The sequence below is a fragment of the Brassica napus genome, chromosome A8 (assembly GCF_020379485.1).
Source record: "Brassica napus cultivar Da-Ae chromosome A8, Da-Ae, whole genome shotgun sequence".
Lineage (NCBI taxonomy): Eukaryota > Viridiplantae > Streptophyta > Magnoliopsida > Brassicales > Brassicaceae > Brassica > Brassica napus.
The window spans coordinates 1,272,919-1,344,003 of record NC_063441.1 but is presented as its reverse complement, the minus strand read 5'-3'; the positions used below and the strand labels follow the sequence as shown (position 1 = coordinate 1,344,003).

At 31.5% G+C, this 71,085-nt stretch overlaps 9 protein-coding genes across 10 annotated transcripts in view; 2 read left to right on the top strand and 7 right to left on the bottom strand.

Moving 5' to 3' along the window:
* Nucleotides 1–2,751, bottom strand: part of LOC106360430 (putative ubiquitin-conjugating enzyme E2 38) — a 2,893-nt gene extending 142 nt beyond the window's left edge. Inside the window, exons 1-7 of the mRNA XM_048738454.1 lie at nt 2,604–2,751; nt 1,609–2,115; nt 1,457–1,520; nt 1,240–1,379; nt 856–1,167; nt 350–654; nt 1–111 (exon numbers count right to left, since the gene is read on the bottom strand). The exon at nt 1–111 is cut by the window's left edge and continues 142 nt beyond it. Coding sequence (XP_048594411.1) covers nt 66–111; nt 350–654; nt 856–1,167; nt 1,240–1,379; nt 1,457–1,520; nt 1,609–2,115; nt 2,604–2,669 — 1,440 coding nt within the window. The 5' untranslated portion in view covers nt 2,670–2,751 and the 3' untranslated portion in view covers nt 1–65. The remainder of the gene's footprint in view (nt 112–349; nt 655–855; nt 1,168–1,239; nt 1,380–1,456; nt 1,521–1,608; nt 2,116–2,603) is intronic.
* Nucleotides 2,752–12,193: 9,442 nt separating this feature from the next.
* LOC111213546 (carbonyl reductase [NADPH] 2) lies at nt 12,194–13,557 on the bottom strand. The gene is made up of 3 exons (XM_022715334.2): nt 13,335–13,557; nt 12,836–13,265; nt 12,194–12,581 (listed from the first exon to the last, which is right to left on the bottom strand). Exons 1-3 carry the CDS (start codon nt 13,415–13,417, stop codon nt 12,303–12,305), a joined length of 792 nt encoding a protein of 263 aa, XP_022571055.2. The 5' UTR covers nt 13,418–13,557; the 3' UTR covers nt 12,194–12,302.
* Nucleotides 13,558–18,954: 5,397 nt separating this feature from the next.
* On the bottom strand, nt 18,955–21,864 carry LOC106360433 (probable hexosyltransferase MUCI70). The gene is made up of 11 exons (XM_048738453.1): nt 21,744–21,864; nt 21,622–21,666; nt 21,266–21,526; nt 20,954–21,196; nt 20,662–20,878; nt 20,481–20,590; nt 20,209–20,411; nt 19,881–19,984; nt 19,616–19,803; nt 19,340–19,539; nt 18,955–19,263 (listed from the first exon to the last, which is right to left on the bottom strand). The coding sequence occupies exons 3-11, from the start codon at nt 21,408–21,410 to the stop codon at nt 19,072–19,074; spliced, it is 1,602 nt and encodes a 533-aa protein (XP_048594410.1). The 5' UTR covers nt 21,411–21,526; nt 21,622–21,666; nt 21,744–21,864; the 3' UTR covers nt 18,955–19,071.
* A 9,933-nt stretch (nt 21,865–31,797) lies between these two features.
* Nucleotides 31,798–35,127, top strand: LOC111199666 (probable serine/threonine-protein kinase At1g54610). Its single transcript, XM_022689731.2, has 6 exons — nt 31,798–32,561; nt 32,648–33,250; nt 33,637–33,864; nt 33,938–34,038; nt 34,116–34,590; nt 34,668–35,127. The coding sequence occupies exons 1-6, from the start codon at nt 32,205–32,207 to the stop codon at nt 34,884–34,886; spliced, it is 1,983 nt and encodes a 660-aa protein (XP_022545452.2). The 5' UTR covers nt 31,798–32,204; the 3' UTR covers nt 34,887–35,127.
* A 2,071-nt stretch (nt 35,128–37,198) lies between these two features.
* LOC111200002 (beta-glucuronosyltransferase GlcAT14A-like) lies at nt 37,199–39,358 on the bottom strand. Of its 2 annotated transcripts, XM_022690684.2 has the most exons (5): nt 38,625–39,358; nt 38,475–38,550; nt 38,261–38,376; nt 37,746–37,827; nt 37,199–37,628 (listed from the first exon to the last, which is right to left on the bottom strand). In XM_022690684.2, the coding sequence occupies exons 1-5, from the start codon at nt 39,172–39,174 to the stop codon at nt 37,292–37,294; spliced, it is 1,161 nt and encodes a 386-aa protein (XP_022546405.2). In that variant the 5' UTR covers nt 39,175–39,358; the 3' UTR covers nt 37,199–37,291. The 2 variants fall into 2 exon arrangements, with proteins under 2 accessions (XP_022546405.2, XP_022546404.2); XM_022690683.2 differs by having other exon boundaries at nt 37,199–37,827; nt 38,625–39,355.
* Nucleotides 39,359–41,816: 2,458 nt separating this feature from the next.
* Nucleotides 41,817–43,329, bottom strand: LOC111204156. Its single transcript, XM_022698364.2, has one exon. It carries the CDS (start codon nt 43,038–43,040, stop codon nt 41,934–41,936), a length of 1,107 nt encoding a protein of 368 aa, XP_022554085.2. The 5' UTR covers nt 43,041–43,329; the 3' UTR covers nt 41,817–41,933.
* Nucleotides 43,330–47,904: 4,575 nt separating this feature from the next.
* On the bottom strand, nt 47,905–49,217 carry LOC111204157. Its single transcript, XM_022698365.2, has one exon. It carries the CDS (start codon nt 49,157–49,159, stop codon nt 48,023–48,025), a length of 1,137 nt encoding a protein of 378 aa, XP_022554086.2. The 5' UTR covers nt 49,160–49,217; the 3' UTR covers nt 47,905–48,022.
* Nucleotides 49,218–52,225: 3,008 nt separating this feature from the next.
* Nucleotides 52,226–53,518, top strand: LOC106360438. The gene has a single exon (XM_013800035.3). The coding sequence runs from the start codon at nt 52,317–52,319 to the stop codon at nt 53,412–53,414; it is 1,098 nt and encodes a 365-aa protein (XP_013655489.2). The 5' UTR covers nt 52,226–52,316; the 3' UTR covers nt 53,415–53,518.
* A 6,145-nt stretch (nt 53,519–59,663) lies between these two features.
* Nucleotides 59,664–60,664, bottom strand: LOC106359462 (ethylene-responsive transcription factor 8). The gene has a single exon (XM_013799166.3). It carries the CDS (start codon nt 60,526–60,528, stop codon nt 59,959–59,961), a length of 570 nt encoding a protein of 189 aa, XP_013654620.2. The 5' UTR covers nt 60,529–60,664; the 3' UTR covers nt 59,664–59,958.
* Between the last annotated feature and the right edge of the window lie 10,421 nt (nt 60,665–71,085).

The following is a 71,085-nucleotide window of genomic DNA, read 5'->3' as shown; positions in this document are numbered from 1 at the left end:
TCACCAAATCTTTCATCCCACTGTGTTTCTTCAAACTTTATACTTGTTTGTTGCACGCCTCACTATTACTGAAAAACGCAGCGTCCGATATTCGCGAGAAATTCTTTGATGCTATCACCAAAAAGGAAAAAATAATAATTACATAAATAAACAAATATCAAAAGTAATCAATCAATAATACACTCGAAAAGTATTACAATCAATAATACAAAGTTTTCAATAAATATAAAACAGCAAAAACATTTAAAAAAATATATATTTTTTGAAGCAAAAAAATATTTTCAAACATATTATAAATTTGGGAAAAAAAGAATTAAAAACAAAAAGCAAAAGGGAAGATTTGGCTTACCTTGATCTGCTTCTCTTACGGTTAGCTGTATTACTCTCAGTGTTAGCATCAACCACAGGCGGTGGTTTAGGTTTTTCTTCAAGCTCCTTGACTCCTAACTTAACGAACTCACCAACAACCGTCTTCATAAAGGCAGCCACATCGGTCCTAAACTTCTTAGAGCCACTCTGGCTAGTTTCCTCAATACCTTGGACACCACCTTTCAAAATGGAACCAACAGGAGCTCCATCTTTATAAGCATTACACGCTTTCGCTATGTCAAGTGCCCTCACAAAGTAATGGCTATGAACAAACTCTTCAAAGTGCTGCACATTCATCAGAACTATTAAAACTCTTCAAAAAACCAATAAACGCTTATTTTATTTATTAAATACTACGTTTTACGAAAAATGATCTTTTAATATTTGTGTGTTTTTAGCATTTGTACACCTTTAGATTTTTAATTTATTTATTATGATATTTATATTCAAAGAACCAAAAAAAAAACTCGTTGTCCAATTATTTACCTTGGGTGGTTTCCTCATGCTGTAAACCATTGTTTTCAAGGACAATATGAAGACGTTCTCGCTGTAAACTTTGGAGTGAGCCTCGCCTGATACAGTCCCCTTGGTGGGCTCGTAGCCAGGTTCGTTGAAGTATGGTTTTTGATTCAAGATGAGCGCTTGGATTGAGACGAGAAGCTGCAACATTGTGGACTCCTGTGGGAGCCATTTCTCCCTCTTGTTGCCGGTCCATGTACCGAGAAGACTCAAGCATACTTTACCACAGTTGTATAGGTTGGGGTTGATTCTAAGCCCACCGGAATGGTAATGAACTTTCTGTCAACAATAAAACGAAACTGATCATCATCTAAGGGTTCTAAAAATAGAATAAAGTTTTTGAGGACATACTGGTGGCACTGAAGGATAGGAATCTGGAAACTGAATATCGAAAAAGAAAAGACCGTCATGGTAAGGAGTTCCCTCAGCACCAATGATTACAGCTCTCAGTAGATCCATTCTTGACTCACAGGCTCTGACAAATATTGTCTCTTTTTGCAAAACAGAAGAGTGCTTTTTTTTAAGAACAGAACAAGCATTGATTTACTATATTAGTATATAAACCAACCTGGCAAATCATTCTCAAGAATCTTCCAGTCTGCTTGAACCTTTTTCAACCAAGTCTTTGAGTGCTGATAAGATAAAAGAGACTCAGATAAAAGTTGAATTATCAAAGTAAATAAACAATCTCTGAGATGATAAGATTGTAACCATCATCACCTGCTTTGAAGCTTTCCCCTTGGAAAGATAGTGATGATCTGAGAAATCCTCAACAGTGTCAAACCTTTTAAAGTCCCTCAGAAAATTAGCCTGAGATGAAGGAACAACCTCAGCGGAAGAAGAGCTAGCAGAAGCATCAGAATCAACAGGTTGAACCGCAGAGGAGGAAACCGTTTGATTGTTCTGAGCAAAGGAGGCTGACAGGGAGGCAAAATCCAATGACTGAGGAACAGAAGATGGAGTTGCCAGAAACGGGTTTGAACTGTTTCTACTTGATTTAGAAGTTCCTTTGCTGCTATAATTCTGAAACTCACAGGGCTGAGTAGTAGACATCACCACTTTTACACCGGTTGGGATATCATTTAGAACCACTGTGTAGCTATCGACATCTATAGGCATCACTCCATTAGACACATGACTAGATGGGTTGTTCCCATCTTGTATAGCCTTCCCTTTGTTCATCTTATCTACATGATATTGCTCCACATCGATCACTTCAAGATTAACCTAAACCCACATAAAACAGAGAAACAAGTGACACAACATAAACTATAACAAAAAAATATACTACAAACAGGAAACTGTAAGTACACAATGCAACCAACGGCGAAAAGAAACAGTAGAAGCATAGTAAAACGCTAGCAAACAAAACAAGATTAACCTAAAAAAACCCCACACAAAGCCTAAACACACAGAGACAACCCAGATGATCATTACTTCAGGAGCTTCAGTCTACAACAAGACAAAACAGCAAACTTTTATCTTCACAGACAAAATAAAACAGAGAAACAAGTGACAAAATTCAAAATTGACCTAAACCCACATAAACCCTAAACACCCAGATGATCATCATGCATCAATGAAGCCATAAGAGTAAAAAAAAGAGTTCACTTTTTTCTCAGGTAAATCAGTAAAATTGAGCACAGTTAAAAAACCCTTTTTCTCTTCTGGAAAACCCATTAACAGTGGAGGATTAAGAGCACGAAAGATTAAACCTTTCTAGGTTTACGAGTTCTAGAAGCTAAAGGAGGAGGATCGATCTCCATCACGTCGGGATCCATCAAGGAAATTTCAGAGGAAGATTGGTTCTTTCTGTTTCACAACTAAAAAGAAGAAAAAAGATATTTTATCGTCGGTATTATAGGGGAAGATTAAAGATATGATTTTTAGGTCTCTTCACATTCGCGCCGTAGAATTTTAGATTATTTCCATTAGTTTCTGGTTTTTGCATATAATTATTATTATCTATGTCTAAAATAAATATATCTTAATAATGATGTTTTTAATATTTAAAATAACACTAATTAATATAATGAAATACTTTAAATATTATCTTTTTTTGTCAATCATTTAAATATTATCTCTATAAAATTATTATAATAAATAATTTTCACAACAATTCTTATTCTTCATGCAAAACAAATCCCGTTTTAGATTCAGATAGTTAATGCTATCAGTTTATGCCTTAGATTTAGAATTATAGTTGTGGAGATTTTGAATTTAAAAGTTGTAGATGTTACTTAAATATTTTTAAAAGCTTGATGTTATCAAAAGCTTTATAAGTTGTGGCTATTATAAAAATATATTTTTATATTTATGAATCATTTCCAAAAATTATTTTTGACTAGTTGACAAAATTATTTTTACCGTTTTACTTATGCAAATACATAAATTAGATTGGGTAATTTAAAACAAAAAGTCAGTCAAAAGTTATCAGTAAATTATTTTTATTTTATTTTCAAAAAGAATAATGAAAAGTGTAACCAACAATTTTATTGGTTATTCAATTTTAAATAATACTATATTTATTAAATAAAACAAGAAAATATTAAAAATCTAACGAGTCCTAGCCTATATGTTGTTTGCAACTTCATCTCGAAAATCTTTCATGTATTGTCTTGAACTAAAATATTATTCCATCGTATTTGGAAGTTTTTCATCATTTGCTAATTGAAAGTCAGTATCCATTTATTATGGTATATTTGGAAAAATCTGAACAACAAAATATTTAGTAATCTAGATATTGATCCAAGAGATACACTTAAATTAGCGGAACTATAATCCACATTTTGGGCGGAGGCACAAGTAGTAAGTGGCCAGAGGTTTGCACATCAAGTGCAGAACATGACAATACCATCAATTTCAAGAAAATAGTGTTTCATAGATGGTTCCTGAAAAGATAAAGAACAATTTTCAGAACAAGGTTAGTACAATACTTTAGCAAATTTTTGATGGATTGTTAGGGGCAAAGAATGGAAGGACAAGCCTTTCACATCTTCATTCAGAAGTGAAAGCGCTAATATGGGCAATGAAATGTATGAGAAATTTAAGGTAATTTCAGGTCACTTTTGTGACGGATTGTTCTCAATTGGTAAAAATGGTTTCAGAACCTGAAGAATAGCCAGCGTTTGACAGTTACCTGGAAGACATTAAGCTTTTGGAAAAAAGCTTCTTAAACTCAGAGATCATTCATGTACCTCGGACGGAGAATCAAAAGGCGGAAAGCTTAGTACGCAGTGCTAGAAAAAACTGTCTTTCGTCGTTCACATGGATGTGTAGTTACCGGTTTGGTTTACAGAGTCAGTATGAATCTGTAGATGTTTGATGTCAAACGAAAAGTCAGTATCCATTAAATTTGACTTGCAAATAAAATTACGGAGAACCATGATTGTCACCACAATTTGACGCATTGTAGATATATTATACATAGCTTCGTCTTTCATAGTAAGCCAATTTTTCTAGATTCCAAAAGTTTTTCAATCATTGATTGAAATAATGAATGGCAACAATTAAACACTTCTCTTCTCTATAGTTTCTTTATCCTTCTTGATTTTGGTGATATCGATGTATTCTGGCTCTGAATGGTAACATTCATCCCGCTCCGCACCGCAGTCAATAGTAACAAAAATCTCTACATATACAATATATCTATATGTTTTTATAACTGTTAGAACCGCACCGCAGTCAAACCGCTTGTCCCGCACCGCTCAATCCGCTGTTACCATTCGGTGCATCTATATAAAAAGAAATCCATGACGTAATACATATCACGAATCACCTAAATAATATTTACCATCAGGTGGATGAAACAATTACTATTATCTGCAATAGAAGTAGAAGAACTTTGGCATCATGAACAGAACTTGGAATTACAACATAAACATATGTAAATAATATATGTACATATACGTATATCCCCGTACATATTCCCAATATATTCGTTGATCTCTTCTAAACATCATAACAGAAATACGAGTTCCACCGATCACAACAATAAATATTTTGAAATATGGTCAGTAATACTTATTTGATTCCAATTTAGGATGAACTTTCATAAGAGATGTCAGATCTGTGGCAAACATATCAATGGCCATTGGTACAAGTGTAACAAGTACCTCATGAAAATTTCTAGAAATTATTTCTACTCAATGAGCAAATGTATGCATAGTGATCCGTTGTGTTATATTATGTCCACATATGTAAAATAAGCCACACTTTTTTTGCAGACATATTATATGTATCACACAAAATGTACATTATTACATATCACTACATAATTTAGTAAATACCTCCAGCAACATCCTTAACATGTTGTTGCACTGTGTTGGATGAAAATTGATAATATCATGAAGAAACTGTCATCCAAGGTCTTTATCTGAACATTAAGGCCTCATGACTCTTTTATCTTGATCCGTTTCTTCTGGTCTGAGTACAAAATAATAACCATGTTCATTTTAAATTTTTTCATAGCAATGTCATATTCTATATTTATGAGGGAAAATATTAAAAATTTATTCAAACATAGAAAATAAAAATAATATCAAACCAACGAGGATTTGTTTCACATGATAAAACATATATTTTAATATTTATCATTTGACAATTTTTAAATTACATGTGGTATACTATACCTATCTTGAAGAAGAAGATGATGATGCCATTTTTGATGGATTTGAAAGTTTTAAAATACAAAAAATAATTGATTGAGAAAATATTTCCAGTTTTGTTTTAAGGAAAACTTATAATAATTTTGCTTTTAACTTCTTCGTGGTCATCTGATATTTATTGCTTTTTAATTTTTATTTTATAATAATCTTTTATTACTTCATTTCTTGTTAGAATAAAAATTCACATGAGAAGCGGCAGATGTTATATGAGTGCATTTGAGATCTAAATTTGAAAATAATATTGAATATTTTATTAATAAAAAGTTAAAATATTTCAGAAAAAAAAACAGAAAACATCAAAAACTAAATATTATTTAAATATAAAAAATTTTAAATCATTCGTCAAAGTAATTGAAGTCTTGATTACGTACTCTTTGGCGTCACTGGTGTGCGTTGGGTGCCGACGTACTTAGTGAAGTACTTCTGAAAAATGGAAGATTAAAGTGACTCAAGAGTCCAGCACAAGCAGTTTTATTGTAGTGGTATGTGAAGATTACAACTGTTTGAAGACATTAAGCTCTGGTGAAAATAGATGATGATTTATACATGTGTGCTTGATCTCTATCATCATAGATGTCTATTTAGAAAAGAGGGATACTTCACGAGGGTTGTGCCTAATATATGCGTAAGCAGATTGGTGTAATTTAATTTGCGTTTTTGTTCTAGTGATCAACGAAATCTGGACAAGATCACGATGATGTAAAAAAACAAACCCAGTTAACAATTTTAATGTGTCTTTACTTTCTGCACTTTATTTTATCGCTTACCGATAGAGTGACAGTGAAAACGTGGTGAATTATATATGAAACTATAAAAAGCATTTGACTATTAGGAAATTGGAAGAAGAAAGTAATGTCCCGGAGAAATGTATACAAAATTGATCAAGTAAACTTAGTTAGTAGTGTGTAACAGTTTTGGTGATTGGTTAATGTAAATCTTGTGGATGCTTAAAAATCCAGTAGAAGTTTAAGAAAAAGACAGATGTTGAGAAATTCTTTAAAAAAAGATGTTTAAGGAATTCGTGATCCCCTATATATTAATGTTGGAGTATTACAACATAGTTTTGTAGCCACGTGTCATCATAAAGATGATTCTTAGAATCCTTAGAAAAATAAGTTGGTACATATAAATATATATTATAGTTTTTATTAAACTAACTATCAAATTTATTAATAGTGTACAAAATAATATTTTTTATTGCCATAGACAAAAAGCTACGGATTTTACATAATATGACATATTTATGATAATTAATTATTATGAATAATACATACTTGATAACAATTTTGAATCATCTTTTTTTTTAATTTTATATTATTAAAAGAAATTAATAATATTTTGAATTTTATATTATTAAAAGAAACTAAAAATTAGATTTTTTTTATATGTTATATTTTGAATTTCTTAGAACGGCCATAAATTACTAAAACTGGTAAACGTTCTATATTGAAAATTTGTGATCAATGGTTTAACTTTTTTTTTGTTCAAGCAAGATACTAATGATCATAAATCGTATAAATAAGAAGTCTCATTAATAGATATCATATTATATATATATATATATTAATATCATTTAAAATAAATTAGATACTATATAAAAATATAAATATATGTTAATTTCAAAATTTACAGTGAAAAATTTATTTCAAATTTTAATATTTTAATTTTAAAATTTGTATTGAAAATTTTCACATTAAAAGTTTCAAAATTTATTCAGACTTACATGGAAGTCGTCCATCTTTGTTTGTTAAAAAAAATATTAGAGACGATTCCATGTAAGTCGTCTAAGGTAAACATGTTAATTTTGTATTTGATCGGATTGTATCAGAAATTTGACTTTTCCTAGACGACTTACATGTAAGTCGCCCAGTAGAAAGTTAAAAAAATCAATATTTTGTTATACCTAGAAAAATTTCATGTAAGTAGTCTCAGATTAGTTTTGCAATTGAAAAGTAAAACAAAAAAAATTATTTTTGTCTAGACGACTTACACGGAAGTCGTCCATCAGACGAGTTACACGAAAGTCGTCCAAGATTTTATTCCGAGATTCTGCTCAAACCTTGATTATCTTGGACGACTTCCATGTAAGTCGTCGGACGGACGACTTCCGTGTAAGTCGTCTAGAAAAAATGTATTTTTTTTTATTTTTCAATTGCAAAACTAACATAAGACGAAAGTCGTCTAGGTATAACAAAAAAATGATTTTTTAATTTTCTAATGGACGACTTATGTGTAAGTCGTCTAGGAAAAGTCAAATTTCTGATACAATCCGGTCAAATGCAAAATTAACCCATTTTCCCTAGAAGACTTACATGGAAGTCGTCTCGGATTTTTTTTTAACAAACAAAGATGAATGACTTCCATGTAAGTCGTCTAGGTTAAAAAATAATTGCAAAATTATCCTAAATAGACGACTTTCTAGAAGTCTACCAGACGACTTCCTAGAAGTCTACCAGACGACCTCCGTGGAAGTCGTTTGCGTCAATGTTTAATAAACTTTTATTTTTCTAAAACTGTAAAGATTTTTTAATATATTTTTGTTAATTCATGTATATTAGTTAGTGTTGGGGCTAATGAATGAAATTATAACTTCATTGGTGATATTTATGAGGTTACCAACATGCATGCATGGTAAAGTTTCTAGCTAATTGAGAAGACTTCCACGAAGTCTTCTACGTTAGTTTTTGTAAATTTGTTAAGTAACTTTAAGATATGTTTATTTAATTTTCAAAAGTGTTAACTTCAAGAATATCAAGTAACATGGTTTAATGTGTCTTCTTAGATCATAAGATATACTTTTTACTTATGTATCTAATGAAAGTGTTCTATCTTTGAACTTATGTAATGTTTTATCTTTTGTGAATTTGACTAAGTTTTCTTGGGGATTCTTCTCCCTTATTATTATTTTGTGAATTTGACTAAGTTTTCTTAGATCTTTGATTATTATTTTTTGTTATTGTGTTTTGCTATATTGAAATTGTATCAATAATTTTAATTATGTCAAGTAATTGTGATAAGATAATATTGTGAAAAATGAACATATTTACCAAATATTTTCATTAATATCTCTTCAAAATTACAAAAAAAAAAATCACAACTAAAGGAGTACACATGCAAATCACAAAACAGACCACAAACAAAACTATTATAGATTATTATTTTACAAAGACAGGCTTAGACTGCACTTGATATGGAAGAAGACTCTGTTAGAAGACTTCTTCTGGAAGACTTCTTCTGAAAGACTTCTTAGAAGTCGATTGTAAGACTTCTTTGAAGTAATCTGGAAGACAGACTTCTTGGAAGTCTTCTAGCGCATTATATTTTAGAAGACTTCTGAGAAGACATGTATATCAAACCCGGATCTGAAAAACATGTATATCAAACCCAGATCTAAAAAACATGTATATCAAACTCAGATCTGAAAAATCTGCATATCATATAAAAAACGTTCAAAAGGCTTTAAAACATAGAAAATGAGTGGAAAATTAGATAGATATACTTTTATAGAACACACAAAGTACATATATCCAAGTTGAAGATGGGAACCATATGATTAAAAACATGTAATAAAAAGATAGATTAGTGAGAAAGACATGAGACAAAAATGAATTTTTATTATAAATTTAGTGTCAAAGAGATTAGTGTGGGTTTGGAGAGTTTTAGTTTGGAAAAAATGTATAAACTTTATGCAACAGAAGGTTACCAAATGAAGAAAAATCAGACATAAAAACTTACCAAAACGCTCAGATCCGTTATGAAATGGAGACATGGGAAGTCTTCTACCCCAGAAGTCTTCCAGATCTGAAAAACATACATATCCAAATCAAGATTTGAAAAACCTGCATATCCAAAAACGTTCAAATGATTTAAAAACAAAGAAAATAAGTGAAAGATTAGATAGATCTACATTTACAAAACACATATAGGTAAAAATTCAATTTTTCAAAAAAAAAAAACATTTAAGCTTTCCAAAATCTAACCATAAGAATACATACAATACTAAAACATATGTTGTCAAACCCTAAATCAAAGAATATCATGATTAACTATTTTCACTCATCTATGTTGAAAACTATTCAATTTTATTATATCATAATTTACATCACTTAAAACTGTTTATAATTACATGATCTTAATTTTTCACTTGTCTAAATATTTTTAAAACAATTTATAAATTATTTTTAAAATCAACAACACCAGACGACTTACCTGGAAGTCGTACAAACGACTTCTAGTATCTCGAACGACTCAGACGACTTACCAGGGCTATATTCGTAAAAATGAATTCTGGTTTTTTGTTTGGTCACAAGGGATTGTGTGTATTTTCCAAGCATTTTATGTTAGTTTTGCATTTGATTCAAGTTTGGGTATAGTTTTGCATTTCAAATCAAGTCCTGATTGATATTTGGTAAATTCTCCAAAAATCTAACTCTAAAAATTTGAATATTTTATAAAATAACACATTAATTAATTTTATAATTAGTAATATAATATTATTATAAGTAAATATTAATTAAAATTTTATTCTAAAACAAGAAAATAAATTTTATACTATTTTTTATAAATTTTAGAATTATTTTCTGTATTATATAAAAACATAAGTAATTTATGTATTAAATATGATAAAATTGTACTAAATTGGAAAATTGACGAATTTTATCTTTTAAAATTGTTTCAATTAAATAAATTATCACTCATCGTCAAAATGGGTTAAAAGTAGTAACCTATATAATATGTTTATACAAAAATAAATTTATTAATATAAATTAAACTTTTATATCTACAACTATATATTATCTTTTTATTTATTTTGAAACTCTCAACAATATATTGTTTAAAAATATTTATATACAAGAATATAATAGTATATAATAACCTTGAGTTCATATACAGTTAAAAACAGAATTAAATACTATGAAATTTTAATAATTCATTTAAAATATTAATAAAAAATCAAAATTTAATCATAAATTAATTTTTTTATTTTAATTATAACAAAATATTATAAAACTTTTTAGAAAGGGCAATTGTCAATAATAGCACATTTTGAGTTTTTGTCTCAAAAATGGCACTAGAAGGAGAAAGTCACAAAAATGACATCTATTAAAGGGTAAAATATCTCTAATACCCTTGGTTTAAAATTAAATAAACAAACAAAAATATATAAAAACAAATAAAATAAAAATGAAAAATGAAAAAAAGAATTTTTTTTTATAGTTTCAGATTATATGTTTTCAGATTCGATATTTTTTATAATTTTCTTTTTGAAATTTTTTTTTCTAATTTTTTTTTCAAATTTTGTTTTTATAATTCAAAAATACTTTTTGAAACTGTTTTTAAATTTTTATTTTTAATTATTTAGTATTTATTTTTTATTTTATAAAATTTTAAATCCTTATTCCAAAACTCCACCCTAACTCTATCCTAAGGTTTGGATTAATTAAACCAATGGGTATAAATGTATATTTACCTCTTTAATGAAACATATTTTTGTGATTTTGAGTCTTGAGTGCTAGTTTGATGTTATTTTAGTTTTTTTCTATTTTAGAAAATATTATCAAATATTCAAAAAACAAATTATAAAATAATGTATTAACATAATAACAAAAGAAAACTCGAACATCTTCGAGAATCTTCGTAAATGATTCATCCCACATAATTCTATTTCAAAATGTGGAGAGAGGTTGTCCAACTCGCCATATGGCGCGCCGGATCTGTATCGTCCGCTCGCCAATTGTATCGGTTTGTATCGACCTGTTGGGTGTGCGAAGACATGCTCGTCATACGACGAGATGGGTGTGATATAGCGAGATGGTAATCCTCCTAACTGGATTATTTATTATTATGGGTCAAAAATGGGCTACAAGAAGCCCGTAACCAAAAATAAGAATACGAGATTGTACATTCACAATGAGTTTGGATGGATTCAACAAATATAGAGGATCTACATAGCAAAAAATTATAGACACAAAAAGCTCGTCTTAATCCTTGATTTTCCTAATATGTTAATCAAAACTATTTATTGTTTAATATGGTGATATGGTCTGAATTGTAATAAGATGCTTTCAGTTTCCTCTACCATCTGGTCCAAAACCATGATCAACCAACAATCATACTTGTTTTTTTTGTTTAGACAGAAAGAAACACCAAGAGACCCCAAAAGCTATGTGTCCAAGAGCTTGTTTAGACCATTCCTAACCAAGACTTCAATTTTCCACTGGAACAAAACTCGCCATGAAATAACAGATAAAAAAATCTTAGAGCCTCCAGGAAGAAGCTATGAAACTCCTTTTCTTTTACGAATGACGCTTTCAATAGTTCCAAACCAATTGCAAAGACAAGAAAACCAATGACTGGGAATTCTGAAATAATGGTAAAACAATAGCAAGGTAGCATCTAGAAGAACTCTAAGAATATCATTATTATTTATATCTCTGAACAGACAACACTACATCAGCATGTGTTGTTTATATAGTAACAAAATGATGTCTATCACGTGTATCCACCGAAGTTGATTCTATTTAACAAGTATTCATTCTTTTTTTTAGATGAAACAACAAGTATTCATTCAAAAACTTAAAAAAAAAAGAGGGATCTCAAATGATGTTAGATCGTTGACTTTCCTAGCTTGTTCCATATTAGTCAAAAGCATCTTTTTATTAAAACCATTGTACTTATTCAAGCTTTGATCCATTAAATTTTCAAGAAAGTAATAATACAATCATAAGCAGCTTTATAAAAACCAAATCACATGTAGGATTTGAGACGTGGTCTCGTAAGAGACTGTGCTCCATCCACCATCACAGTGGTACCTGTCATGAAACATGAACCATCGCTGATCAAGTAAATCACAGTCGAGTAGATATCTTTCTCCGGGTTCAGCCACTGGCCAAGAGGAGCAGCGTCCTTCACCAGCTTCTGCGCTCGATCTATCCCCACTGAAACTGGATATTCATCGCCAAGATGCAGACCTCTCGAGATCATGTTCACCCTTATCTTGTGCTTCCCTAGACTCATGGCTGATGCCTGAAACCCCACAAATAAATAAATAAAACATGTATGTCAAGTGTAATCCGGAGATTACAGGGCCAGTCTTGGACATAAACAAGTGAACATTGGCCTAAGACCTCTAAATTTAAGAAATAATTTATATAAATATAGATCTCTAATTTTTTTTTAAAAAATAACTTTTATTAGAACGTTTACTAAATACTAAATGGTCTATAGCCTCCAAAATCTCAGAACTAGGTGTAGACTAGGAGATGTAAAAAGATGTATACCCGAACCAGCTGGTGAATTGCAGCAGCGGCTGTAGCATAGGCATCAGCTCCAGGGTAAAGCCCTCTCTCAGCACTAGCTATTGTAGCCAAAAAGACAATGGAGCCTCCTGTTCCATTCTCCTTCATCATGCTTGCCACAGCCTTCAAGATAAACCATGGAGCCGTGAGATTGATCTTTGTGATTTTCTTGAACTCATCTTCAGACACTCGGAGAATGTCCTGCATCTTCCCTTGGTAGGTACAGCAGTTGACAAAAGCATCCAAAGATCCTAGACGAGTCCATGCCTTTTGGACAGCAACATAGAAAGCTTCCTCACTATCAGCTTCCATGTCGGCTCCAATGAGCTCCACTGGGAAGGCTCCATCAACAGAGACTCGTATGTAGTCCACAGTGCTCCTTAGAGAAGCCTCGTTTCCCATCAACACCAACCTGATATCTCATTGGTTAATTAATCTCGTAACTAAACTACGAGGATGAGCAAGGGCATTAGAAACTCACCGACAACCGTGTTTGGCTAGTTGGATAGCGATGTTCCGGGAAACCTCGTCGCCGTTGGCTGTCATCAACACCTTCTTCGCCATTAGATTCAGAGTATTACTTCTGATCGATGGAGGAACAGGGTATGGACTGGCTTTATTAATATAACATTTAATTAAATACAAGAAAAATATTAATTATATATATTCGATGTGCCTCGTGAAACTCGCCTAATAATTTCTACTAGTATGAATGGTGACCAGGGAACGGCGATAAATAATGCATTCTCTAGCGTTTCTGAAAAAAATCACCACTCACAAAGAATAATAATTCCCTCTCATTCCCTTTCATTCCTTTTTTTTTATAGAGAATTAAAGAACAAAAGTATTCCTTATTAAAAGTGATAAGGAATAACCATTCTTTTTCATTCCTGCTATTTTATTCCCGAACATTCCTTTTTAATCTATTCCTCTTGTTTCCCGAGTGGTCACCAGTCAGACTTCACCCGCACGGATTTTCATTTTATAAATATTTAACAGATACCATCGCAAAACTTTTAAAAATATAATTTACATTTTAGTGTTATATATTGTGTAAATCTATAATGTTATTGGTTATGTTTCTTATTCGATGTTATTAATGTAAAATGATTTATTTTATACACTTAACTTTATTATTAATTGTTATTATATATTAATATATTTTTTGAGTTTGGTAAAATAAATTCATAGTATAAAATAAACAAATTCATATATTTTCTATGTTATTTATTTTAGTATATTGTGAGATTTTATAAGTAAATATATTATAATAATAATATATTATTAATTATGAAATCAATCGATGCATTAATTTAAAAATATTTTAAAATTTTATTAAGATTTTGTTAGATTTTTTCCAACATATTTTGTTATAATTAAAAGTATAATTTAAATTTACAGTTAAAAAATATTTATTAATATCTATATAATTTGTAAAAAATTTCAGAAATGTTATATATTAAAAAGATTAACTTAAATAGTCAAATAGATGTAATTGATAAAATAGACCTAATATGAATTTTTATGGTATTTCTTTTAATAAAGAAGATATAGAATATAATTATAAAATTTGAAAAATATCATACACTTTTATTTTATTTTATTTTATAATAAAATCTTAAATAAATTAATGTATAATAGTATATATTATTAATTACGAAATTAATCAATGGTATTAATTTAAAAAAAATATTTTAAATTTTTAGAAAGATTTTGTTAGATTTTTTTTCAACATTTTGTTATAACTAAAAGTAAAATTTAAATTTACAGTTAAAATTGATTCATTATTAATATCTTTATTTATTTAATAGATTAATATAAATAATTAAATAAATGTAATTAATGAAATGGACCTAATAAGGCTAGTATGAATTTTTTATGGTAGATAAAAATGGTACTTCTCTTTTAATAGAAAATATTACTCTCTATGTTCCTAAAAAATTCATATTCTATATTTTTCACGCATTTTAATAAAATACATTAAATTTGTATAATTTTTTGTATTTATTTTCTTCCAATAATTTTAAACTAATAAAAAATAAATTAGTGCAATTAAGTTTTTTAAAGTTTGCAATTAGTTAATAAAAATGCATTGAAAAAGTAAAAACTAAATCTTTTTGAAACAATTTTTTTCTCTATAATATGTAACTTTAAGGAATGAAGAGAGTAATATACATCAGAGAAGTCACTTAAGTGACTTTTGTTTATGTGTCATTTATAGGTAAAATTTAGAATTAATTCTCTTAATTTGATTGGTTGTTGATATTTGAATTTTTATTTATTTAATTTAAGTTTTTAAAAGAAAACTAATCCTAGAACTACTTAATCTAATATATACTACCATACAAACAATTAAACATTTTAAAGTTAGAAGAATTACCATAATTTGTTTATAGAAACAATTATATATCATAGATTACATTATAAAAATTTAAAATATACATATAAATACATATGGTATGATAGAAATAATTATATAAACGATTTTAACATTTTTATATTAATAGTGGATACAATAAATTATAGATTACAAAAAAAACTAATTAACTTAAACCCAACAATTTTTTATACTCATTATATATAAATTGTTTTTCTAAAATGTCTCCAATGAATGTAGAACAGTCACAAATACAATTTTAAAAACATTCAATCATTTTTAAGTGACAAATGTTGATTGTATAATTGAGTTATTACTGTCAGAAATGATTAAAGTATTTGTATATTTAAAAATAGAAAATATATGGTATGTATTTTAAAATAATATTAGTAAATGAAAATATCTATTATAATATAAAACTGAAATATTAGAACATTATACTAATAAGAGACTAAAGTTAATATACTCTATTAATATATTTTTTATCGCTTTGATTATAATAAAATTATATGGTAAATTCTTTACAATAATATTAATCAATAAAACGTTTTATTATAATATATAAATTGAAAATCAAAAATGATATATTAATACGAGATTAGAGTTAAGACTCTATTGATATTGTTTTGATTATAATAAAATTGACATGCTTATAAAACATCAGTGAAGAATAATAAAACTTATTTTTTTTTGTATTCTTGGTTGTATTCTTTGTTATTTTATACTTTTACGTATTTAATGTTTTATATGTTTACCGAAATACATGTGTTTTACGTAGTAGTGTAACTGTTAATAATTATTTGTAACTATTTTACTTCTAAATAAAATAAAATGGTAGAAAAAATAATGCAAAAATAGAATGTGTTATAAAATAACTTATTGTTTATTAATCTTTGTTTTTTTATTAATAAAAATTATGACATAAATTTTTTTTGAAAACTTATAATAAAATTTATAGAATTAACACTATATCTCCAATAATCTTCTAAGATTATACAATATCAAGATTTTTATTTTAAAACTATTTAAAATAAAATATTATTTTTAATAATTATGATTATTATTCAAAATTATAAAATTATAAACATAATATATAAGTTTCATAAAAAATATACTCGCGAAATCACCGCAACCACCTAGTACAACATATTCCCTATGTTTAAGAGTGTTATTTTGACATTTTCATTCAAATTAAAAATAATTGAAATACGTAATGATTTAAATCTATTTCACTAATATTGTTTGAATAAATATGAATTACCATGAAATTTTAAAATTACTTTTTGTATAATAAAATTATGTATAGAAGAGAAAGAATAATTCTTCTAATTCCGATGCTCATCTACCTTTTACTAGAATAATCACAATTCTTTTGATGTGTGATTTATAAATTAAATTATTTATTAAAATATATTAAATATATGTTTTTATCTACCTAATATTGTCCCTAATATTATCCTAACAATAATATCATATAAACCCATATTTGTCAACTTAGATACCGTCAAGTGTCAACAATCTTTACAATTGAATTGCAATTTTCATACTTTAGACATCTAGTGTGGATCACCGGTCTAAAGAATACAACATAGCCTAACTCTTGATAGCGAACCAAACTCATGATAGTGTAAGTTTCCTAATTATAATCATTGAATATATTGAAACAATAAAAAGAATCATAAAATAATTTGATACCAATTTTTTAAATATTCCTTAAGTGGGTTAACAACTAACTGAGTTCAACATTATTATTTAATCAAATGTTTGCATTATAACTTGGTGTTAAACTAATTTTCAAATACTTAACAATGAGTGTAAAATAAATTCATGAAAAACTATACCAATATTGGAGAATATGTCACATTGTCACATAAAAAAAAAACTTAAAGTTAAAAATATATAACATCAATTTTTTAAAAAAAATATTTAATAGTTTTATCATATAAAATATTGATCCATATACAAAAATAAAAATATAGAAATTCGTTCGAATAGTCCAAAAATATTTTTTTGTCGCAAATATTTTTTTTAAGAATCAAAATGACCAAAATGTTTCATTAAAGAGGTAAATATACACTTATACTTCTAGTGTTAACTAATATACACTCATGATTTAGAGTTAAGGAGTGGAATTTGGGGAGTGATGTGTAAATATTTTTTTCAAAAAAATACAATTTAAAATTTCAAGAATAAAATATGTTAAAATAGTTTCAAAAAAATATCCGAATTTCAAAAATAAAATTTGAAAAAAAAATAAAAAATAAAATATGTTAAAATAGTTTCAAAAAATATTTTCGAATTTCAAAAATAAAATTTGAAAAAATAAAAAAAAAGAATAATAAAATTGAAGAAAAGGTTTCAAATGAAAAATGTTTTTACAAAAAGTTCGAATTTTAAAATATATAATTTGAAACTATAAATTTTTTTTTATGTATTTGTATTTATAAATCTAGGATATAAGAAATTTTGCTTTTTTAATAAAATATTTTTGTTATTTTGAATCTTAGAGACTTTTTTGTGACAAAAACTTAAAAATATTCGTTTCATCATTTGTCATCTCCATCGAGATGATCTATTTACATGATTCATCCAAATGATCCATCCAAATATGATTGAGATTGTTCGTTTGTCCATCTAGATGGATCATCTAGATGAATCATCTAGACAAATCATCTAAATAGACTTATGTTTATTTTTTTTTCATTTCCATCCAGATGAATTTGATAAACAAAATACGAATTATTTTTGTTTCATTATATTAATTTTTATTAATGATCTAAAAGATAAATATTTTAAAATATGGTTTTGGGAGGAAATAAAATTTTGTGGTTTTAGCAGAATATAAATATTCACAATTTTGGCGAATTTTTTTTTTTTTGCAATTTTAACGAGAAATTGTTTTTTATGGTTTTGTTGAGAACATGAAATTTGCGGTTTTGTGGTTTTGGCGGAAAATGTATTTTTGCGGTTTTGGCAAAAAATGATTTTGACGGGAAAATGTGTTTTGGCGAAAAAGTGTGTTTTTTCGGAAACATTATTTTTTACGATTTTAGTAGAAAAATGCGTTTTTACGATTTTGGTGGAAAATACTTTTTATGGTTTTGGTGGAAAATGCGTTTTTGATTGTCATTTTTAGCGGTGACAAAATGATATAGGTTTAAGTTTGTAATCTGTTAATTATATCAAGATTATAAGAGACATTATACTATTTTGACAAAAAATTTCATTCCAAATGGTTCAGTTTGGTTTAGCTGGCTGATTTTAAAAATTAAGCCTTAATTTATAAAATTTATACAGATAAACCATTTAGATGACTTCTAATTTAAATTCTAAACAAACAAAATTTTCGTTTCTATCCAGATGATTTATTTGAATGGTAAAACTAACAGCCCCATGATCTATTCGGGAGAATTGGCTATAAACATATATTTCCACAGGTGTGATTGTACTAGCATTAATATACTAAATCTCATCAGAACTCCACAGTGAAACGTGTTTGGACGAGAGAGGTACTGAGATGGGTAACCTCCACCACAAAAAAAAACATATTTCACCACGAGTTTTTAATGTCATGTGGAAAAGACAGCATCAGTAATACAATGTCGCCACTTGGACGTGAATATCTATGACTTACCAAACATATCCACCTGTTCCAATTTCGGTTTAACTTTTTACCGTTTCAATTTCGGTTCAACCGGTCTGCTTACTATACCAATAACCGATATAGAATTGAATTGAATTGCTTTCTTTAAACCAAAGGGGGAACAAAATTGCTTCAAATACTAACACAGAAACAATATTAATGGTTTTTAAAAATATAAGAAAAGTGGAAAAATCTCTGTTATCTCATGTTTCTGCCACCGGCTGAAACTTTCCGGTGACGCCTCTTTCCACGTTGCCCCGGACTCTTCTTCCCAGTGTTGGCTCTACCACCGACTGGTTTTCCACGTGGCAATGGCAGTGGCTCGGGAAGCACCTTAGAAGAAGAAGCTCGAGGAGGTTTCATGTTCATCAACACGTCTCTATGATAAACCTGCCATCATCAAGAACACGCTAAGCCTCACTTTTTTTCAGACAAAACAAACCAAAACTCTCTCTTCTGCTTTTACCTGTTTTACAAAGTTTCGTCTTTCACAATCCAAGAACATATTGATGCTCCAATCCACTTTCTCTCTTATCTTGTCTCTTGCAACTGCAAAACTTAGTTGATCTCTTGAAGTAAACCGATCTACTTCGTTGAACCAGACACACGTGAAGAGGTTTGTGATCGGTATGTGTTCTCTTATGATTGTACAACCTTCAGGAACATCTACAAAACGACCAAAAAACACTCAAACTGAGCTCAAAAGACACATCAGAATCTAGGCTTTTGTGAAAACCATTACCACTAGTTATTGGAAGCTTAGCATCAGTATAAGGTGTTAAGCCTTCCTTCTTGTAGAACTCTACTTGGTAATCAATTGATGCATTGTCGTATTTTCTTGCGGCTTTGTTCGCTTCAGCCTCCACAAACACATCAAAGCGTCTGTAATGTTTCGAGATTGCTAAACTAGAGTTCGTTCTCCACAAGAACCTGAACATTTCAGAAGACATATGAAGCTTTGGCTTGACACAAAACACTTTTGAAAAGAGAGAGAGAGACTAATTTACCTTTCAAGTATTTGGTATGGATCTACAACAAGCTGCAGCTTTGCATCAACCCATATAGAGTACCGTACATTTGGGAACAATCTATGCAACAAAAGCTTCGGAATCTGTAAGAAATGCTAATACTTGTTACATAAGGAAACATTCAAGCCTCTATTCTCAAATATTTTCTAACTAATGTTCAAGAAATCGTTAGGCGGTAGTTAAACGAGATTACTGACTATACGGCACATAAATCGATTTTTTGAACACCTAAAAAAATTGTTTAGCTTAAGTTCGATTAGCCGCCTAGACGGGCGCCTAGAATGATTTTTAGAACACTGTTTCTGACCTTTCCATTACGCCTTGCATCGGTGTAAGGGACATTGTGGGCAACAATGATCCTCCACAATCCTACTCTCTTGTTATCCTCTGTGTAACTTGAAGTGTTCTTGAGATATGAATGTGTTTCTTCATCAACAAACATGTAGAAAGGGATGTTCTTCCTCGCCATTTCACTGATGTTCACCGGTTCTTGAATTAGATCATACTTTCCTGAGAAAAAAAGAACCAAAGGATCAGCTTTGTTCTTCACTAGCTAAAAGAATGTATGTTTTCTTTTACCAAATATTGCTGAAGCAACAATCACTTCATGGAACTGGTCCATCTCAGGAAGGATATCCTCATCAATGTCGAAACCGGTTTGATGACCCGGTTTAGTTCCTTTGACAAATCTACAGAAACAAGAAACAAGAATCACAAAAGAAGAAACTACAGAGTTAAAAGTCAAGAGAAGCTTACTTACCCGCAGTGCACTGTCATGGACTCTTTAATGTCAAAGGAGTTAGTCCTATCTTCAAGAGAAGGATAACCTCCAAACTCAGAGCCTCCTTGACCTTCTTCGTGTTTTACAGGACTCTCTTCATGGATGAATGTCAAATTCTTAAGCACAGGTGATTCAAATTGATGCTTTGGCATATGAACTAAGGCCTCCTCCGGAGATAGATAGCATACAGGACACGCTGCACACAATCACAAGCCAAAAAGGGTAAACACTGAGTTCCTTTAACAGAGTAAGAGAGAGATAGAGAGCTTACGGCGCGGTCCAGGCCTTCGAAGTCCAGGTGGAGGAGGAGGAGGAAAAGAAAAGCTATCACATGGATGGTGAGAAGGGAGTGAAGGAGGAGGATGAATGATGTCTACATCACTTCCTCTAGTAGTTTGATCATTATTAGAGTCTCCAGTATAGAAAGAACTCAGTTCTCTACTTAGTGGTGTTTGGTTGATTCCAAATTCAATAGTCTCAATACTCTGATGAATGTTTGGACTATTACTACTCTCTGCAGACACAAGTCACATATCTAATCACAAACCCATTGAAGAATAAAAAGACATGTAAACTTACTAACCTTTGTTGATAGTGTAGGAACCTAAGACAAAGACAACAAAAGCAAGGCTGAGAAGGAGCAGCATTGCGACACGTCTCCGACCTAAGTACCAGCAACATAAGAAGGAGAGAGATCTCTCCTTGTCTTTAGAATTCGAAGTGAGCATTGTGGAGGCAGAGGTAGATAGAGACTCAAAAAAAGCTCAAGGCTTGTGTTAGTCCAATGAGCCATGACATTCCAATCATTGATCTCGAAAAATCCAAACTTTTTTTTCTCACAAAACTGAAACATAAGACAAAACCAAGATTCAGTTCCAAATACATTGCAGAAGAAGAAGGTAACCCATCAACGAAAGCAGAGAAAGGTTTGTAATTTACTAGCAAAGATTCGATTTTGATTCGAATCAGATCGTACAAAGAGACCTGCATTTGCAAACGAAAAGGAACAAACTTTAAAACACAATCAAAAGTTTAACACTCAGGGAAAGAGATGAGATTACCTTTTACAATATCAATGTCAGACTACACTGATCTCTTCCTTCGATCTGCACAAAATCATTCAGTGTGTGTGTGTATTTGGATTTGTCAAGGATTCAGTGTATTTCTATTTGAGGGATTAAAAAAACATATTTTTAACGTGTAAGTATGTTTTTCATGATATATTATTTGTTTTAAAGTAATTGTATAATTTGTAGTTGACAATACAAATGTTCATCAAATATAAAGAATACGTGAATGATATTTTTAGTATATACCATAGTGGCTAAAGGTTAATTCAAAATAATGTTTCTCTTTCAATAAACTAGACACTTCCAATGGATTTGGTAAAGTTTTTCATTTTCAGAAATTTTTAAAAAGATTGAAAAAGCATCAGTATATAATGCATCAATCCAAAGACTTGGCTATATGACTGAATTCATCATAAATTTTTATTGTCACTCTCTATAAAAGATATTTTTAGTATTATATGCAACATATAAAGTACTTAACAATATTTATGAATTTAACGGAAGAACTTATGAATGCTATTCATTATGTTTTCATAAATTTCATGGAAAATATAAATAAAATAAGCAAAATATAAGAAAAAATAAGTAATATTTAAGTAAAATATTAAAAAAACAGTGTTAATACAAAAATTGGCGCATTAAGTTTTCCCTCATGACTGGCTTTAACACTTTTCTAAAAGTTGGCTTGATAAAATTTGTTTCAAAAATTGGATTGGCAGTATTTCTTTGAATAAGGCTCAACAAATTTTTTTCTAAAAAGTGACTAAGTGACTTTTTCAAACACAACTCGACAAATTTTCTCCACTGGCTCAAAACCTTTTCTCCAAAAGTGATTAGCGGAAATGTGAATATGCAGTGTGATGAAAGATTTAATGTGTGATCTCACAAGGATGTCAGATGAGATTAGATAATTGATTACCTTGAATTAATAAATTGATGAAGGTGATAGTTAAGATTATGTTGGTTGAGGTTGTTTTCGTCGTAGTATTAACAGTATGCACACTCCTTTTACTAGACACACCTCACCAGAGATTCTATGTAGCTAGGGGTAACAGTATGCTATTTCCATACGTCGCCTACATTAGCCTTCTTAACATCATGGTAAAATAGTACCATGTGGTGAAAATGAAGATATAAAGAATAATTATTAAATGACCACTAAACCATAGATAACTTGGTCGTTTCTTTAGTTGGATAGTAACTCGACATTATGTTGAAGTTTTCATTTTTAAGAAATTTGAAAAAAAATTAAAAAGAGCATCACTATTATTGTTTAGTAAAAAGAATACATCACTCTAAAGACTTGGTTATATGGTTTCTGTCATAACACACTATCATTGGAAGCTACATAATTTCGTAACCTTTCATTTAAATTTTAAAATATCAATACAATATAAAGCCACAATTTTAATTTAATACCAATAAATTAAGATGATGATACGTCATATTTTGAGCATGATGATTTTCTAATGATCTCGGGTGTCCATTTTTGCAGCAAAATTATTAAATGGAAACAATTTTATATATAAACTAAACCTTTGGGAGACTAATATAAAATGAGAATGGGAGGACATCACCATGAAAAACAAAAATTAAGTCCATAGCTTTTACAAGGTATGTGGTATGATTTACTATATATTATCTACGAAACATACGAAACTACCTTCATCTAGTAACATCTAACACACACGCTTCTTTGTCCTCTTTCTTTATTTCTCTTTATTTTTCTCTTCATCGCCAAAAATTACAGATAGCTATGGTCATGGTGGTTGAGCGAGGAATATTTCAAACGACGTCGAGGTAATAATTATAATCATGTTTAACACTTGATTTGTTTAAAAATCAGTATGCACGGACCAGAACGGGCTTTATGCCGACAATCTAATTGCTGCATTTCTACATATCTGGAGGTGAGGATCGACATATGTTGAACTCGAGGAAAATAATTATCAATCAGGTCTGGTTGTGAGGAAGAGAAGGGGGTGGTCTCGAACCCGATATGGTTTGATCTGGAATTAATTTATCTTTACAATGTAATTGTAGGTACATGGTGAGTATAAACGGTTTTCAGGAATATGTTGTTTTGGCTTTTGGTATGTGATGTTTGGTGAAGAATGTACTATGCTATTTGTGTCGAAAATACATGATAGTATAATACAGTGCTATTAGTTTAGATTAATGACATTTTCATTGAGCAATGTTCTCTCAATTATTCACCTTAGCACCGGAAGCCACCATAAGTTCACCAAACTACGATAGTTCTAACTAGAAACATCTAACATATCATCACCAACCCAGAAACAGACGTTTGGTTGCATTAGAGAAGAAGAAAAATGATATTTATATTATATATTCTAAGTTTTGTAACAACTAAAATATAATGCAGATATATGGTAATAGTAGAAATTGTATGCTATTGAAATGAATTGTTTGTTTAGAGTTTTCTGACGAATAAACTTTATATATAATGCAAACACAATTTCTTTCCATGAACAATGCACTCTAATAAAGAATATACAAAAATGTTTGCAACAATTCATATAAATACTATAGTATACTATTCTATATTATCTTTAAAATATAGTATAGTAGAACATTTTTTTATTTTCTTCTTCTTCCTCCTTCTTCTCACATTTTTCTTCTCTCAGCTTCTTCTTCTTCTTCCTCCCCCTTCTCACCCTTTCCATCTCTAAGTAACAATGCAAATAATTTTATTTTCTAAAAATTATATGTATTATGGTTTTTGTTATAGTACTATTATAAATTAATTGTTTTATACTATTTATTTAATAAATATAATATAGTATTATATCAATTGTGAACATCACGTCTAACGCACTCATTTTTTTCTTTTTCTTTTCTTTCTTTCTCTTTTTCATTCACCTCAAGCCTAACATTGTTGTCGCCACCACTATCAATTGTTTCATCATTGTCGTCGATTTCTCCATCACCACTCATCATCTACTCACCTTCTCCACCTTCTGCATAGTTTCTTTTCCTCCTCCCACTGTCTATTTTTCTCTTTACCTCATGTACCAACAGCAACAACATTCTTTCATCCGCAGCTGTTATATATACGTTCACTTCTGGCTCTATCAATTACTAAAATGATATAATATATTGAATGAAATACTATTTTAGCTCATATTCTATTAGAAAGGGATTAGGTTTGGAAGAAATGAATGATGCACGTGTATTTTATATATTCCACGTCTTTTTCATGTGCACACGCACTCAAGGAAAATATGGTCAAGTTTGCTCAAATTATCCCATCCGCCGGTTACCATTGTTGTATTGTTATATTCTTCATTGTTAACCCTCTTATGTATATACAACAAATTCACCCATATAAAATTAACTAAAAATATATCTAAAAATAATTTCTTAAGTATAAAAGCTATTTCTGTTAGAAATATTCACATTTAATTTAAAAATACCAAAACAAATATGCCAAAACATTTAATCATAAAATTTCCTAACAACAAAATCTATCAGAATAAATTAGAGATAAATATCAAATAAGAGAAACAAACAAAAATAAAATAAAAAGAGCTAACGTGATATATATATGTCAATTCTTTGAAAATTAACTCCGTAAAACTTATAAAAATTATACCCTAAAGTATTTACAAACATACATATAGCTTTACATCAAAATAAAAAAAATAACTAATATCGAAATAATTGAATTAAGAAACTAAAAAAGGTAAATTAAAATTTTTATTTATATTGGTATCGACTATAATAATCATCTCAATTTATACTACCCTAAATAAATTTATAATAAGAAAGTAAATAATGGTTAATTTGATTAATTTTTTTCCTACAGTGTCAATTTATTTTTTGGCTTACAACAAGTAAATATTTATTAAAAATATAAGATAGTAAAATTAATCTACTTATATAAGACACATATTGCTAATTAGACTGTTTTATACGTTTTAAACTGTCTTTTACCAATCAAAGAAATTAATATATTTATTTACCCATCAACAATTAAAGTTTGAAGAACACTGCTCTATTACACGGAAGTCGTCTAACAGAAAAATAAAAATTAAATATTTAATATTTACTGGATGACTTCTAAGTAAGTCGTTTTAGGTTACTTTTGCAATTGATAAACAAAATAAAATATTTAATTTTGTCCAGACGACTTCCATGTAAGTCTTCTTGTAGACGACTTACATGGAAGTCTTCCAGGATTTTATTCCGAGATTTTGGTCAAACTTTGGTTATTACATTTGATATAAAGTTTGGTGTTTACAAAAAAAGATAAAATTGTAAAAAAAAAGGTAAGAGTTTTAAGCAATCAGAGGTTATCAAATGAAGAAAATTCAGACATATAAACTTACCAAAATATTCAGATTTGAAATGAAAGAGGAGACATGGAAGAAGACTCCGCCATAAGTCTTCCAGAAAACTTACATGAAGTCTTCTAGTGCATTAAATGTTAAAAGACTTCTGAGAAGACTTCTCTGGAAATCTTCCAAGTCTGTCTCAGATCTGAAAAACATGCATATCGAAAATCATTCAAATCATAGAAAATTTTCAAAAATAAGGTAAGAGCTTAAAACAACCAAAAGAGTTTTCAAAAGGTAAGAGCTTTAAACAACAAGATGTTACCAAATAAGAAAATATTATTTATAGATCTACCTTTAAAAGAGTGGAAGATGAGAACCATGTAATGAAAAACCTACAAAAACAAAATAAATCAGTGAGAAAACATGAAATAACTATAAACTGATATAAAGTTTGGTGTTTTTAAATTCAAAGAAATTAGAGAGAGGTTGAAGAGTTTTAAAATGAGAAAATTTTCATTTTTGTTGCAGCCATTTGAAAGGAAGAGAGAAAATGTGTAAATTTTCTTTATAAAGAAAGACAAAAATTCTAATAAATTGATTTTTTTTCGATTCAGAAGACTTTCAAGTCTTCTAGAAACTAAAATATTTTTAGCGGGAAACTAAAATATTTTTAGCGGGAGTTAGAAGACTTTCATGGAAGTCTTCTAACTGATAACATACGAATCATCAGAAGACTTCCTAGAAGTCGTCTAGACCCTAAATATAAATCGTAAACTCAAATAACTAATTAAATAGAAACATACATTTCATTAAACTTAAAAAGTGTTTAATATACAAAAAACTAAACACATATATATATATATATATATAATATATATATATCAAAATTTAATTTTTCAAAAAAAATGTTAAGACCCTAAAGATACATACAATACTACAATATATGTTGTCAAACAAAAACGAAAGAATATCATGATTCACTACTTTAACTCATCTATGTTGAAAACAATTTAATGTTATTATATTTTAATTTATATCACTTACAACTGTTTATAATTACATGATTTCAATTTTTTTCCTATCAATATATTTTTTACAAAATTTATAAATTACTTTTAAGATCTACTATATGAGAAGACTTCCGGGAAGTCTTCTAGAAGCCTTACAAAACCTCAGAAGACTTACAAAATCTCAGAAGACTTTACGGATTTATATTCGTAAAAATGAATTATGGTTTTTTTGTTTGGTCATAAGAGGTTGGTTGTAATTTCACTAGTCTTTTGGGTTACTTTTGCATTTGATTAAAGTTTATGACACTGTTAAAATCAAATTTTGAGTCATATTTGGCAAATTCCCCAACTTATAATTGATAAACAGTATACATATTTTTATAAACACAATTTATACATGATGAAATACTAATTTTACCAAAAACTTGATACCACTTTCCACATTTACCTTTATATGATGTTTATTTTTTTTTATAAAAACTAAATTAACTCTCCTAAATCATTTATAAATGTTTAAAAATTATTATAGAAATTTATAAACTCAATCCCACTCCACAAATACTAAACTTTAAACAATAATCACTAAATACTAAATCCAAATGTTAAAGCATTTTGATTGAAAATGTTTTTGAAAAGTGGTATTCAATCTGTAGTATTTCAAGTAATTTATCTTTATACTTTTACACATACAACAAAGAGATATCAAATAATATTTATTTAATGGGCATAATTTTATTAAAACATAAATGGAATAATAATAAATTTTTCTATGGATACATTTTATTATATAAATCAACTAAATTTATTATTTTAAAATGGAAATAATTTATTAGTATATATTTGTAGAAAATATTGTTTATATAAAGAAACTTAAGTCAAATAAACAAAGAAAGGTATTAAATGAATCATAACCAATATTTTTAAAACCGGACCGAAATTCGAACCGAATAATTTTTTGGGTCACGGTTCAATATGGTTTGATCGGGTCAAACATGGTTCAATAATCTGGTTTAATATATTTTAGTATATAAATTAAAAATAATATTAGTAAATATGATATATAATTAATATATATATATATATCTATATCTATATCTAAAACATTATAAAGATAAACTAATTTTATGTTTATATGGATGGTTTATAGATTTTTAATAGTTTTAATGATTATTATCAGTTTAATAACTCTAAGATCTAATCCGATTATGTGACGGGTTCATTGTCGAACCAATTATGAGATCCAATCTGGATATATAACCGGTTTATGGTCGAATCCAGTTCAATCATCGGGTTGGTCGATAAAAACACTGATCATAACGAGGTTCAGCAAGGTGGGCATTATAAATGATCTCTTTTATTTTTTATTTTGGTCAAATGATCTCTTTGATAATTTTTTAAAATTAACTAAAAATCAGTTGTGGCAGCTACCTACAGCCGCCCATGCAAAAGGGGGTCAATCAATCATACAATTCTACATCTGGATGTTAGTAGAAAATACAAACATGACAAATTCTGTCAAATAAAATTATTTGAGTGCAGTTGTATCATTTGTATGGTTGATGTATGAATTGATTGGATGTGGTACTGGTACATTTAACTACCAGTTAGCGGTTCTCTGAACTGATACATGTGATCGTTCTGTGAAAGGATGGGCCCAAAATAAGTTGTATTGTCTCAGATGAAGAAGACAAGCCCATTAACCACAGTGGTAAGTGTATTGTGTGGATAAACTCCAATCCAATTATAAACAAACGAACCGACGCTGATGATGATTGATGTTTCTAAATCTTTTCAACATTTTTCATTAATCACTTTGACATATACCATTAGTTTTATTTCAAAAAAAAATTTCGTTATCCTATGTTATATAAAAAAGTGATAGCACTAATTTGGAATGATGAGTAGTTGGAACATTGATGCACATAAGGTGTAAACATAAGATTAGTTGACCATCGATTGCAATTATTGTTTATATTAGAATTTAGAACACTGTTTCTAAAAGGTCAAGAAGGATAGAGAGGTAGAAATCACTTCTTGACAAACAATTTTATAAGAACGTCTCTGAAGTTCATTAAGTCCATGGATTGTGGGAATAAAAAGATTTTTTTTTTTTTTGATCAAATTTTTTTTTATTAGTTTGGTATTTTGGTCAAAAGACTAATACAAAAAGACTAACGTATTTCGTCCCAAGACGACCCCGTTTTTACTTCTTGACGACACATAATTTTCAACACTCTCTCACACGTGAAGCATTCTCCCTTGTAAATATCAAAATATTTACTTTAAGCAATAAAGCTACTCAATTTAGTGGGTATTTTATAAACGCTAAATAACAAAGTTTTCGTTTGGTTGTCTTTATGTAAGCGTTCTCTTTAATATAGTAGTAAAATTTAATTATTTGTTTGAAGTTTCCTAAAATGCTTTGACTTTGATGTTAGAAGTTAATAGTTTTGGTTTGTTCTGCTATATTTGCTTTTGTACAGAAATTGTTCCTAAAACAGTATGCTAGGTAGAGAATCAATAGTTGATGTTGTTAAAAGAGGATCTAACAACTAAAGTAAATGAACACGCATTTAAGAAAAATACAAACTACTAAAGTTTTATGTGTCAATTAATATATGGTGTGTGTTTGCACCTATACTATAAAAGAGAATTTTTTTAAAAAATCTACTTATCTAAAAATTATTGCACCTTTTTATTTTTATTCTAACCTATAACATATAATCAAATATTATAATAGCTTTTACTATAACAACCAAATAAGATCCTATAAATATTAGAACATATGACCAAATATTATAATAGCCAGATAAGATCCTACCAATTAGTGTCATAGGAATCTTATCAAGATCTTTCTCTAGTTTTTTAGGTAATATATTAATTTTCTAACTGTTAGATATTTGTTATATGTAACATTGCATTCAAACATATAGGTTACTTTGTTACAAAATAAAATAAAATATATAGGTTACTTTCGTGGTTTTCAAATGAATCAGTCCAGATCGTATAGTTTTCTAGACTCTCTAATAATATAATTGCACAATATTATACTATATTTTATTATATCACACGTTAGTATATTAGATACATATTTACTTATCCCATGTGGTAATATAGTACTCATTTTCAAACTGTGCTATTAATTAATTTTCACTGTTTCGCTTCTTTAAAATGTTGGTTAGGTAATTTAAAATATATAAATATTAGCCAATAAAAAAACTTTAAGTTTTAAACTAATATTTGATTGTTTAGATTTTTATTAAACTATCCTAGATTTTTTCAGTTCTAATAAAATAATAATTTATATATCAAAATAAACAGATATTAAAATTATACATTTAAATTTTGACTATCAATTTATATAAATATCTTATATAATTACCATTTGACCAACAAAAATCTTATATAATTACCATTTTTTACATAATGAAATCAGATTTCATAAACTGTATCAAATATATATGTAATGATATAGAAATATTCTAAGTTTCTCAATTTTTATAAAACCATAAAATTTCTACACCAAAAATTAGATTTAGAAATATGTATTTAATTCAAGTATGTACATATTTTAATTATTTTTATAAAAACTATTTATACTAAAAATTGTTATTTAATATAAGTTTAGATACTATTAAAAATCTTATAAATATATACTATTAATTTAGGCAAAACACTGTAAAGAAATCTTAAATCTAACCAAATATAAAATGCACACAAAATATAAGAGAGAGAGTAGGTTTAGGCATTTGGTTTTCGGGTTAGGTGTGCGAATCGGTTTCTTTCGATCATAGGTCTTTCAGATCCTAGACATTTACACCTAAGTTGGTATTTGAATTTTTTTTTGTTTGGGTTCGTGTCGGTTCCTTTCGGATTTGGATCAATAATTAAGATACATGTAAACTACATGTAAGTTTTGGATATCTAATGGGTCTGGATTAATTCAGATATTTAGAATCTGAAAAAGATTCAAAGTATCCAATTTTTTTTTAAAATATATGAAACACAAAAAATACCCCAAAATTATTTAAATACTCAAAATGACTAGAATTTGACCTAAAAACCTAAAACTTCATATAAATACCCAAATATATTTTAAATTTTGAAATTTTACCTGAAGCCTGAAAATATAAGTGAAATCCAAAATTCTGAACTTCAAAAATTATTTGTAGTACAAAAACATATCCGAAATATCCAAATATATCTTATATACATAAACATTTCATGTATTTTGGTTACCCGATTGTGTCTCGAGTAAAATCCAGACTCGAACAGAAATCTGCATACCTAAAAATATACTTAATAAGTATTTTACCTGGTGCTTAGATCCGAACCAGTATTAATGCATTGTGTATATATTTTTAGCTAGATTTTAATAAGAAACAAAACCAGCGCTTTAAACCGCGGCTCAAAATCTAATTCATCTATTAAATATACAGTTCCATAAGAAAAAAGGTAAATTTTTATTTAATTATCAGAAGAAAATTTGATTAATTTTCTGATTATGATTATTTAAGTGTCTAAGAGCGTGTGTTTTTGACGGATCAAGAATGTCTTTCGCATGTCCAGCTTCGATTTCCAAACTATTTTTGTATAGTTTATGACATATTTTCATATTTACTGTTTTCAGCATCTTGTAGACTTATAGTGATATTTTTACTTTACTATTAACTGCACCCACTAATAAATACAGTATAAAGTGAAAATCTTTACCGAATTATTAATTTTATTTATTTTAAAAGTTTCTCTGAATTCACCTTCTGCTTCAACACACATGCTGTCTCTAAGAAATCTCTCCGCCTCCCTAGATCCATTCCTCTCTCAATCAGCCAGCCACTGTTAAACCCTTTTGATTTCTCTCTCTTTATTTATAAAGTTTTCAACTTTACATGAGTTCTTTCTCTCTCTCTCTACAATCTCTTGATAAAGGTAGTTGCTTTATGCAGACAAGTTCTTGGGTCTTGAGATTCCTGGGCTCTATGTTCTCCACTCTAATGATAAATGCCTGAAACCCTCTTCTTGATCTGGGCACATGTTGCAAATTGAGGAAGAAAAATCATTTCTTTCTTTCTGGGTTACAGTGTTCTTATAGTTCTAGGGTTCCTTTAGGAGTGATGAATCTTTTTTAGTAAAATTGAGAGATGGGTTGTGTTTGGTGTAAGCCCTCTGCTATAGAAGACAGTCCAAAGGAGAGACTTTCAAGCAAACCCTCTTCTGAGTATAGAGTGTCAAGACCAGTTGGTTCTTCTAGAAGGGAGGAGTCTGTTAGGACAAAGGAACGGTCTGATGTTGTTAGTGTAGTAAGACCAGTGTTGAGTAACAGTAGTAGAAGAGAGAAGAAGTTAGAGAATGTTGCAACTCCACACTTTCCAATAGCAAAAGCAGCTGAAGGAGAGTATGTAGCTGCAGGCTGGCCTCCATGGTTGGCCTCTGTAGCTGGAGAAGCCATCAAAGGATGGGTTCCACGCCGTGCAGACTCTTTCGAGAAGCTGGACAAAGTAATAATCTTCTTTCTTAGTTATCTTACAATGGCATGTTTCCAAATATAGAAAGATCTCTAATGCATTTGGTTCTGTTTCTGCAGATAGGGCAAGGTACTTATAGTAATGTGTATAGAGCTAGAGACCTGAATCAGAAGAAGATTGTGGCATTGAAGAAAGTAAGGTTTGATAACTTAGAGCCAGAAAGTGTTCGTTTCATGGCAAGAGAGATCCAGATACTGCGCCGTCTTGATCATCCCAACATCATAAAGCTAGAAGGCTTAGTGACATCAAGAATGTCCTGCAGCTTATACCTCGTTTTCGAGTACATGGAACATGATCTAGCCGGACTAGCCTCGCATCCCGCAGTTAAATTTTCCGAACCGCAGGTGAAATGCTACCTGCAGCAACTGTTAAGTGGACTAGACCATTGTCACAGCCGCGGCGTGCTTCACAGGGATATAAAAGGATCGAACCTTCTGATAGATAACAGTGGTGTTTTGAAGATTGCTGACTTTGGCTTGGCTAGCTTCTTTGATCCTCGTCAGACACAGCCTTTGACTAGCCGTGTTGTGACTCTTTGGTACCGCCCGCCTGAGCTTTTGCTCGGAGCTACTCGGTATGGAGCAGCTGTTGATTTGTGGAGTACTGGTTGCATTCTTGCTGAGCTGTATGCAGGCAAGCCTATCATGCCTGGTAGAACCGAGGTAGTTTTGCAGTTTTTTGTCTGAATCTTTTAAGTGTTTCCTCTAAAAAATTGGTTTAGGCAGCAAATCCGGTTTAACAAAATGATTTTTCTATATCGATTTTTTCTTTAAAGAAATCGGTCTAGATGTTCAAAAAATCGGTCTAAAACAATAGTCGGGTTCTAAATATCGGTTCTTGTCTGAATCTCCAGTGTTCTAGAAATCGGTCTAAATGAAATGATTTTTCTAAATATATATTTTTTAAATCAGTGAAGACATCGGTCTAAACAATAGTTCTCTATAAAGCGCCTAACCGCCGCCTAGCGATTTCTAATTTTCTCTTATATGGTGAGTCTAGTTTGATTCTTTTTGAAATGAATCTTGGTAATGGTTATGGTGTTTTACAGGTTGAACAGTTGCACAAGATTTTTAAGTTATGTGGCTCACCTTCCGAGGAGTATTGGGTTAAATCAAAGTTGCCTCATGCAACCATTTTCAAGCCTACACAGCCTTATAAACGCGTAGTTGATGAAACATTCAAGGAGTTTCCTCAGCCAGCTTTAGCACTCCTTGAAACTCTTCTTTCAGTCAATCCAGACGACCGTGGAACCGCCACTTCAGCCCTCCACAGTGAGGTAATTGGCATCCCTCAAACTCTTTGTTCTTATGCTTCTATTACATAACTCCTGGTCAATTCCTTTTGTTCAGTTCTTTACCACTAGACCTCTTCCGTGTGATCCTTCAAGCTTACCTAAATATCCTCCCAGCAAAGAGCTTGATGCGAGGATGCGTGATGAAGAAAGTAGAAGGTCTGTCATCATCTTTACTCTCTGCAAGCTATTATGCTAGTTCATTCTTGAATCTTTCTTGATCTGTGTGTGTTCAGACAAGGTGGAGGAAACGGGGAGGCTCAAAGACACCAAGAAAGGAGAGGAACTAAGGAATCTCGAGCCATCCCTGCCCCTGAAGCAAACGCAGAGCTGGTTACATCAATGCAGAAAAGGCAGAGCCAGTCTAGTACTAATAGAAGCAGAAGCGAGAAGTTTAATCCACATCCTGAAGAAGTTGCATCTGGTTTCCCAATCGATCCACCACGGCCATCATCACAAGCGTTTGAACCAAACAGAGAATCTCAGGGAAACATTGTTCTTCCTCCTCACAAGAGAGCTTCACATTCAGGTCCTCTGACGCGTAGATCTGCTTCTGCAAAGGGTAGAAGGACTTACCAAGATCCTCAGAAAGTCTCATTACAACAAGAGACTTGCAGAGGAATGACTAGGCTTCCAGGCTCCTTCAAGGAAGTCTCTGAAGAAGCAAACCAAGAAGAGAATGGTAGAAGCAACAAGAAAGACCCAATTCTTGTAAGTCCTCCAAAATGTCATCCTTTCTATTTTTAGTAACTACCAAACCAACTTTTCTTGTGTGTTTGTGGTTGCAGTTGGGTTATGGATCAAAAGGGCATAAGATTCATTATTCAGGACCTTTGGTGGTTCCATCAGGAAACATGGATCAGGTGTTGAAAGACCATGACCGGCATATCCAAGAAGCTGTGAGAAGAGCAAGAATCGATAAGGCTAGAGTTAGGAAACATCAAGCTGAAGAAGATTCGAGCCAACAAGTATCGACCAATCATCCTTCGTCTGTTTCTAGCCGTTGACTATCTCAGAGGCAAGAGAGCTTATGATCAAACCAAAAACTTATCTGCCTAAAACTTTTTAACACGTCCTATTTTGAGTGAAAATAATGTACTTTTATTTATTCAAGATTATATATCATAGAATCAAATATTCAAATCTTGTCACATATTTTGGTTCCATGTATTACATTATTATAAGAGGTGTGTAGACAGGTTATGTATTATAATTTTAGAAATCAGAAAATCCATTAAAATTACCTTATTTATTTGAATTATTTAAAAATATTATGAACTTTTTACTTGTGAATCTAAACATCTTAGCAAGAACAATGCACATAATCACCATCGGACTGCTCTGGCATTATGAGTTGTTGCACCCTTCTTTATGTGCATAAAACGTTTAGTTAAAGAGCTTCTTTCACAACTTTACTAAGTGACATATACTCTGGTTCGGTTGTTCAAAGAGCCACAACTGCTTGTATATGCATTTCGCAAGACCTTAAATACAAAATTAGTAATTGCTCAAGTGTACTGCATTATCAGAATAGTGAATTTTAATGCTAAACTCTGAATCCTTTATGAATGTTTAGTCTTGTCTTCATATACCCATTTCATTGCTGACCAATGATCTCTTTTTAGTGTTGATATATTATATGCAGATTAGGCCTACAATATAGCCTAGTTCAGGTTTGGAATCTACTATTGTGCACATAAGGTTTCCAACAACATTAGTATAAAATATGTTCTCCATATGTCTAGCTTCCGGTGCCATTTTTTCTTTAGTTAAACTTCTTGACTTCAAATGACATTCAATACGAGTTAGTACTGCTGGAGTTGATGATAAACGATGGGCGAGAAATTCATTACCCGGTGGTGGAACTAGCTAGCCGGTCCAAACTAAGTGTTATATGTTGAACAGCTACATTAAGAGCCAAAGTAGCATCAAGTAACTTTTAATGCGTAGTTCAGCTTAGTTCCCCATTATACAAGGAGCAAACTCTCAATTTAGTTAATACAATTATTTAGAAAAACCTTTAATTTTTTTATTGTTTGTTAGGTATGAGATGTTGAAAGAAGTCAGTTGGTTAGAGATGAAGGAGCATGAGAAACGTGTGTATGGTCCATCAATATACCAACAGCAGATCCTTTATTACTAGCAAGTGGTAGTGATGATGGTTCTGGTATGCTATGGAGTATCAATCATGCAAAAATGGAAACTTTGTTGCTACTATAGAATTGATTATAGAACATAAATGTGATCTTTGTATTTGTATAGTAATATTTGCAAGCCTTGATAAAACCACTAGGTTACTTGACGTACAGTATAACCTCATTAAATTAATACTCTATGAATTAATATACACTAAAAATCTCTATAAAATAATATAATTTTATAGTCTCAAATTGAGTTTTTGGTTCAATTAGTATATCGATAAATTAATATCTCTATAAATTAATAAAAAATTATAGTTTTGGTGTAGTCACAACATTATTAATTTATAGAGGTTTCACTGTACTTCAGTTTATGCTAATAGAATAAAATTTGTGTTGTAGATTTAGCCTTAACTGCAAGATTCTCTCCAAGCTTGATTTCTTGACTCTATTAACACCGATTTGTTGGAATTCATTTTGACAAAATGGTTTTATACTATTTTCGGTAAGTGTTCGGGCGAAAAAGTTCATCTGAATAACCTAATGTTGGACACAATGAAGTAGTGAACCATATGTTAAAACCAGAATTGGTTTGAATGAGAAATGAAAATTCAAAATGGATTGCTTGTAAAGCTTATAATGACATTTGTGAAATATCTCAGGTTCCATATTGTAATATGAAAAGAGATATTTGAAGCGGACTCGAGTTTTGGGTTTCGCGATTTGGTAAATGTGCCTACGGGTCAAAAGATTTTTTTTTTACAAATTCTACTTTGAATTTTGTTGACAAAGTAAAAAATATATTTATTTTAATTTATGATATTAATATTACTATTATGGACAATTAAGCATACACGAAAATCAATTCTGATTTTTTTTGTAGCATAAGCCTTAATATTTGTCAAAATGATTAATGTAAGTCAATTCTCAAATTTTCAGTTTATGGTTCTTGTTGACCATATGAGTTATAAAGAGCCATCCTCCTTTCATTTGAAAGAAGCCAAGTAATCAACTCATACTAAATCCTTCACATGCTATTATTTTTTTCTAGTTTTTTTTGTGTATGAGAATACAACACATAAAAAGGTAACAAATGATTCTATCTTTTGTTCACCAAAATAGAAACACTGCAGTTGTATCCTGAGAATTTGTGCACTATAAAACCGTCACACTATAAAACGTTTAAAGATTTAAAGATTTATTATCTCGACTCTGCAATTCATCTTTATCAATTTATTTCAGTATAGTAATTTAAATTTATATTCTTATTATTTTTACAAATATCCTTTGTCCCATTGTAGTAAATTAACGTTCCCACAACTTTTTCCTGATTTAGCTTCTGAAACTAACCTATCTACAAGCCCCTTGAGCCTCTCTGCTCCTGATCCAGGATTAATCCTAGCCACGTCTTCCACAACCGAGCACTCAGGTTTCCCACCGCACCACCCACCAGGAGTGAAACCCTCTTGGTTCGTACGCATAAGCAGTTCCTTATCAATCCTATCCAAAGCACTGTCGTTTCTACTGAATTTTCGAGCAAATGCAGCACCGCTCGCAATCATCGGTCTCATGTTTGTTAAGGACAACAAGCGAGGATGCTGCCTCGGCGGTCTGTGCCACGCAATGTAGTGAAGATCATGGTTCAACGCGGTTTTGGAGAACTCAGGCACGTTACATATGATTGTGTGGAAGTAAAATTCAGGAGAAGAAACAAAGTTTGTGTAATACATGAGTAAAGTTCTTGGTAAGTTGTCCCAACCCCAAATGATATACTCCACGAATGGGCGCGAGAGAACCATCCAAGCTGATCCTGCGAGAAACCCGACAAGAAGTTTTAAACTTCACTATAGCTACAAGAAGAGCATAATTATTGTTTATTGCAACAGGAACATAGTAAATATGTTTTAACTACATGACAAGAACATAGTTACTTCTTATTGCAACAAGAACATCGTAATATGTCTTTAACTACATGAGATATTGCTAATTGCATCAAGAAGATAGTAATATATGTTTTTAACTACATGCGCAGGACAAGAAAAGAGTTATTGTTTATCGCAACAAGAACATTGTAATATGTAACCACATGACAAGAACTTAGTTATTGCGTATTGCAACAAGAATGGTAATATATGTGGTTTTAACTACATGACAAGAACACATAGTTAACTATAATTGATTATTGCAACAAGAACATAGTAATAATTTTTTTTTAACTTGAGGACTAGAAGAACAATACTGACCGGTATGTAACTTAAACGCATTTGGTAAACTTCGATCAGGCCTGACCCAAATAATGTTTGATTTGTTTAGCATGTAGAGTGCAGGATCAATGATTAATGGCATTGCTCGGTATTTGCTTCACCATGAGACACCAAGAATCATTAGATTCAGCCAATGCAAACTAAAATAGAATTTGAGAGACTCATGTATATATATAGAGAGAGAGAAGCTCACTTTTTCCAACCTAAGTCAGCTGTGAGCTCGATAAAGTTGAGGTTACGGTCCAAAGTTGAAAACGTATACAACAAATCTTCAAAACATGTAACATTGTTAGGTGAAACCCAAGATCAAGAAGATAAGGAAAGAAAGATCAAGCTTTTTTACCATCTTGAGTCACAAGTGGATAATCCGAAGCACTGAGATTGATAAACCAGTCCCAGTCAGGGCTTCTCTTAAGAAGAATGGCACAAGCATGAAGAGTATTCGCCACCATTGTTGGTCCGGTATAGCTCACAAGATTAGCTTTAGTTATCATATAAACATTACCAATCTTTGAATACATAGAGTCGTTACTAACTCGAGAAGCCAGCTCTAGTCTCTCTTCAAAGGGTGATTCAAGATCCATGTGAACAATGTATTGGTTTCTTGGATGGTACAATGCTCTAAGAGTTCTCCAAAGGCTTTCAAGATCTCCTTTAGATCCCGACACAAGGTAAGCGAAACGTGGGAGATTGTCAACTTTGGAATGTGAGGAAGTTTCAATGATTGGTGGTCGAAGTGAAGAAAATAATAGACTCATGTTGAAGTAAGTTACGATGAGGAAACCGCAAACAAGAGATGCTATCAGTATTGAGAATACCCATTTCTTCTCCATGTTTGCATACCCCATTGATGAAGAGAACTTGTGACCATGAGACATAGACTTCTTCTCCATGTTATGCTTGAATCATAAAACTTACTTTAGCAAATTTTACATGAATAAACTATCTTGGTGCATTTAAATACTAGTCTCATTTTGTTTTCTTTTGGGGGAAGATAACCGTCACTCTCTTGCATCACAAAGCTGAAAATGAAAAAGATAAAGAACGGTTGAAAATTTAGTATAACGTATACTCCAAAAGATGATATAGATTATAGAGCTAGTGTCTAGATGTGAGTATAGAGATTCACATATGGCATAATCATTGGGTTAATGCAACTGTTAGGCACAAGCAAATGTAATAACAACACTTCAACTACAAACACTACCAAGTTACCAATACCATTCGCTTTTTAAAAACTTAATACTTTGCTTTAACTAAGAAACTTTTCTATATATATGAAATTTTATTAATTACGTATTTAATTTGAGTTAGAAATCTAACATTCAATTCTCATAACCAATTAAGTTAGTGGTTAACTTATTTGATAAATAAATAAAATAAAGAAATTTTGTTGTAACTTGTAATAAATTGCGTGTAGAAAAACTATTTTTGTTTGCTCTTTTGGTTAAGTTGCAATAACTGGATCAGAAAATAGAGCCATAAATGGTAATGAATGTACTTATCGACCACGTTTATTCCTGAAAGTAATATTTTTCTATATTTGAAAAATTGATGTTTAAAATTTTGTACACATCTTCATCCACAACATATGTATAAAAATAAAAGTTTACTAGAAATTATGAACCATGAATTTTTCTTATATTTGTATAATATATTATTATACCAAATTAAAATGTTTAGTAAAATATATTAGAAACAGTAACATGTTTATATATCTAAATTATTAAAAAATGATATCTCATATTTAAAAATATATATATTTATATGTAGATTTAGATTTATGATTTAAGTATTAAATGATATGGTTTATTTGTGGATGATGATTTATTATCAGAAAAATATATATAATTAAGAGATGATATTAGGTCAAATAATAAGAAAATTAAAAAAAAAATGAATTTTTATATAAAATTCTGAAATAAATGATGATGTATCAGTTTTTGGTGCAATACTTGTTTATGTAGCTTTATGAGAAAAGAGAAATGTCCACTTTATATATATAGATATTAGGATAGCATCTATTCATGACTTAAAAATATATTATGATTTATTATAGAGAGGATTTCTTTAGTCCTCAATTATATGTATCCCTTTGAATTGTTATGTTTTCACAAAACCATCTGAATATATATAATTGGTCAATTAAATGCACAAACTATTTAAATCGAATGCATTTCACAGATTCAATCAAAATCCTATAACTATGATTGGCATATCTCATTCAAAATAAAATAAAACAATGAAATTGATTTCAAAATTTTATTTTACAACTCTTCTTAAATTTTAAATTTAGCTTAAATATAAAATACACAACATTATATTTCTCCTAATTGCCAAATTGTTAATTCATATGAGCTTCATCAAATGCTAAACAAAGACTCTAAACTAAAGAAAAGTATACACGATTATCCAGCATGAGTTTTTAATGATAAGATTTTGTGGTCTCTAGCTAATGCCTAGCGAGATCTTTGTCTTGAAATTTTGGTCAGTTTAATGCACTGTTGTTCTCTTATTCGAAATGTGTATGTATAAAACATACATGTTTTGGAAATAGTTTAATGAAATTGATAAGTTTGTTACATAAAAAAATAAATATTGAGAGTTCTAGAGCAAAAACAAATGTGGAATCTCATGATGAGAAATATAGAAATGATGGATTTAGGTCTAGTATGAACATGGCTAAGATCTTGCTCATGAGATATGGATATTGATGCTATATTTCCCAAAAGCGTATGTTTTAGAAGAAAAAAACAATTTGATGAAACTAATTGTAATGAAGTAATTCAAACAGTCGAAGATGGTTTTTAAAACAATTATTTTTTTGTTGTTATGGATATGGCAATTATTTCGTTGAATGATAGAATTGAACAAATGAGAACATTTGAAATGTTTTTGGTTTTTTATATAATTCAATGACGAAGCTAAAATCACTTGATGTTGTTGAATTAAGAAAAGATTGCACCAATTTTGATAAAACATTCTCTCATGACGATTCGTCAGATGATTTTTTTTTTGAGCCAAGAATATTGCAGGTGAGTTTGTCCGATGAATCAATAACATCTATTCAGGTTCTTGAGTTGGTAAAAACTATGAATTTTACTAACCACACCTGAGACAGTTGCATCATCTCAAATAAGTTTTTCTAAGCTAAAATTGTTGAATAATTATTTGAGATCATCAATATCTCAAAAAAGGCTGGATGATTTAGCAATTTTACGCATAGAAAAATAAGTCTTAAAGAGTATAAATTTTAAATCAATTATTAATGATTTTGCATCAACTGAAGCTAGAAAAAAAGTTTTATGTGATCGTCTTTTCGTTTTTAAAGAATTGATACCTCTTTTTCTAGTTGTTTCAGGTCATGAAAAAAGATCATGAAAAAAGAGTGGGCACGATACTCGTCGAAGAATTGATCACGGTCAAGGCAATGGAATGGACAGATGCGTGGCAATGAGATTTTTTTTCTTCGTTTTTGAGTTCTTGTACTAAAGAGTTTCTTGAAGAACAAAACACGTGTTGTAAGTTATTGAGATATTAATTAATTTTGTTTAATTGGAACTCTATTCTCACAGAGAATATACTAAGACATATGGTTGAAAATTTTAAAGAAAACACAGAGACTCTACCAGACTCGACTCAAATCCCAAACTTAATATTCTATATTTTGAGGTGGACAAAAGTAAGGGGCCTTGAATCTGCGAGTATAACTTATTAAGGAAGAATCAGTAAGCTTGAAATATGCCAACTCCCTGACATCCAAGATATTGACATAGTTAGGAAGCACCCCAGGAAGAAAGCTAGCACAGACACAAAAAGGTTCAGACTTTGAGAGGAAGATGGCGAGATCTCCAATGTCTTGAGTGTACACTGCATTTCCATGGTCGTCTACCTTGAACACCATAACACCTTTTGTTTTCAATTTGGTGCCTTTTACTTTCAAACTGGTACCGTCCACGGTCTGTCTGAACAACTTGACCAAAAAAGTTTCACCTGTGGATCGAGATTCCACCAAGTGTTCGCTCGTGAAACAGGAGTGCATAGTCTCACGTTCAGCTTTGCTCAGCTCGGGAAGGTTGTGATATCGCAACTCCTGAAACTTGGGTGTGTGCTTGTCTTCGCAGAGATCCCATGATCCAATGAGTTGGCCTCCAGCTCCAGGTATGCGAAACATGTTATGTCTCTTGGAGAACATGACACGGGAGGAGAAGAAACATGGGTTGTCGATTTTGATGTTGAACCACTTGGAGTTGCTTTGAGAAGCGGGTCTGCAAAAGCTGAGTTGGTGTCCCAAGAACTTGACAGCCACGACACAATCTTCTTCCTCTGGAGATAGTGAGGACAAGGAAACGTTGGTGATGATTTGGGTTTGGCAATGAGGCAAAGTTACAAGAGGAGGCAGGGAGATGCGTTTTGGATCTGAGTTCGAAGCAACGGGGTTTAGATCATCATGGAGACGCAGAGTGCCTACGTCATGCATCAAAGAGGCTACCCAGCCGTGAGAGGACCCGATTGTTGTTACGGCTGCATCACTAGCATCGTTATACACCAACTCGACAGGCGCCTTTTTTATCAGTTTAGGAAAAAGTCTAGTAGCATATGCAATACGGAGTTCTACATGATCCGGCCCACAAGGATCCTCGCCACGGACGAAACAAGGAGGGGTTTGCAGCGGAGAAGATGAGCGGCCAGCAGAGGCTCTTACCAACACCGGTTTTCGAATGAAGATCTTCGGAGAGTGGCTGAGAAGGAGAGACATGAATGTTCTTAGCTAAAGATAAGCAATAAATTTAAACTAAACAAAGAAAACAAAGAAGAAGAAAGAACCGTAACTCGAGATGTTCACATTACCTCCACCTAAATCCCCTAGACATACAGAGCAAGGAACTTGGCCACCAAGTTTTCCAATTAAAATAAGAATAAATAAAAACTTCCATTTAGACAGAATCTTAATTGGATGTCGCTTTTAACGATGGTCAAACTCTCCATTAAATTGCTTTCCATTTTTAATAGTCTTTTTGTGCTAAACTTCTATACTTAGGCTTCGAATGGTGACTATCGTCTCGCTCCGCTCCGCAGTTAACAGTAACAAAAATTTCTACATATACTATATATCTATACATTTTTATAACTGTTAAAACTGCACCGCAGTTGAACCGCTTATCCCGCACCGCTCAAACCGCAGTCTCCATTCGGAGCCTTAATAGTTTCCCACCATGAGAGTCGGCTCTAAAGGCATCTCCAACAATGATATCAAATTTGGTGTTAAAATTACATCAATTTGATGTTTTGTTGTCAATTCTTTTTTTTTTGTCATTTTCAACAATGACAACAAATTTTACATCAAAAAATAATATTATATATTATTATTTGATATTTTCAGTTTTAAATTTTTTATATTTTTATTATTTGTGATTGATAAATAATTATTTTGTCACATCTAGATTATTATTTATACGAAGATTCGTCAACCCTGCGCAAACGCGAGGTTTTTGGGTGTTGTATGTTCCAATAATATTTATTTCTAAAATTCTCAATAGAAATGCTTCATAACATGTATAGATACTGCTGAAGATCAAAATTCAGTGGAAACGATATGTATTCAGATTGGCTCTTATGAACATGTAATGTACTATGTGTCTATGTTTAGCTTTTTTTTTTATCATTTGGACTGATTTTTCTGTATCAAAATAAAATTTAGGCATATTATGACTGTTTATATTGGAAATTATCCTATGTTACAACATTTGTTTTTTATAATAGGAAAAAAGAAAGCAGAGATGGAGCATGATTCTCCATTTTTTCCTCATTTGTTATGTGTCTTCATCTCATTGTTCTTCTTACATAACACCCACATTAAACCATCAAGCGAAATACATAATATATACTATTAAAGCAAAATCATTCTTAGGATTATGCCTCTAACTTTTCCAATTAATTACAAAAATTGCCCGATAAATTAAAAAGTATTATGTTTTTATCCAACTAAACAAAACAGCCCAATAACTTAAATAATTTATCCATCAAAAATTTAAGCCTATTTCGCGTATGTTTAATAACCCATCGAAATTCGTTTGTGATCTAACCCTATACCCTAAAACTCTATTCAAACTCTAACTCAATTCAAACCCTATTAACACCATCAAAAACCTGTTGTCCAAAAAACTAAACCAAATATATTGGAGTTCATTATAATGCCTATGTCTTATTTAAAATTTTCTTATATGAAGTTGCCGAAATATATTTAATATCGTCTTTCAATAATCTATACTATTAAATAAAAAGCATTCTTAGGATTATGCTCATAACTTTTCTAATTAATTACAAAAATTGCCCAACCAATTAGAAAGTAGCATGTTTTTGTCCATCTAAACAAAACAGTCCAGAAATTTAAATAATTTATCAACAAACAATTTAAGCCCATTTCGTGTATGTTTACTATCCCATCGAAATTCATTTGTTTTCTAAACCTATACCCTAAAACTCTATCCAAACCCTAACTCAATTTAAACCATATTAACAGCATCAAAAACCTGTTGTCCAAAAAACTATACCAAATATATTGGAGTTCATTATAATGTCTATGTTTTATTTAAAATTTTCTTATACGAAGCTGCCGAAATCTATACTATTAAAACATAATCATTCTTAGGATTATGTCCCTAAGTTTTCCAAAAATTGCTCAACAAATTAGAAAATAGTATGTTTTTGTCCAACTAAACAAAACAGCCCAATTTAAATAATTTATCCATCAATAATTTAAATAATGTATCCATCAAAAATTTAAGCTCATTTCGCGTATGTTTATTAACCGATTGAAATTCGTTAGTGTTCTAACCCTATACCCTAAAACTCTATTCAAACTCTAACTCATTTCAAACCCTATTAACACCATCAAAAACCTGTTGTCCAAAAAAACTATACCAAATATATTGGAGTTCATTATAATGCCTATGTCTTATTTAAAATTTTTTTATATGAAGTTGCCGAAATATATTTAATATCATCTTTCAATAGTCTATACTATTAAAGCAGAATTATTCTTAGGATTATGCCCCTAACTTTTCCAATTAATAACAAAAATTGTCCAACAAATTAGAAAATAGCATGTTTTGTTATACATTTTTCATATATACAAAGTGAGATCTGGTTTCCGGCCGATGGAGGGGCTTCCACAGCCACCATCGGTCCGGCGTTGAGTTCCCCTGTCCGTTTTTGGATCCTTTTCTCGATTTGATGTGCCTATTTTGGAGAGGTAGAAAGCGTTTTTTCCTTTTAACTTGGTTTCGGGGTGGTGGAAGCTTATTTAGCTCCGCTGTCGCCGGCTCCTGTTCCCGGGGGGGGGGGGGGGGGGGGGGGGGGGGGGGGGGGGTCTCTTAGCTCTGTATCGTCGGCATCCGTGGTCTTTGTCTATGAAGGCGTTTGGTGGTTTTGGCTCTGCGGGAGTCGTTGTATTCGGCTCGGGATGTCTCATGAGAAGGAGGCAGTGTTTCTAGGGCTTCTGGTTTTATTTCTTTTTTCTGTGTGTTAATGGTCGGATGAGATCTCGATTCGTTTGATGATGCTCTCCGGTGGACTGAAGATGGTTCTGAGTGTGGTGGCTTCGTTTGTGTTAAGGATGAGATCTCGATCGATTGATGCTCTCCGTTGGAAGAAGCGGTGATGATGAAGTGGTGGTCTTTGAGCGTCCTGAGCACACCCGTGCGGGTGACATTTCATTTATAAATATAAAATTTTATATTATTTTGTATATAATAATTTATGATAATATATTACTGTCATTTTAAAAATAACTAAATAGATGATATATAGTTCTAAATATTAAAATTTATCATATGTTAACAATTTTATTTTTTGTAAAATTTATTACATAATTTATGAATATTAATCATTTTAAAAGGTGAATGATATTTTAGTCACTTTAAACGGTGAATGATATTTTATTTATTTATCTTAATGAAAGTATTATTTCAAAATATGTTGGTTTACCAATTCAACATAATTTTAATATGTTTGCAAAAAAAACATAATTTTAATATTTAATTCTTTAATTACTTCTATTTTAATATAAGGGGAATTTGCCAAAACTAACCCACAACTTGATTTTAACCCCAAACCTAAACTCAAACTTGAATCAAATGCAAAACTAACCTAAAAGTCTTGTAAAATTACATCCCAGCCCCTTGTGATCAAACAAAAAACAGAAGCCATTTTTACGAATATAGCCCTAGTAAGTCGTCTGAGTCATCTGAGATATTGGAAGTCGTCTGGACGACTTCAAAATAAGTCTTCTGGTATAGCTGATCTTAAAAATAATCTATAAATTTTTAAAAAAATATTTTGATAAGCGAAAAATAAAATCATGTAATTATAAACAGTTTTAAGTGATATAAATTAAAATATAACAAAATTGAATTGTTTTCAATATAGATGAGTGTAGGTAGTGAATCATGGTATTCTTTGGTCTAGGGTTTGCAACATATGTTGTAGTATTGTATGTGTTCTTAGGGTTAGATTTTGGAAAGTTAGAATGTTTTTCTGAAAAATTAATTTTTTGTCGATCCCATGATTCTCGAGGAGCTACATGACAAAGATGAACGGATTGGGGCATTGGAGGAGCAGAACACCACTATCCTTTCTGAGAATGCCACTATCCGTTCGGAGAATGCCACTATCCTTGCTGAGCTGGCATCCCAGAAGAAGTTCAACGCCGAGATAATGCAGAATAGAACAACTGAACTTGTTGGCCTATGTTTGAACTGGTCAACAAGTTCGAGTTTCTTGTAACTAAAGATGCGGGAGAGATCATAAAAGATGAGAAACAGTTTGTAACTGGAGTGGACTATGAGATTTTTTTTCTATATACAATAAAATTCTAGTCTCAAAACTTTACTAAAAACATATTAGTCTCAAAACACGACAGTGAAAGGTATAAAATGCATCCATTGATTGTAGAAAATTTTCATTACATTTTTCCATGAGTTTGGAACTGAAGCTACAAATATTGACAATAATATAAACTCAAACTCTTAATCATTACCGAAGCTTGAACATGTTTGAGTTGCATCAGTTTTCTATTATCTGAGGAAGAAAAAAACTGATCCAAGACCAATCCGGACTCTCCTCAAATTACATACAAAATAAGACTCATCATCACATGAGAAAAGAAGCCGCAAACTCATCGCTGCTCAAACATTCAAACATTGTGGTAATAACAGAGCCACATTGTGGCAACATTTTTCAGAAACCACCAAAACCTGATGATCATCATCTTCTTCTTCTTCTTCTTCAGTTTTATTTCCAGAATCAAAACCATTGAGGAGTTGCTAAAAAATAAATATCCATCAGGCTATCATGTAACGGCCATATCGTCTCTTGCTAATCTAAATGGCAACATCGAAGTACGAGAATTTTCATTGGCTAGGTGGTCCAAGGACATGTACCGGTTTGGAGAAAGAATCAGTTTTGAGAATAGTAGAACATGTGAACAGATGCATGGATTTGAGAATTGAGTGTTCGGTTTTGAGTTCTTGTAAAGATTTTTATTTTTTTTGAAACTCTCTTGTAAAGAGTTTCTTGAAGAACAGAACACAAGTGTTGTAAGTTATTGAGATACGAATTAATTTTGTTTTAACTGGAACTCTATTATTCTCACAGAGCATAAACTAAAACATACTTTATTTTGATGGTAGAAAGCTTATAAAGAAAAGACAAGACTCTAGACTCAACTCAATCCCAAACTTAATATTCTATATTTTGAGGTGGAAAAAAGTAAGGGGCCATCATTCTTTCAGTAAGAGTTGTGATGAAAGAATCAGCAAGCTTGAAAAATGCAATCTCCATGACATCCAACATATAGACATGGTTAGGTCTCACGCCAGGAAAAGAGCTAGCGCGGACACAGAATGGTTCAGCCTTTGAGATGAAAATGGTGAGATCTCCAATGTCTTGAGTGTACACTGCATTTCCCTTGGGGCTTACATTGAACACCATTACAGCTTTTGTTTCCAATAGGCCTTTCTTCACAGTCTGTCTGAAACACCTGACCAAAAAGGTTTCACCTGTGGATTGTGATTCCACCAAGTGTTCGGTCGTGAGACATGTATCCATAACCTCACGTTCTGCTTCGGTCGGCTCTGGAAGGAAATGATATCGCAACTCCTGAAACTTGGGTGTGTGCTTGATGTCTTTGCAGAGATCCCATGATGCAATGAGTTGGCCTCCAGATCCAGGTATACGAAACATGTTATGTTTCTTGGAAAACATGACACGGGAGGAGTAGAAGCTAGGGTTTGCGATCCTGATGTTGAACCACTTGGAGTCGCCTTGAGCAGAGGGTCGGCAGAAGCTGAGTTGGGGTCCCATGAACTTAACAGCCACGACACAATCTTCTTCTTCGGGAGATAGTGAGGACAAGGACACGTTGGTGATGATTTGGGTTTGGCAATGAGGCAAAGTTACAAGAGGAGGCAGGGAGATGCGTTTTGGATTTGCATCAGATGCAGCCGGGTTTAGATCATCATGGAGACGCAAAATGCCAACGCCATGCAACAAAGAGGCTATCCAGCCATGAGAGGACCCGATTGTTACTGCTGCATCACTAACCTTATTGCCTTCTTTAAATTTCTCAGCTAGCCATGGGGTGATCGGATCATTAATATCGTTATACACCAACTCGACAGGCGCCTTTTTTATCGGTTTAGGATAATCTGTAGAAGTATATGCAAAACGGAGCTCTACATTATCCGGCGCAAATTTTGCGCCAATGATGTAACAAGGAGGGGTCTGCAGCGGGGAAGATGAGCCGCCAGCAGAGGCTCTTACCAACACCGGTTTGCGAATGAAGATCTTCGGAGAGTGGCTGAGAATGAGAGACATGGTCAATTTTAAACAATAAAATGAAACAAAACAAAGAAGAAGAAGAAAGAACCGTAACTCCAGACAGTGGCGGAGCTAGAATAAAAATTTACCGGGGGCAAATAATAATTATAAATAAAATTATTATTAAATATTAATTATTTAATAAATTCATTTTGTCAACTATATAAATTCATTATAGAATATAGTTTATAAAACAATTTTTTTTTAAAAAAAGTATTGATTATAATTTAAAATGTCTTCCTTAAAATTTATGGTACTTCAAAATGATGAAAATAACAAAATCATAAAGAAATTTTTTTAAGAAGATTTTTCACTCATTAAATAAACAGATAATCACTAAAATAAAAATATTGTATTTTTATTGTCATTGAGTAATTTACTTATTAGATAAATATATATTAATTTTCTGTTCAGTAAAACTATCAAGCAAACTGTTCTTGAAGAAAGAAAATCATTTTCATTATATAAAAATGGAAATAATGGTTTAATGTTCAAATTAAATAAGGCAACATAATAATGTTAACAAAACAGAAATAATGGAAACTTTATATTAAACTTTGCGAGCTGATTTTGCTGGGAGGGGGGGGGGGCAATAAATATTTTTCAACTGGGGCAATCAATTTTTTCCTAAGCATTTAAATGAAATTTTAAAATTTTATAGGGGGCAACTGCCCCCTACTTACCTAATGTAGCTCCGCCCCTGACTCCAGAGATGTTCACATTATCCCCACCTAAATCCTTCTATAACTACAGAGCAAGAAACTTGGCCACCAAGTTTTCCATTAAAAATAAAAGCCATTAAAAATAAAAGTAAATAAAAACTTTCCATTTTGACAGCATCTTAATTGGATGTCGCTTTTAATTACGGTAAAATTCATTTCCCAAGAAATCTTCTAGACCCTAAAATTAAATAACTAACTAAATAACAAAAAAAAAAACTTCATTAAATCTAAAATCAACTTTTAAAATGTTTAATATACACAGAACTGAACAAATATATATCAAATTTAATTGTTTTTTCTAAGTTAATATTTAAAAATCTAGCCTTAAAATACCAACAATACTATAACATATGTTACCGAATCATAAAAACCAATGACTATCATGATTCAATCTACATTCACTCATCTATGTTAAAAAATAATATAATTTTAGTAAATTTACACTATTTAGAAATGTTGATATTTACATGATTTGGATTTTTGCCTACCAAAATATATTTTATAAATTTTATAAATTAATTTTAAAATCTAATACATGAGAAGACTTCTCGTGGAAGACTTTTGGAAGACTAATTTAGACGGAAAATCTAAATTCTTTTAAACTTTTTAGGCAGGAACCCTAAATTCTATTAAAATTTAGGCGGGATATACCAGAGAACTTCTTTTTAAGTCTTTGTAAGTCTTATAGACCCTAAAATCAAATAATGCAAAAAAAAAACACTTTCTTAAACTTAGAAAGAACTTCAAAAGTGTTTAAATCAAGTTATTAGATAGTCACTAAAAAAAATATATAGGTCAGATTAAAAAAAAATTAAAATATAAGATTTCAAAATCTAACCCTAAAAATACCAACAATACTACAACATATGTTATCATACCCTAAACCAAAGATTATCATGACTCAATCTACATTCACCCACCTATGTTAACAATAATTCAATTATAGTAAAACTATTTCCATCTTTTATAAATGTTTATTGATACATGATTTCAATTTTTTTTCCCTTTGAAAATATTTTTTACAAAATTATTAATTACTTTTAAGATCTAATCCATGACTTCCTCTCGAAGACTTTTGGAAGACTTTAATTTAGGCAAGAAACCTAAATTATTCTAAAATTTTTAGACGGAAACCCTAAATTCTATTAAAATTTAGGCGGGTTGTGCCAAAAAACTTCATTGTACCGATCATCTTTTTTTTCTAATTTTAGTTTTGCAAATTAACATATTCCAAATTGTTTTTAAAATAAAAAGTGTACTTACACATTTAAGATGAATACTCACACTAATACAATGAATACAATTAGTTCGATTTGGTTAAATTCAATTAAAATAGTTGTACTTTAATTTGAAAAATATATGTAACACAATATATCAACAAAAATAATTAATTGACCAATCCAATTTTTTTTAAAAAAAATATAAAATCAAAATTTAACAAAAATAAGATATTATTATTTATAGTAATATTTCTATTTTATTTTTATACATATAAATTATAGAATGACTGAACATAGATAAATCAATGTGAAATTCTTAATAATATTATACATATATTAACCAATTATTTCAATTAAGTTTTTGTATACTTTATATATATGCATGATGTTTGAAAAGACTATTGTTGCTATATTTATTTACATAATCAATTAATCGTTAATTTTTACTATTTTATTTTCAAAATAACATGTATTAAATTATTGATAATCTTAATAAATATATCTACAAATCTAAAAAAGAATTAAATAAATTAAATAACAAAATAATCAAAATTGTAAAATGTAGAACAAAAATACTACGATAGAATTAGAGAAGTAGATGTTATACATTCGAATAATAACCAAATAAATGATTTATTATATACTAAAAATCATACGTATATTTAAAGAACATAATATCATTTTAAATAAATCACATATATAATTAAATAACATCATATTATTTAAAATAAATCATACATATCAACTACAATATAATTTAAAATTATTTAAAATGCAACAATAAAATATTAATAAAATTTTATAATAAATTCATTTTTAAATATTTATATTCATGCATGAACACGGGAAAATCACCTAGTCAGTTATTATTAAAGATGACTCTTAGTTCGAAAACTATATGATGTTAATATGATGTGTGTGTGCGTAATTTTAAATACCCAAAATTGATGTTAATTTACTTAAATAAAAGGCTAATTTTCCTAAATTAATGGAGAGTTTGACTATCATTGAAGCGACATCCAATTGAGATTTTGTCTAAACTCTAAATGGAAATTTTATTTATTTATTATTTTTAATGGAAAACTTGGTGGCCAAGTTCCTTGCTCTGTATTTATAGAAGGATTTAGGTGGGGATAATGTGAACATCTCTCGAGTTACGGTTCTTTCTTCTTCTTCTTTGTTTTGTTTCATTTTATTGTTTAATTAAAATTCATGTCTCTCCTTCTCGGCTACTCCCCGAAGCTCTTCATTCGGAAACCTGTGTTGGTAAGAGCCTCTGGTGGCGGCTCATCTTCCCTGGTGCAAACCCCTCCTTGTTTCATCCTTGGCGCAGATCCTTGTGGGGCAGATCATGTATTACTCGAATATGCATATTCTATGAAAAATCATCCTAGATTGAGAAAAAAGGCGCCTGAGCAGCTAGTGTATAACGATGCAGAGGTAACAACAATCGGGTCCTCTCATGGCTGGGTAGCCTCTTTGATGCATGGCGTTGGCACTCTTTGTCTCCATGATGATCTAAACCCGGTTGCATCAGATGCAAATCCAAAACGCATCTTGCTGCCTCCTCTTGTAACTGTGCCTCATTGCCAAACCCAAATCGTCACCAACGTGTCCTTGTCCTCACCATCTCCAGAGGACGAAGATTGTGTCGTGGCTGTCAAGTTCTTGGGACCCCAACTCAGCTACTGCAGACCCTCCTCTGCTCTAGGCAGCAAGTCCAAGTGGTTCAACATCAGGATCGCAAACCCTAGCTTCTTCTCCTCCCGTGTCATGTTTTCCAAGGAACTTAACATGTTCCGCATACCTGGAGCTGGAGGCCAAATCATTGGGTCATGGGATCTCTGCAAAGACCAGCACACACCCGAGATTCTGGTGTTGCGATATCGTTACCTTCCCGAGCTGAGCGAAGCAGAACGTGAGGTTATGGATACCTGTTTCACCACCGAACACTTGGTGGAATCACAATCCACAGGTGAAACCTTTTTGGTCAAGTGTTTCAGACAGAGCGTGGGCGGTGGTACCAGTTGGGAAACAAAAGCTGTAATGGTGTTCAGGGTACTTCCCTTGGGAAATGCATTGTACACTCAAGACATTGGAGATCTCACCATTTTCATCTCAAAGTCTGAAGCATTCTGTGTCCGTGCAAGCTCTTTTCCTGATGTGAGACCTAACGAAGTCTATATCTTGGAGGACACCGAGATTGCATTTTTCAGGCTTGCTGATTCTGACATCTCAGGTCATACGAAAAGAGTCGTGGCCCCTTACTTTATTCCACCTCAAAATATTGAATATCAAGTTTGGGATTGAGTTGAGTCTAGAGTCTGTCTTCTCTTTAAAAGCTTTCAGCCATCAAAATATAATCTGTTTTAGTTTACTCTATGTTAAGACAAAATTAATTACTATCTCAATAACTTACAACGTACACTTGTGTGAGTAGATTCTTGAAATAAAACTCTAGAAGAAGAAGAAGAAGAAGATGATCATCATCATCATCATAAGGTTGTGGGGTTTCTTAAAGTTTTTGCAACAATAACAAGTTAACAACCCTCTGTTATTACCTGCTGCAGGAGAATTGGGTGATGATGATCTTGATTTAGCTGATCTTGATTTAGAGAAAATGTTTGAATGTTTGAGCAGCGATGAGTTTGCGGTAATTTGAGGAGAGTCCAGTTTGATCTTGGATCAGTCTTTTTTTTCTCGGATAAGAGAAAACTGATGCAACTCAAACATGTCAAGCTTCTGTAATGAATGGTAGGAGTTTAAGTTTATATTTTTCTATTAGGTGGTTTTCTGGGTCACGGGCAAAAGTAAAATTTTAAACTATTTATAAATTACTATTTTTTATTTTTTGATTATTCACTTGTTAAAATTAAAATCAATATTACAAAATAATCATTTATTATTTGAAACTTTCATGTTAGTAAATAATGTCTTATAATAGTATAATTTTTAGTTACTTAATTTTTATAAATAAATATATGTAACTTATATTCATATTTAATGAATATACTTACTTAGTATATAATATATATTTGGTAAATATACTTTATTTTATTAGTTTCAATGCTGTTTTTATCTTCCAAACAAAGGTTTGAAATTTTAAAATACTGAACAAAAACTGAACAAAAACCAAAATGCCAAACTGAAATGGAATGATGAGTAATTGAAAAGAATTTCATAAATAACCGAACATATTATATATTTCTCGAACCAAAATATTGGAACCAAACTGAGAGCCTAATGGATACCTGAATTTGAAATATACATTATACAATTACAAATATTAAACATATTCAATTTCTCAATAACTGAATATCCTAAAAATACTATTTGAAAACCTAATTACCTATAAACAATTACTGAGTATATTTTAATTCAAAATATTAAAAAAATATTTGAACTATCTTATATTTTTATCCAAAAAGTCTGAAATATCTGATATTTAAACTAAAAGACCTAAATCAAAACTGAACTACCAAACTGTAAAAAAAATATCAAAATGGAAAAAAATTTCATAAATAACTGAACATGTTATATATCTCTGGAAAAGAAATATTGATACCAAACTGAGAGGCTAATGGATACCTGAATTTGAAAATATAAATTATATAATTACAAATATTAAACATATTCAATTTCCAAATAACTGAAATCCAAAAATACTATTTAAAAACCTAATTACTTAGAAACAAATTACTGAGTATGTTTTTATTCAAAATATTTAAAAAAATTTGAATTATTTTTATATTTTTATCCAAAAATCTGAATTATCCGATATTTAAACTGAAAGACCTAAATTATCTGATATTTTATTTATAAATCTGTAATTACCGGAAAATTTAGAATCTAACCACCGAAACTAAATTTGACCAACTTTTTTTTTGCATATTTTCCAGTTCTCAACTTTGCTACTGAATCAAACCAAAATAACCCAACTGAAACACAAACCAAATTTTGTAAATGATTGAACAGTTTCTAAATTTCTAGAACCAAAACACCAAAACCAAAATACCGAACCAAAACTGAACAAAAACCAAAATACCAAACTGAAATGGAATGATGAGTAATTGAAAATAATTTCATAAATAACCGAACATATTATATATCTCTCGAACCAAAATATTAGAACCAAACTAAGAGCCTAATGGATACCTGAATTTGAAAATATAAATTATACAATTACAAATATTAAACATATTCAATTTCTCAATAACTGAATATCCTAAAAATACTATTTAAAAACCTATTTACCTAAAAACAATTACTGAGTATATTTTTATTCAAAATATTAAAAAAATATTTGAACTATCTTATATTTTTATCCAAAAATCTGAAATATCCGATATTTAAACTGAAAGACCTAAATCAAAATTGAACTACCAAACTGTAAAAAAAAAATCAAAATGGAAAAGAATTTCATAAATAACCGAACATGTTATATATCTCTGGAAAAGAAATATTGATACCAAACTGAAAGGCTAATGGATACCTGAATTTGAAAATATAAATTATATAATTAGAAATATTAAACATATTCAATTTCCAAATAACTGAATATCCGAAATTACTATTTAAAAACCTAATTACCTAAAAACAAATTACTGAGTAAATTTTTATTCAAAATATTAAAAAATATTTGAGTTATTTTTATATTTTTATCCAAAAATCTGAATTATCCGATATTTAAACTGAAAGACATAAATTATCTGATATTTTATCTATAAATCTGTAATTACCGGAAAACCAGAATCTAACCACCAAAACTAAATTTGACCAACCTTTTTTTTTTTGCATATTTTCCAGTTCTCAACTTTGCTACTGAATCAAACCAAAATAACCTAACTGAAACCAAACCAAATTTTGTAAATAATTGAATAGTTTCTAAATTTCTAGAGCCAAAACACAAAACCAAAATACCGAACCAAAATTGAACAAAAACCATAATACCAAACTGAAATGGAATGATGAGTAATAATAAGGTATATACATTTAAATGGTGCAAAGAAGGCATTTTATTTTTACAAATTATTTAACTCCTTTTAGTATAATGTACATATATGGTTTATAAATGAGATAAGATATAAGCAATATTTTTATATTCGATCCGGACTAGCAATCAAACCGCAAAACCCAGTTGCCGTATATAATTACAACTGACTTATTCTCTTCATTTAGTATTCTATCAGAGATTCTACCAACTAATATGTTTCCATAAAATTTTGATTTACTGAAAACCTATTAATTAAAAATCCAATAAGACCCAAAACCCTGTTATTAACTTGTGAACCAACACCCATCCGGCAAAAACCCAGAAAATCTTATAATACTTTTTAAAAATGAATTAAACTTCTCATGTACTTTATAGTAGTAAATAAAAGAATAAAATATTTGATTTCTTATATAAACTGAACACATTGTATATATGTTATGCATTTCAAATTATAAGTTTTGCAATAATCAATACTATTACAATTTTAATGTAGATGAATTATTATTTTTGTTTAGAAACATACAATGAGTTAAACATACAATCAATACTATTTTTTCCTATTTTTGGAAGTCCCAGCGCAATCGCCAGTAGGCCTGGGCATTTCGTGTATCAGTTCGGTTTGGTTCGGGTATTTCAGGTTTCAGGTAGTTCAGATAGGGGGCTAGAGGATCCATTTACTACTTGACCTATTTTCAGTTCGGTTCGGTTTGGATAGTTTGGGTTCGGTTCAGTTTGGATAGTAAATGTACGAACCCGAAAATACCCAGAAAAAATTCGGTTCTCATTTGGATCTGGTTCGGGTTCGGATAGTTTGTTTGGGTAATTTGGATAAAATACCGATTATATATGATAAAATATCAAATATATTGGAGAGAAGATCTCACATCGGATATATGAAAAGGACTTGAGTAATATATAAGGGACATGGGTCAATCCACTAATTGCCAATTGGTTTTAAGTTGGAACCCAGGAAACTTATCATGGTATCAGAGCCGGCCCAATACCCTGACCCATTAATCCGGCCCGGACAGTGGCCCGATCATCCCATTAGCTGATGGCCCATAGAAGGTTCAGTTCCGCCGAGATTGCTAGAAAAATAAAGCATGATTTCGGAGGGGGTATGATGGATTCTGCGAGATTAATGGTTATACGCACCATTATCTCGAGGGAAGGTATTGGAGAGAAGATCCCACATCGGATATATGAAAAGGACTTGAGTAATATATAAGGGACTTGGGTCAATCCACTAATTGCCAATTGATTTTAAGTTGGAACCCAGGAAACTTATCAAAATAATTAGTCAATACTTTTGACCTGATGAACCTCGAAAATTGTCATGCAGTTCAAAGGAAGTGTCAGTGAAAGAAGTGCAAGACATGGCGTTCCGTGTGTTCGGTAAGACGATGACCAGTGATGCAGAAATCAAAAGAAAACAAGTTACCAAAGAGTTCACTTCCAATACAAACGTTTAGCCCACTTGGAAGATTCTTGTTCTCGAGGTTTGGCTGATGCTACGCTTTTTTACATCTTTCATGCCTTCAAATCGAAGACAGATTGAATCATTTCAAGTGGTGTTTTATTGCGTGTTGCAGATTGTTAGGTCAGACATCGCGTGATCTTAACCCAAGTTGAGACACGGACGGACAGAAGACTGAACATAAGAATGGTGTCTGGGTGTCGTCGTCGCATGGATTTGATACATTGAATTTTTGGATTTATGTGTAATTTTTATTTTGTAATATTTATTTTCCTTCCTGTTTTTTTTTTAAGGGGAAGGTTGTATACTTAAGGAATTGCCTTAATTAATACTAGATCTTGTCCCGCGCCTCCGCGCGGATGTTGGATTTAACTTGCGTTCAATGTAAATTTATAAACCATGGATTTTATAAAATGTTCATTTATCTTTTTATGTTTAGTAAAATATATTTAGAGTATAATATATTATATTATAATATAGATGTTTGATAATAATTTTTTATATTTACGTAATATTATATTTTTTAATTTTATAACTTGATGCAATTTGATCTAATTGTAATATTCATATATTAACCTATTGATTTTTTTTGTTTATTTATTTAAAAATGGTTTAATTTTTTACAATAGGTTTTTATGAATTATTATTAATTTTATGATATTTTGTTTTCTTGAAAATTGTATCGTAGCAGATTAATATATACTATATATTACAGTTTTTTTCAGCAAAAGAAATAACAATTCATTGTAACTAATTAATTAAAAATTTTGATTTTAAGTGAAGTGGCAGATTTGTAAATAAGAAAGAAATGCAATGAGTAAATGTGTAAATAAAAAGAAATATTTAATCTGCTATCCATGTTTCCAAACAATTCTCATTTAATCTGCTATCCAAAATTCAAAACGACAGAATCTGTAAATGAGAAAGAAATACAGTGACTAAATATATAAATTGAAAAAATATTTAATTTGTTATCCTTATTTCCAAACAACTTTAATCTATTATCTAAGTTTCCAAACAATACTAAAAGGTACTTCAGTTTTAATAATATAGATGTGCCCGTCACTCTTTTACCCATTTCATTCATTCTTGTTACTATTAATTATATATGCTCATGTCTTTTGACGTCAAAAAAAAAAGAACACTCATATGACAAAATCATTCCAAACAATAGTCCAAACAATAGTCTTTCCCTTTTTTAATACATGACATTTAAAAAAAAATATATTGTTCTAAACCAAATAATATTTTCAATTTCTAATGTACAATTTATTAACTTTATATGTTATAACCATTTGTATTCTACAATCTATTTTATTATTGGTCAAAATTTGTTTAAATAGATAATTAATGATGTTTTTGTTTAAAATATAAAAATTTAAATAAATTTTTAAATATATGCGTACAATCTTAAAAGGTCACTTATTAAATGAAGGGAGTAGTATAGTAAGTTAGTAACCAAAAGAGAACAATTACGACGTCTATCCACGTGGAAATTATAGTTTGACTCAGGCCGTTGGATCTGAGAGATAGTGCTCAACCTCACCTTCCTTTGTCTTGATAGCAAAGTTGGCGACAAGAATCCAATCTCACCTTCATTGTCTCTCATTACGAAGCCACGTTATCTTCTTAACCTCCTCTAAAACGTCACCGTTTCACTATTTCAAACTTGTTAATATGCTGGATTAGTCCTTAAACTCAGAAGTCAAAAGGTTGTTCTTTTTTTTTTTCTTGGGCAACGTCAAAAGGTTGTTCATACTGTGAAGAGTAGAGCCTTTGACGATGACGTAAGCTGTAAAGAAGTATTCTTCTAACATACGCTGCAGCCAAATATGGGGGGTCCTTGGTTCGTGTGGACAGGACACTTGGACCATTGTTTTCAAGCCAATGACTATTCTATTTATTTATCTCTTAGGGAAAATAATACAACTACGATTTAAAAAAGATTTATAACACGACCCGAAAGCACTATAATAGTTATATTTTTTGTATACTTATTTTTTTTTTTTGTAAAAAGGGCTTTATTTTTTCTATACTTTAAAATAAGAATCGTTGTCTTTGGGAATTATTTATATTGTTCGTTACAACGTACTCTCGGAAATATTAAAATTAATCGCCATTTCGATTGACACTTGAACGACATTAAGAAATCAGTTGCAGAAAAAAAGGACCATAACATAAGTTCATATCTTATGTTATAATACGTCGATAATATATACATAACGATCATTACATGTCAGCTTATTTAACTATTCTTTATTTTCTTCTAAAAACGAAAGATATAATTTTTAGACAGAAAATAAATTTTAAAAAAAAAACTACTAGGAGAACGCAATCTCTCTTAATTTGCAAAGACGCGACGCCTCAGAGACTATAGACACCGCCTATTCCGCTGGAGGAGCTAAGTTAAGATCCAGATCTAACGGCTGAGATTTCTTCTCAGCTCCACCTTCGAAATCAACGACCGAAGACGAATCAGACTCGCTCTGGACCCCACACGTAGCAGCCAGTGGGAACGCCGTCATGTTAAAGAAGTAAACATGACGCGCAAGGGGAATCTGACAACACGCGCCGCCGCCATTACCTAAGCTGAGCTCGAGCTGCGGAGGTGTAACCAATCTCGCCGCCGTCGGAGAGGCGGAGTCGACGGTGCTACTCTGACTAGGACTACGGGAGTAACCGCCGTCATTCACGTTAAGCTCGAGGGACGTCGGGAAATTCGTCTTAGCCTTGGCGCCGCGAAACTCACGCGCTGCAGCGTCGTAGGCACGCGCCGCCTGCTGAGCGGTGTCGAACGTTCCGAGCCAGACGCGAGTTTTCTTACGCGGATCTCGGATCTCCGCCGCGTATCTTCCCCACGGACGTTTCCTCACGCCTCTGTAGCGAATCTCTTTCGCATTACCCTGGATCGGGTTCGGGTCGGGTTTGAAGCCCATCTTGGTCATGATAATCATAAAAGAAACGAGAAGATCTGTGAAAGAGTTTTGTGTTAACGAGAAAATAAGCGTCTTTTTATAGAGAGCGAGTATAAGCGAGCGCTCCTTTTAGGGTGCTTTCCTGTGAACAGTCAAAGACATTTAAGATTGGTCTATTACAGAGAATCGGTGTTTGGGGTTTTCTTTTGTCTTATCCATTTGTGTAGAGCCACGTGTTAACTGCTTTTCCTGCAAAGAATCTTATTTATAAAATATAATTTCATACACAAATCACAATATACGTTCAACGACATATGAAAATAATTGCTGGCTATCAAGAATATAGAATGCAGTTGGCTTGAGAATATATGCTTCATATATTTATCCATATTAAATCTACAAAACATGTCAAAATGGAAACTTCCATATGTAAACGATTTCAAGTAAATGAAGGCACTAAAATAATGACCTGATGAATGATTAGAAAATAATGAATTTTCATTTATTTCTTAAAAATTAAATCATTAATAAGGAAGATTTGTTACACGTAATATTTTTGTCATTTCTTTAATTTTAAAAAATTATGAAACGAGAATATTACTTATTACTCCCTCTGTTTTTAAAAAATGCATATTTTAAACTTTTCACATATATTAAAAAAACTCATTAAATATACATTGTTTTTTGTGAATAACAATTTTCTATAACTTTTAGCCAATAGAAATTCAATAAACACCTTTAATTTTTTTGAAACTTACAGTTTTTTTTATAAAATTATACATTGAAAAGATAAAAAATGTATTTTTTTGAAACAAATTTTTTTTCCAAAACATACATCTTTTAGGAACGGAGGGAGTACATTTTATTCCTATTTACTACCTTTTCTTTGTTTCTATTCCTTCTCTTTTACAATAATTCTCGTTTAAGATTTTTACATACATGTTAAAAATTAGTAGCGTTTTGTTTTACCCTTGTTTAATTTACTAGTATTATATTTTATTTTTTAATTAATTGAACAGAAATAGGGGTAAAAGCTGAAAAATTCATTTAATATATGCATTGCAAATATAAATGATATTTATCATGATTTAAAAAAAAAATCTAAAACCATTTTCAATTTGAAATGAAGTGAATATTATTTTTAAATGTCATCTATTAGAGCCGCAATGATTTGTGTGTCACAAAACTGAAGAAAAAGACAAACAGATCTTTCATATGTTATCTATTTGGTAATTGGTAAAAGGTGAATACTAAGGCTCCGAATGGTAACTGCGGTTTGAGCGGTGCGGAACAAGCGGTTTAACTGCGGTGCGGTTTTAACAGTTATAAAAATGTATAGATATATGATATATGTAGAGATTTTTGTTACTGTTAACTGCGGTGCGGAGCGAGATGGTTCGTAACATTCAAAGCCTAAAGCTATATATCAAAGTGATAACAAACAAATATTATCGAGAAAGGTTCTAGATACAACCGAAATAAATGATATCAAAATAAATTGTCAGATGTAATCACAAAAGAAACTATCCTAAAAATTGTTTTCCCAAACAAAAAAAGTTATCCTACAAATTACATATTGTGGAAATCAATTAAAAGCTTATTAAAGAGACGCCGATTTCGCATCATAATCTGGAAATTACTGAACAACTACTTTCTACTCCTTCCGTTCTTAAAAGATCCATTCACACTTATTAAAAAAACATTTAAAGTTGTATTTTCTAATACATTGTTTTTCTTAATTAATTATTCCCAATAACTTTTAACCAATGAAATTTTATCAAACACAATTGTATTTTTTGAAAAGTACAATTTTTCATTAATTAGTGTCTTAAAAATGTAAAAAATGTATTTTTTTAAAATAATTTTTTTTTTCTAAAAAAAAATCTATAAAGAGCAGAGGGAGTATTAAATAAATACGAATCAAGCAGCGGCGCAACAAAAGCTGAGAAATTTTGGAAAACGTGGCACAATCACGAGGACGCGCGGCTCAGGAACCGCGTTTTAATGAAAACGCGTGAGGCTCAAGTCTTAAGGGTCCCACTGCCGCCACTCGGAGCCGTTTCGAGGAATCGCTTGGAAGAGCGTTATGCATTTGACTGCTTTTCGGTGACATAAGTAAAAGCGGCCGCCCTTCCTTAAATCCAAACCTTTGGTCCCACTTCACTTTCTTAAATAGATCTTCGCATGCCACGTGTTAAAATTGATACGTGGCTAATGATCAAAGAAGAAGGCAAGAAAGTGATATCCCGCCGGTTAACCGCAATGCTAACGATAGTGGGCCCACCACAGTCAGTATTTTTTTTAGCTTCTCTTTTAAAGAATAGACGGAACTAAATTTGACGGCAGGATGAGACCAAGACCGTGAAGTGCCGACTTGTTTTAATTTATTTTAGTATTAATTTTGGTTAATTATTGTGGGTGTGTTTTCTTCTCTTAACGGCTCAGTCAACAGTGGACACTTAACACCTACTTATGTCTTCACGCCTTGATTAATGGAATGGGTTATCTTGTCCCCACAGATTAAAGAATTGAGACACACATCATTAGACCTAGTATTTAATACTATACTATTTAAATACGACAATGTAATGCTGAACTCTAAATGATTTACCACATTCAATACACCGGATATTAAATTAACCAAAAGAATGATAAACAAAGCCAAAAATTATACACTGGTGTATCATAATGATATAAACGGGTTAATCCCGTTTAATAGTCCAAATGTACTAAACAGAGTTTTTGATCATGCCACAAGTTTTTAAAGTTATAAGATTTTCTTGCAGCTGCAAAATACTTACATTGAATATATGATAGCAGCAACCATCACAATCGTCCGGTGTTTAGTTTCTGAATTCACAGAAAAATGTTATGTAGTACAAGCACGACCACATTGCTCGACAAACATGTATAAGAAAGTGATAGAGTCTTGATATGTGGAACTCTATGAACTCCTCTGATTGATCACTCAACACAGATTACAAGATAGAACAGAGAATTACAAGAAGAACTAGAAGCTGATAAAGTGAATCTCAGATCAGGATCTCATGTCGATCTCAACCTGAAGACTCAACACGATCTCATGGCGATCGTGAGTAAGGAAGACTCATGGCGTCTCACTCTTTCTACAACATCAGCATGGCCTCTCTTCTTCAATCAAGCTCTCTATTTATACTCCATCTTCTTCCTTCTCTATTTGCCTCAGCTATTCAACTGCAAAGCCTCTTATCCAACTAGAGTCTCTTATCCCTTTATTTATTGTCCACATCAACAGTTCATTTGGCTTCTCCACTTAAGTACCTATCAATACTTCCCCCTTTGAAAACAAGCTTGCCCACAAGCTTGTATGGAAAGAAACCACTGAACAAATGACTCATGATCATGTTGGTCTCTTTTCTCTTGTTGACTCCAATACTTCAACAGTTAGCTAAGCTGAGCACATGAACCTTCTCTCTATACTTGAACATCCATGACTTGGGCAATTTACTTCTCCACCTTTGTTGCATCACCTTACTGTCTCTGTGGACATGCCAGCCACCCCACAAAACGTGAGCATAGCAAGTATATACACCCTGAATCAACCTCCCTGTCTCTTTGTTTTTCTGATTTCAACTAAACCAGCCATCTCAGAAGAACAAGTAGAGTTACCCCTGCTTCTCCAGCGATGCCATAGAAAATAAGAACTGCTCCAAAGACACCACTCAACGTGCAATAACAAAGCATGCACTTGTTTCATTCTTTCTTTGTATTTGAACATCCATGTTTTGTAATTCCTCTTCCATTTCAGCTTCTGTTGTACCCAAACTTGTAGTCTATATCTCCTGATAGACATCAGTAACACAGCTCTTCTCTCTTTATGTAACTGAAGATTCACCACTTGTATCCACCATAGTGTGCTTGGTTCTGTCGTTTCTTTATGCTTACCAACACTTATCTCGAAAATATAATACTCCGTTACTGTTGAAAACCACACAATCAACACTTTTAACCTCCACAACCACTTCAGTATTCTCTTGTATACGCTCGCCCTTGAAATAAAGCTTGCCCTCAAGCATACACAGAAGAAAATGATAAGGGATCTCTGCCATTCTGGTCTTGTATCTGCCACTGACATTGTGAGATCAGAGCAAACCCATCGCCACATAACTCCCCTTTGTTCCAGCAACACGCTGAAATGATTGTGATCCCTCCCTGACATGATCCCCATGTTAACAACAGAACCTGCAGAAAATTTATCTGCAACCACATGCTCCCAAACAAACACCAAAACTGAGGCGGGCTTAAATCTCCACTTATGCTTCACTTGGAACTTGCCATCCTCTAATGAAAACTGTTCCAGCTCTTTGATAGTGTGAATCAATCTCATTTTGCATATCACTAGTGATATATGTTTGTGTCTCAGTCTGCTCCCATACACAGCATCGTACCTTTCCTTCATCCATCTCGTATTCATAGGCTCTTCCCAGTGTCTTGTAAATCTCAGCACAAACTTCTGCATTTTAAACTTGAATTTCCAAGTTTTGAAGCATTTCCTCTGCCTCTTTGTACATGCTATCCTTCGAGTCATGAGACTGAGAAGAAACGTGTGGTACACCCAATCAGACTTTGAAATAACAATCTGAAAGCTCTTGATCTCGTCGTCAGTCTTAGTCACCTCCCGTAGCATAGATTTTAAAGAGCTTTTCTCTGCAGAAGAAATCGTAGTGGCCACAGAATGTAGCGGCATAACCAAAGACAGATCATGAACAGAATGCTCCCAACCTTCTTCCACCAATGTAGGCTGTGAAATCTCGGTCCAGTGCTTTTCCTCAGTGACTTCTGTAGCTGATGAATTCATCTCTACAGTTTCTAGACCAGCCGTAGGAAATGAGTCTAGCTTGAGCATTAGTTCTGGTAAAGAGCAACCAAGAACATAATAGTCACCAAAGCTCACAGAAACATCTTCCTCGGTTGGTGATGATGTCTTACTCACCCGTTCTATCTCAGGAACAGCTTCACCCCCACAAGTTGATTCATCCTTTAACTTCGAAACTTCTGAATAACAACTTGGGACAGGACCTATCACACAGTGCAAATCCATCTCTTTATCAATCTCAGCAAGTGAGCCCTTCTTAAGCAGCATATCTGCTTCTTGAACACGCGCATGATTCATTTTTTTTAGCTGCACCTTTTCAACAAAGTTGCATGAATCAGTCTGTTCCACATAACCACTGGCTACTACTGCACCTTTTAAACCCGTATGTTTCTCCATCTCATGAAATGAGTCTTCCTGGAGATTTACTTCTGCCTCTTGAGCAGCTTCAGGGAGTGATTCTTCCATGAGTATTATGTCTGGTGAAAAATGACCATGGACAGGATAGTCACCAGAAACTTCTTCTACAGTTGGTGATGTGATCTTCTTCTTCACCATTTTTGTCGCAAAAACAGATTTATTGCTGGAAGTAGACACAATGGCATTGTGTGAGGTTGATTCAGCCGTGAAAGTTATGACACCAGCATCACCTGAACAAAATTGGGAACGTCGTCGCTTGTCTGCTTCCCACTCCAAGAAAGCTTTGTGGCCTCTATCATAACTAGCTTTCATTCTGATCTTCTCTGGATCATCATCAGCGCCAAATTGCCACAACAACGTTTCTTTCATATGTTTCCAGCTTCTAATAGGCATCAAAGAATCGATACCACTAATGTACCTCTCAGCTTCATCTACAATGAATCCATAAGCCATGTGTAACTTCTCGAAGTCAGTGAGTCCCTTCCGAGCAAAGTAATGCTCCATCCACGAAATCCACTGCCTCAAGTCGACATCCGGAAACACTAGAACCGTAACGATTCCCATGACTGCGCTTGAATCCTCTCCGATCGTTGCGATCTGCTTCTCCACAGAATCCAATCGCTCTGCCGTCGCCTTATCGTTTCGCGTCACCAACGGATCTCTCTGCATCGTCTTGTTCGCATCATCTCTGGAAACTCCGCGATTTCCGTAACTTCCGTAATCTTCGCATCGTTCGTGAAACTCAATAGCGCCTCCGACGAATCCAGCAACAAAACCATCGCTTCCCTTGATTCTTGCCGCCGATTCACCGAACTTCGTCATCACCGTAACACCACCGCGTTAGATTCGATCACAGTTTCACCGCACCAATGATAGAGTCTTGATATGTGGAACTCTATGAACTCCTCTGATTGATCACTCAACACAGATTACAAGATAGAACAGAGAATTACAAGAAGAACTAGAAGCTGATAAAGTGAATCTCAGATCAGGATCTCATGTCGATCTCAACCTGAAGACTCAACACGATCTCATGGCGATCGTGAGTAAGGAAGACTCATGGCGTCTCACTCTTTCTACAACATCAGCATGGCCTCTCTTCTTCAATCAAGCTCTCTATTTATACTCCATCTTCTTCCTTCTCTATTTGCCTCAGCTATTCAACTGCAAAGCCTCTTATCCAACTAGAGTCTCTTATCCCTTTATTTATTGTCCACATCAACAGTTCATTTGGCTTCTCCACTTAAGTACCTATCAGAAAGGTTTTGGCTTGTTGTCTGACAACACTACGTATGAACTTGTTACTGAACCGATAAACATAAGCGATATCTGGTAAAGAATTTTCATGTTCTTCATAATCATCTTACAAAAACAATATCATTGTCTCAGCAGCTATAAAAGATGTTTCGTCAAATCCCACACATGTACTTTAATCCTTTTACAACATTTATCACTTTGCATGCAAAATATATTAGACATTCTTTATCTAATATTTAAAATTGAACATTTCTTAACAATTTCTTTATATATTAGACATTTTTTATCTAATTTTCCAATGTGGAACTTAGTTTGTTATCTCACATTCTCCCCCTCAAACTAAGGATCACATTCATCTCGTGTCCTACAACTGACTTTCAGGATCTTCTGACTTAATCTTTGCCACACACCTCTCATTCCTAACTCATAGGATACCATTCATCTCGAAAGGTATTTCGGTCTTCTTGCAGATTTCTCGTCAAACCGTTCTGATACCAATTGTTGGGATTGTGAAATCCCATGTCCAACTCTATATTATCCGATTATAATACAATATTTTCCACTTTGGATCTAATTGGCAAGGCCGCATAGATTTACTTTTGTTTTCCTTCCCAAAAGACCTCGTACTAATTAAAGTTGAACATCTCTTTATATATTATACATTCTTTATCTAATTCTCCAATATGTGACTTAGTTTGTTATCTCACAATTATCAGATGACAATATTCTGTGGGAGGTAGCTAGTTAAGTAAGCAAGAAGCTAATAAGAAATCGCAAATAATATAAGCAACTAAGTAAGCAAATACACACCCAAAGCAGAACATAATTAAGGAAGCAAGCCAAAACACACACAACACAAGGAAGTAAGGAAGGAAGCACACAAGGAGCCAAGTAAACAACAAATTAATAAAGAAGTAAATAAGTAAATCAATGAATCAGGGAAGTCAGTAAAGAAGAAGGACATGAAGAAAGCAAGCAAGCAAGTATGAATGAAATGGTAAAGAAGGAAGTAAGTTAGCAAAAGATTCAAATTAAAAAAAAATCAAAAAGCAAGTATACAATGAAGAATGGAAACAATTATGAATATATACAGTTTGGAAGAACGTATGTACGAAAAAAAGTACGGATGTATGCATATATGTATTTATGTATGTTTGTTTTTGTATTTTTTTTACTGTGCATAACCCATGTGCAGAGGCTTGAGATACACCACATTAGGATTTTAAATCGGTTAATGCAGAAGCAAATAGACCTACAAGATCAAAATAAATGAGTAAGCCAACACCAAAACAAGAATTGGAACTTGGAGAATCAAAACAGAGACATGAAAGGAAATCACTAACCTGCAAATTTTTAAGTGACCAGTGTTTTTTCTATGAAACAGAGACGTGGTTACTCTGAAACATTTAAAGGCTTTACTTGAGCAACATTGATTCAAATGCAAAGTTATACGCTATAACGAGGGTACTAAATTCATACTTCACCAATGATTTATAAACGTTAAAATCTTTTTGGGTGTCCATAAGAGAAGCACATACCTGAGAAAATCAATATTGGCCTTTATACTTCAAGCTGTCACATAAGTATAAAGGCTAACACATAAATATCTTAAGATTTTGGATGCTTATTCAAGCGCACGTCTAGTGGAAGTGAAATAATCTTGATTTCACATATGTTTCTCATGCTTGTGAATTTCAGAAACTAATTTACAAGCAAGTTTGAAAAGCACATACCTATCAGAGAAGTCTGCTACATTTGAAATCTTCTCAGAATCTCTAATATTTTGATGTTTTGAATACCTCTGAAGCAATATACCTGAAAAAAAAAACAGAATTAATTAGTCTTTACTTTAATCAAAAACAAAAAAATAGTCTTTACTTCAGACATTGGTCATTTGATTCCACCCACCAAAATATAAACTGAATCATAGTCTTCCCTTAAATGGTTTCTTTTTCCTATCAAAAACATATTATTCAGTCATTAGTCGTTTTTCCATCTAGTGACAGACATATTGTCTTTGTCTAGAGACTTTTGCAAGTGGTTTGCACTTTTTCTCCACCGAGGACTTAAGCCGTGGGTAGACAAGTAAGGAATCTATTATCAAATTCATAGTCTTTGCGTTAATACCTTCTTAACCCTAGTTATTTGATTGGTGTCTCTATACCTTTAAGCCTTGTGCTTATCGCAAACAGATAGTTCTCAGTTCAGAATATTTATCTTAAGACATATTTAAGCCATTGCTCATTTTTATTTCCATCCAACAAGTCTAATTTAAGCCATCAGGCGTTTTTTCGTCTAAGGAGTTTTCAGAGTCTTTGCCTTTAAGACATGTTTAAGCTGTTAAGTAAAAGACTCTCTTTTAGATTCATAATACTTGATAATGATCTTGGTGTTATGCTTCTTTCTCAACATTGGTAGTCTCTGTCTTAAGACTGATTTTAGACTAGAATTGGTCATTTTTCCTTTGTCTTTGTCTTAAGAGTTGGTGGTTCTATTTGTATACTTTTAAACATTGTGGTTATCGAGGAGAAACAGTTCTTTAAACCTTGTGATTCATAGTCTTTTGTCTTGAGACCATTCTTTTGTCTTGAGCCCATTTTTGGTAGTTGGTCATTTTACCAAAACCGACCTATAGTCTTTTTCAAAAGACTTTTAGGCCATGTAGTTACATAAGACTCTGTTGTCGATTCAGACTGTCAACAATCTTTGCCTTGTGACTATTTTAAAGTCCTTAGTTTTTTTTTCTCCTACCATCCAACAAGTCTACAGTATAGACTTTCTCAACATACTTCTAAGCCATGTGGAAATAAGAATCTCTGTCAAGAATCTATAAGCAGTTGGTCTTTTATTGTATACATCAAATCGTTAGTTGTTTTTACCATCCAACCAGTCCAAATTGATCACTCTTCCTTGAAAGACTTTTCTAAGCCGTGGGACATTTTTAAGCCGTAGGTTGTCCTTGTCTGGAGACATTCCAAAGCCATGGCAGCTCTATCTTATGACTGATGTCAGGCAGTTAGTCTATACATATATCTTTGTCTACTTTTAGACCTTGTGGTTATTAAACAGAGACAGGTTTTTAAGCCTTTTGGTCCATAGTCTTTGTCTTAAGACTTTATCAAGCTGGTTGCCGTTTCTTTCATCCAACAAGTATTATCACAGCCATTATATTGTCTGTCTTAAGAGTCTTTTAAGATGTTGGTCTAGCGTCTTCTGTATGCTATTTTGTATCTGATTAGTCGTTCTATACTTTCTAAGCCTTGTGGTTTGTCGCAAAGACAATTCTCAGTTAAGATTCTTTTGTGTTAATACATCCCTTATGCTCTTGCTTGTTGTTGTTTTTCCATCCAACAAGTCTAGTTTAAGCTATTTATCATTTTTATCCATCTAAGGACCTTTCAGAAACTGTTTTAAGATATCTTTAAGCCGTTGGTTACTTTTTTTCCCCATCCAACAAGCCTTACTTAAGCTGTTAGGTAAGAATCTCTTGATCTCCTCGTTAAGTATCTTTGTCCTAAGTAATTTTTAAGCCGTTCGTAGTCTTTGTCGCTGTGTGACTTTCCAAATCCGTGAGTTATTTTCGTATCAGCTTTGTCTTAAAGACTGATTTCAGACATGGTCTTTGTCTAAAGAGAGTTTTCATACTCTGTCTGAATCTGTTGGTCGTTTGTTTTTCCCATCCAACAAAACGTAAATCAAAGCCATTTTCTTTGTCCAATGACTTCTCTATCCAAAACTGATTGTGAGTTTTCTACCATCAAACAAGTGTTAAGCCATTATACATTTTCCCATCTAAGGACTTTCAGAGTATATTTTTTTTTTAAACATCTTTAAGATATTGGTCATCTTTTCTTACCATCCTATAAGTCTTATTTAAGCCCTTACGTTAGAATCTCTTTAATATTCATGATATTTTGTTAAGAATCTGTGTTATTATTCTTTAAGCCAGTGTTAGTCTCTGTGTAAGACTTATTTCAGAGTATGAGTTGGTTATTTCCATCCAATTTAATAGTCTTTGTTTACTTTAAGGCCTTGTGGTTATCAAGTAGATACAATTATTTAAACCT

Excerpts from the sequence above, each read along its gene's own strand:
- LOC111213546 (XM_022715334.2), bottom strand. The coding sequence starts at position 13,417 with ATGGCGAAGAAGGTGTTGATGACAGCCAACGGCGACGAGGTTTCCCGG. Across the intron at positions 13,266-13,334 it reads CTAGCCAAACACGGTTGTCG|GTTGGTGTTGATGGGAAACG; the intron begins GTGAGTTTCTAA and ends ATGAGATATCAG. Across the intron at positions 12,582-12,835 it reads CAATTCACCAGCTGGTTCGG|GCATCAGCCATGAGTCTAGG; the intron begins GTATACATCTTT and ends GTGGGGTTTCAG.
- LOC106360433 (XM_048738453.1), bottom strand. The coding sequence starts at position 21,410 with ATGCTCACTTCGAATTCTAAAGACAAGGAGAGATCTCTCTCCTTCTTA. Across the intron at positions 21,197-21,265 it reads TTCCTACACTATCAACAAAG|AGAGTAGTAATAGTCCAAAC; the intron begins GTTAGTAAGTTT and ends TTGTGTCTGCAG. Across the intron at positions 19,804-19,880 it reads CCATACCAAATACTTGAAAG|GTTCTTGTGGAGAACGAACT; the intron begins GTAAATTAGTCT and ends TGAAATGTTCAG.
- LOC111199666 (XM_022689731.2), top strand. The coding sequence starts at position 32,205 with ATGGGTTGTGTTTGGTGTAAGCCCTCTGCTATAGAAGACAGTCCAAAG. Across the intron at positions 32,562-32,647 it reads CTTTCGAGAAGCTGGACAAA|ATAGGGCAAGGTACTTATAG; the intron begins GTAATAATCTTC and ends CTGTTTCTGCAG. Across the intron at positions 34,591-34,667 it reads ACAAGAAAGACCCAATTCTT|TTGGGTTATGGATCAAAAGG; the intron begins GTAAGTCCTCCA and ends TTGTGGTTGCAG.
- LOC111200002 (XM_022690683.2), bottom strand. The coding sequence starts at position 39,174 with ATGGAGAAGAAGTCTATGTCTCATGGTCACAAGTTCTCTTCATCAATG. Across the intron at positions 38,377-38,474 it reads GCTGACTTAGGTTGGAAAAA|CAAATACCGAGCAATGCCAT; the intron begins GTGAGCTTCTCT and ends CTCATGGTGAAG. Across the intron at positions 37,828-38,260 it reads TGCGTTTAAGTTACATACCG|GATCAGCTTGGATGGTTCTC; the intron begins GTCAGTATTGTT and ends GGTTTCTCGCAG.
- LOC111204156 (XM_022698364.2), bottom strand. The coding sequence starts at position 43,040 with ATGTCTCTCCTTCTCAGCCACTCTCCGAAGATCTTCATTCGAAAACCG.
- LOC111204157 (XM_022698365.2), bottom strand. The coding sequence starts at position 49,159 with ATGTCTCTCATTCTCAGCCACTCTCCGAAGATCTTCATTCGCAAACCG.
- LOC106360438 (XM_013800035.3), top strand. The coding sequence starts at position 52,317 with ATGTCTCTCCTTCTCGGCTACTCCCCGAAGCTCTTCATTCGGAAACCT.
- LOC106359462 (XM_013799166.3), bottom strand. The coding sequence starts at position 60,528 with ATGATTATCATGACCAAGATGGGCTTCAAACCCGACCCGAACCCGATC.